The 60,948-nt window shown below is 34.6% G+C and overlaps 5 protein-coding genes across 8 annotated transcripts; 3 read left to right on the plus strand and 2 right to left on the minus strand.

Annotated features, from left to right (window-relative positions):
* The first annotated feature begins 6,896 nt into the window (after positions 1–6,896).
* On the plus strand, positions 6,897–15,490 carry LOC113727511 (sodium/hydrogen exchanger 1-like). 2 transcript variants are annotated; one of them, XM_027251727.2, is made up of 14 exons: positions 6,897–7,534; positions 7,763–7,881; positions 10,830–10,927; positions 11,906–11,965; positions 12,060–12,106; positions 12,190–12,384; positions 12,497–12,543; positions 13,373–13,439; positions 13,566–13,666; positions 13,783–13,884; positions 14,071–14,209; positions 14,288–14,350; positions 14,554–14,637; positions 14,756–15,490. In XM_027251727.2, the coding sequence occupies exons 1-14, from the start codon at positions 7,385–7,387 to the stop codon at positions 15,074–15,076; spliced, it is 1,593 nt and encodes a 530-aa protein (XP_027107528.1). In that variant the 5' UTR covers positions 6,897–7,384; the 3' UTR covers positions 15,077–15,490. The 2 variants fall into 2 exon arrangements, with proteins under 2 accessions (XP_027107528.1, XP_071932294.1); XM_072076193.1 differs by lacking the exon at positions 7,763–7,881 and having other exon boundaries at positions 7,397–7,534.
* Positions 15,491–16,417: 927 nt separating this feature from the next.
* LOC113727512 (vesicle-associated protein 2-2-like) lies at positions 16,418–20,566 on the minus strand. Of its 3 annotated transcripts, XM_027251729.2 has the most exons (9): positions 20,405–20,566; positions 20,037–20,138; positions 19,738–19,808; positions 19,528–19,609; positions 18,022–18,137; positions 17,764–17,946; positions 17,352–17,516; positions 17,196–17,273; positions 16,418–16,859 (listed from the first exon to the last, which is right to left on the minus strand). In XM_027251729.2, the coding sequence occupies exons 2-9, from the start codon at positions 20,089–20,091 to the stop codon at positions 16,746–16,748; spliced, it is 864 nt and encodes a 287-aa protein (XP_027107530.1). In that variant the 5' UTR covers positions 20,092–20,138; positions 20,405–20,566; the 3' UTR covers positions 16,418–16,745. The 3 variants fall into 3 exon arrangements, with proteins under 3 accessions (XP_027107530.1, XP_071932295.1, XP_071932296.1); XM_072076194.1 differs by lacking the exon at positions 19,738–19,808 and having other exon boundaries at positions 20,405–20,561; XM_072076195.1 differs by lacking the exon at positions 19,738–19,808 and having other exon boundaries at positions 20,331–20,529.
* Positions 20,567–29,803: 9,237 nt separating this feature from the next.
* On the plus strand, positions 29,804–31,613 carry LOC113723696 (uncharacterized). The gene is made up of 2 exons (XM_027246677.2): positions 29,804–30,307; positions 31,097–31,613. Exons 1-2 carry the CDS (start codon positions 29,906–29,908, stop codon positions 31,442–31,444), a joined length of 750 nt encoding a protein of 249 aa, XP_027102478.1. The 5' UTR covers positions 29,804–29,905; the 3' UTR covers positions 31,445–31,613.
* A 1,981-nt stretch (positions 31,614–33,594) lies between these two features.
* LOC113727513 (protein CANDIDATE G-PROTEIN COUPLED RECEPTOR 2) lies at positions 33,595–37,394 on the minus strand. The gene is made up of 6 exons (XM_027251731.2): positions 36,859–37,394; positions 35,554–35,745; positions 34,406–34,568; positions 34,213–34,315; positions 34,031–34,112; positions 33,595–33,955 (listed from the first exon to the last, which is right to left on the minus strand). Exons 1-6 carry the CDS (start codon positions 37,177–37,179, stop codon positions 33,878–33,880), a joined length of 939 nt encoding a protein of 312 aa, XP_027107532.1. The 5' UTR covers positions 37,180–37,394; the 3' UTR covers positions 33,595–33,877.
* A 3,145-nt stretch (positions 37,395–40,539) lies between these two features.
* Positions 40,540–44,211, plus strand: LOC140035758 (uncharacterized). The gene is made up of 6 exons (XM_072077122.1): positions 40,540–41,860; positions 41,950–42,102; positions 42,850–42,906; positions 43,120–43,267; positions 43,358–43,931; positions 44,077–44,211. Exons 1-6 carry the CDS (start codon positions 40,540–40,542, stop codon positions 44,209–44,211), a joined length of 2,388 nt encoding a protein of 795 aa, XP_071933223.1.
* Positions 44,212–60,948: the final 16,737 nt, after the last annotated feature.

Genomic DNA, 60,948 nt, shown 5'->3' on the forward strand with positions numbered 1-60,948 from the left:
AAGGTTAAAACTACAGCATTTCTTATATATCCAGCAACACATGTTCAACTAGACATACACTAGTCATGTTAGTGCTTCTTGTTCACCTTGCTGCCTCTGCTACAAAAAACTGGGAACGAACATTGAACTTCAGAATAAAAGAAAATGTAAAAACGAATTGTAAATGCAAATTCCAATTTTGTATTTCTACCCTTTTTCCTGAAGACTTAGTAGCAGGCCTCTTGGTCTTCCTTCTGACATGTAACTTAAAAGGAAAGCAATAGTTACCTTCATATCTATTTAACCAATTAGTGTAGACTAGGAGGTGCTCACCACGCTTACGCGCGGTGTAGATTTCAAAGACTGGCATGCCCGGTGTTGCTGAGTAAACTAATAAAAAACTGGAAACAAGGAATTGACAAAATTGGAAATTATAATGAATAACATATCAAAGGCATAAGTAAAAAACATTACAAGTAATAAGTGCAGACTGTTGATACATGAAGGCTCGAGTAAAAATACAGAATAGGTAGATTGTCAATCATTAATGTTGAGATTGTTAATGTTGAGGTTGTCAATGTTGAGAGCTTCATTTGTAGTGTAGTAAGTGGTATATTTCATAAGTTACGCATTTCATCATCCTGGACTTTGAAGTAGAAGGCTTGATGTAGCATATAAGCATCTTTCAATGTAGAATAGTCTGGAGATGCTGAGCTATATCCATGTTCTAGTGCGGATAAAGCGAGAAAGCAATATAAGCTTTTGAAAAAATAGAGGGAAACAATTGTTTTGTAAAAAAAAATGATAATTACTTCTATTTGCAAACATTAGAGCTCAGTAGTTGAAAACTGAGTTAGCCTTTCGACTTCAGAGGACATTGCAATAGGACAGAGAGTTCCAGTTAAATCCATGATCCAAATCGAAATACAATCCTTGGAATTAATAAACAAATATACAAGTGATTGGAGGCTTAGAAATCAGATACAATAGATTACCAATTTATGCATGTGTTAAACAGATATCTGCACTATGTAGAATCTGATGCCAATGGTTTAGTCAAACAAGGAAAGGAAAATGTCTCAAAACTTTATTTGTCAAAATATAGAATGCACTTGTTAATTTTACCTCACTTCCACTCAAGGGATGACAACATATAGTTTTCTTTCAAGACTCCAGGACTCTACTCCAAACCAAAGCTCTTCTCTTATCCTGAAAAAATGGAGGGGGCAATATAACCTTTATGATTCTAAAAACCTCCAGAATACTGTTTAAGAACCCACGGAGGGAACATAAAGGAAACTACAAAAATCATAACAGAAATAGATATAGACCGCTCCATGAGAAGGCCTTGATGCTCAAGTAGGATAAGAAGTGGTTTAAATGGGTCAGCTTCTAACATCTTCAAGGATCTTATTGCCCTTCTTTCCTCTGTTTGGCACACCTGTGCCAAAAGGACAATGAAACCTAAATCCTGAAAATAGCTTGACATAAAGATCTTCTAAATTGCAGTTTTACTGCATAGGATTCTATTTCTCCAAGCTGAACTCCATAAGTTGGTGACTGACGTAGCTTCTCATTCAAAGTATCCAACTGTAAATTCAAAATCAAGATAATAGGAAGCATGAATGAAACATATTATGGAATTAAAATCCTTTTTAACAGCATCAGTTATTTATCGAGAAAACTAATTGTTATCTTGCAGCATGTTGACACTTGACATTAACTGAACCGAGCCAAAGAACTGCTATCATGCCCTTCCACCTTGTCTAGCCGAAAATCTGAGAAAAGAAAATCAAGCATCCTCCAAAACCTTGTAATCAGAGTTGGCATGATGTTTTAAGGTAGAAACTTCTCAGTCAAGCTTGACTTGCTGATTTACACAACACATGATTATACCTATGTGCTTATTATCATCGCTAAAGAAGATTTCTTCCCCATACTTTAAAGTTAATGCCAGCTCTCACTATGCTATTCAGGTACATAATTGACACATTACTTATAGTAGCAAAAAATTGGAACAATTACTGTCACAACTTTTCACATTTATAGGTACCAAGCAGTAGGCACATTCACATGTACTGGAAAAAGTAACGGAATTTTTTTCATGTCATGAAGATTTGTTGGTATTACCGTATTCCATTCTGAAAAGGGGTAGTGGACTATGTAAGGAAGCTTAACATTTTATTTAGGACACATAAGGAAGTCACTGAGCATCTATTGTACAGGTAAATGGATCAACAATGTATGGATTTGCAAGTTAATGTACACACCAAAATGCAGAATATAAGCCACATATAGTAAGGGAAGAGAGAGAGAGAGAGAGAGTTGCATTTTGTTTACCTGATAAAGGTAACTCTCTGTAAATGAAAGTATTGGTAAGTATTTGAATATCAACTGCGGCTGGTGAACATCCATCTTATGAAACATAAAATATGACCTGCACCGTTCATCAGTACCGTAAGTCCAACAATGTTGAGGACAATCCCAAAGGAAAAGTCTTGCCATTGCAAGAACAAGAATTTCCTCCTATAATATAAAGTAAAACCAGCCTGAATAAATTTTAAACCCAGTTCTGTAGGCAAAAGAAAAGACTCCTATACTACTATAAAAAAAAGGACTTTTGCTAAAGATTGCATGGTTTGGTTATAACAAAGAACAATATTGCTCACAAAATCTTCCAATGTAGAATTTGTTCAAAGCATGGAGTCCAGCCCAATTGTAGCAGCTCCTTGGAAGTTGTCTCATGATCAATCAACCTTTTGCTCATCATCACAATGTACTGGCACAGCATTTTCAATATGTTCATTACCTACAAATTAAAACAGAACAGTCAGCTAAAATTTGCAGAAAGAATTAATAAACCTAAAAGATATACCCTATATCCCTTCCAAGAAGTAGTTTAGCTCAAGTGACATTTTGCAGAAGATAAATTTTTTATTTTAAAGTGACATTTTGCAGAAGTTTCAGACAATTAATACAAACGAGCAAGTGACCTCTTTTTTTCAGATTCATTTAAGTCATATATGGCCTAAACTCAGCTCCACTATGTAATGAAGCTGAGGGCACAATCCATAAGAAGATAGTCAACAAACAAAAAATGTTGAGAGTAGAACTGGAAAACTTTACTTTCTTCCCCAATACATTGCAGTGCTTCGTCCAAAAATAAAGTTGAAATTTGTCAAAAGGATAATCACAAGCATAAGTAGAGTTCTTGCATTCCATTTACTCTAACCTTAGATCACCCAAAGAAGCTTAGGCAAGTTATCATACAACACAAAAAAGTAACCTTTGTCATATACTCTGAAATCAGTTTGCACTTCATTTCCATGTCAAGCGCACTGCAAGGTTGAACCTTCACCAAATTGATTCAAGGTCACAAGGGGAGAACAATGAAACAAATAGGTGAAACAACTCGAAACTTTTTAATTGGGTGTCTGTCTGCCTGAGAGTCTGATTGAGATGAACTGGAAGTCTGGAACAGCAAATAAAATTTAATAGAGAATAAAAGAAAATTTAATCAAGGGGCAGGAACAGCATAAACAAAATTAAAATGGAGAAAGCAGTGGACTTGAGAGACAAACAAAAAACAGAGAGATGGAGAGAAGAGATTTGACTTGTGTTGAAGAAAAGAAGAGAGGGGCAAAAGAGCAGAGGAAGAAGATTGATTGATTGAGAAAAGGAAAAGGAGAAACAAAGGGGTGAGGAGGACGTCTGGACTCTGGAGATTGGAGTGGGTAAGAGTTGGTGGAGCAGTTCCTGATTTCCAGTGAAGAGTCTGAAGACCACGACACACGTGAATTGATGTAAGAAATTAAACAATCAAAGGATGAAGACATGCATGAACACCATCTACAGTACAAAAATGTAGCGAGCGAAAACGGTAAAGCAAGCTTAAACAATGTACGAAGCAAAAATACTAAAGAAAGCATGAAGATTCTGAAGAATGCATGTTGGGGAAAATAAGTAAAGTATGAAATGACCAGGAAGGAGGCAAGAAATAGCCGGCAACTAATGCAGCCAGAAGGAGGAAAAAGCCAAGCAAAACAAAGAAACAAGCATCTGACCTGCAACCAAATTCCTGCCATAACACATAACAGAAGATCAGCTCCATAGCAGCGTCCTCCGAAGAACGAGAATGCCAGAAAATCCCAAGTACAAGGACATCAAATAAAGCTGTAAAAGAGGAAATGACAAGCACAGAAAGATGAGATATTGGAAAGAAAACAAAGAGGCGGGAAAGCTTTTTTTTTTTGTTTTAAAATGAGCTCACCACAATAGCAACGGCATACATGGATCAGCATTCATCAGCACGGAAACAGGGGAAAAAGGAACAAAGTTAGCGAATAAAATAGCAAATGCTGCCACAGGTGATAAGGAGAAGCAGTAAACAGCATATAAAACGAAAAGCGAAAAACTGGTGGAGATAATTACCCTGAAGTTGGTCAATAGAAATGAAAGCTCCAAAAGAACAGAGAACGAAGCAGAGGGATAAAGAGCAAACCAACCTTATAGCTGAAACAACAGAACGAAAGAGGGAAAATGATCACCGGATGCATAAACCAACCACAAAGCATGATAGCATCTGCAAAATCCAGGACAGAAAGTATGGAGCAGCTTCCAAAGACGTACGGAGGACAACGTTCGAAAGTGTAAGAGGCAAAGAAGGGACGCATGGCTGAAAAGTTACACAGTGACAAAGCATTGTTTTGACATCTATAACCCAACAACAGCTAAACTAAGTCAACCCACAAAAAGAAAGTAAATAAACATGTAAGACAAGGGTAAATAGGTAAAACAGGAGTTGTCACATTGACCCAAATACACACTCTAACCTCACCAAAAACCTGACATTAGGTAAAATGGGAAGCAGAGTATTACTATCAGCACTACAAGCCTAACACTATTATTATTATTATTATTATGACCACTATGAGTCCGGTCTTGGGTTCCATTGAAGGAGTTAATTTTTTTCAGCCAGGGCTCGGTGGCTCACAAACGCAATCCACAGGCCAACAATCATGGAGAACGACCACTTTTCAGCAAATCATCAAATGACATGTCAGCAAACAAAACACACCATCGGACAACTTCCTAAGCACTTAGTCTATATATGGTTGATAAATATAGCAAGTAATAAAACAAACTGACAGGTAGTTTGGATGCCTTATCAATGCTAGTCTTGTCAGATACATGTGGAGTACGTAAAATCTCCAAATCTTCAGTTAATCCCCATCTTTGTTGAACAAATCACTGTCCTTTTGGACCACATTTATAGGCTAAGAATCAACCACTCCATTATTAGACCCCTGCATTATGCCCCCTTTGATGATATATATATATATATATATATATATATATATATATATATATAAGGTTAAAACTTAGATTGATTATCATTTAAACCATTCTGTTTGATGTTTAAATTTTTAATTTTGTAAATTTTATATGTTTAGAAGGAGGATTGAGTATCATAGGCTTTTTTTAAGTGTCAATAAGCTTTTTTGCCACAAGTAAATTTAGAATTTGGCTCTTAACATAGGGGCAAATGCATAAAAATACAGCAGCTAAATATAGTCCCTCCATAAACGGGTTTCCAACTGTTTAAAATTCGGGGATAATTTCAGAACTCTCTCTTGAGATTTCTGACTATTTCATTGGATTCCCTTCTAAGTTATGAAAATTACACTAACCTCCCTTGAGGTTAATTATCTTGTAACAATTAGGCCCAATCAATAATTCATAAGTGATATTAGGAGAGAGAAAATAATATAATTTCATCATTGCCCTTAATCTACTATATTATTTAATTAATTTAATACCAACCCACATATTAAAGAAAAACACTAAAATTTGTTGTTTATCATTAGGAATCAAATCACATATAACATAAAAAATATATATCATTTTATTTTTTTTCACTTAATACAAGATCACAATTATTCTTTTCAGTTACATACCCATTGTTAAATATGATTAACAACAAATGATCAAAAAATTTGCAACCAAAATATCATAGAGAAAAAACTTTAGCATCATAAATATTCTTATCAACATATTAAGGTTAGTTGCTGAAATTTTTATGGTATTAAATTTCATTCTTTGTAATATTTTGATTACGAATTTTTTTTAATTATTTGTTTGTAATCATGCTTGATAATGGGTTTGAAATTGAAAAGAGTAATTTGAATATTATATTAAGTGAAATATATAGAATGATATACTATTTTTAATGCCATATGAGATTTAATTTCTAATGATAAATAGCAAATTTTAGTATTTTTTTTAATATTTTGGTTGAATAGCCTCCATTTGAATTAACTATTTTTTGGGATGTTTTTTGAAAAAATGTACGGTAACTGTGTATATGAAAAATTTTTACTATAAATATTTTTTTTTGAAATATTTGATATACCGTATGAATGAGATGTTTTTTGAATTATTTTTATTTGTGTATTACTATAACATTGTATTTAAAAAACTTGTTTTTTGAAAAATGGCCAATCCAAATGGATAACAATGAATTTAGTAGATGAAAAGTAATGATATACTATTTTTAATAATATATGTGATTTAATCTCTAATGATAAATAATAAATTCTAGTATTTTCTTTAATTTTTAGGCTTGTATTAAATAATTTAGTAGATGAGGGGGCAACGTAAAATCATATTATCTCCTCTCTCCTTATATGACTTTTTAATTGTTTGTTGGATCTAGATGTTACAAGATAATAAAACTCAAAAGAGGTTAGTATAATTTTCAAAATTTAGAGGGAGACCAGTGAAATTATCCCTAAAATTTGACTTTGATCATATCCTTGCCGAAAGTACAAAATACGGACAAAGTGTCACGGCACCTGAGTGCAATCCTTCCGTAAAGGGGTCTCCAACTGTCCCAACGAGTCCCACGTGCGAATATAAATGAACTGAGTTCGGAGTATATAATCAATCTTCTCTTCCTTCTCCTCCGACTTCGTTCCTCCGCTTTATACGTTCCCTTTTTCACCTTTCTTTGCTTCAGCGTGCGCATAACTACCCAAAAAACCTACGCATTCAACCTATCCATACATTATTGCCTGGTAGTAGATACTATAAAAATGAGAAAGAGAAAGTTGTCACGGTATTCTTGGACTATTCTGCTCCTTTCCAGAAATTTCAACGTCTTCCCACTTCTTCCCGAGTTGGGTTCACCTTTTGGCTCGCTTTTAAGCTGAATACTCGTCAGATAATCTTGATTACCCTTGCCTTTTGGTCCAGAATCCAAGAAAAATTGCGTTTTTCTTCCATTTGGGTTTCTCATGGAGAGTCCAGAGACGTGAAAAATTGCGTACGTGTAACCATCTGATTCAATCAGAATTTCGTTTGATTTTCCCGGGATTTTACTGAGGAGACGAATATAAAAGAGAAAATGGGTCTGATGGAATTAACTACAACGTCTGATCACGCATCAATTGTGTCCATAAATCTGTTTGTGGCATTGCTTTGTGGCTGTATTGTAATTGGCCATTTGCTTGAGGACAACCGATGGATGAATGAATCTATTACAGCCCTGATTATTGTAAGAAATTTACTCTGATTAGTCCTCCTATCTATTGACTGGTTTAATGGCTTGTGAAGTTTAATGTTGTACTAGCAAAAGTACGATTCTGATGTCATATCTGATAATGGATGTTGACATATGTTGATCATGGATGATGGATTAAGAGTTATGTAACTTACTCGTGTTCAATGTTTGCGTTGTCTTTTTGAGGTAAGACTGTTAAATATACTACATTTTGGTTGGCAGGGTTTGTGTACTGGAGTTGTTATTTTGCTGTTAAGTAAGGGAAGAAGCTCGCATCTGCTTGTGTTTAGCGAAGATCTTTTCTTTATATATCTGCTTCCGCCTATCATATTTAATGCTGGGTAGGTCCAAGTCTTTCATTTTGTTCCTATCAGTGATTATTTTTCGTTAATTTCTGTTCACTTGTTAGCATTTAATATATTTACTCGTGTGTATGCTCATTAAGTTATTCTTCTCCTGATGGTGGAGCTTAATGAGTATACACATGAGTAAAAATATGTTCACTTGTTAGCATTTAATATATTTACTCATGAGTATACACGTGTATACTTGTTCACCTGTCCATTGATCTTTTATCTATCTAATCTAATCTAACTGTAAAATAAATAAGAACCTCTTTTTGGTGTTTATGGTTTGGTCATTTTATGTTATGCCAAACGTGCCACTTATAGTTACTGTTCAAACTGTTCAGTTTGCCGCCTTTTCTCCAGCATGATCTTAAGTACAATAACATCCTTAGATGAAAAAAGGCAATAACTATAGGCTTCTGAAATAAGCACATGCATAAGTTGTACCAAAAACGCTATTATGACATAAATATATTGTTAAATAAGGCAATCATTCAAGTAACTAGAGGATGAAATTTCAATCCTTGTACAACAGTTTTGAAGAAATGCAGACATTTGCTGTGAAGAGCTAAGATATCAGGACCACCAGCTATTTTGGTTGTATAGAAATTTAGAATATTAGTCCAAATTTCTAAAGTTGATAATGGCTTAATTAAAATGATAAATAAAGCTAACTATAATTCATGTTGAAACCAATTGTTACCATATATAAAGAGGTGTTTGTTTTGTGATGAATTGAAGTGCATAAAAATCTGTTCTTTGACATTGAGAAGGCTGTGATCATGTGGGCATTTTTACATAACCTGTGATCATGCTGGCATTTTACATACTTATTCTTTTTTGTTGCTGTTAGATCTCTTTGTCAAACTTAGCATGGAGGGACTTTTTCTAATAACATAATGGTTTTGGCACTGACTAGGTGTGCTTTAGTCAGAGAGAATATAAATTATTGCAATTTTTCTTTTCTTTTCCCCTTTCTTTTGAAGAAATAACTACAGTTGAAAGTTGAAAAACATGTGGGTTTCACAAGTACTTTTGGAAGGGCAGCATGACTAACATACAGTTACACTAATGGAGTTACACAAAAGTGGGTGTTTGGTGGCCTACAAGAGAGGAAGATTTGATTTTTGTGGAGCTTATGCTTGCGAAGTGTAACTTTTGGGATAAAATGGTCTAATAATGTATATACATGTTCTCATTGAACAAGTTAGTAGCAAGCTTGTCAATTACGGGGGGACAGACCTTCCATCATGGCAATGAGTAAATTGCAGTCTCTTCTGCAGTGGGTAAAATGGTACTTTAAGGTCTGGCTCTTTGATAGTGGAGATAGGTTGCCAAAATTCATGGCTTGAGCACTTTGTGACATAGTATTTCAATTGCACAGGAATCTTTTTCTGGATATATGCATTTTTAGTATACATTTCCTTTCATCTTTATTATCTATCAGGAACCATGAACAAAGTTTTATGCAGCTGCACAACAGTCTTCATTATATTGGAATCTTTACTGACAAAAGACACGAAGATTGACAGGCAAATAACTTTCATCTCTAGAGAACTAGAGAAACAGTTGAGCAGTTGGGGACTAATTTTACGAAAAAAAGTACTCGGTAAAAAGAGGAAAAAAAATGTTAGAAGAATTATACCTCGTATGGGTGGATGATATAGAGTGGAATATGCATGTGGACAATAAAAACTAGGACTGCTGTTTACAGTGACTGATGCTCCAACATTAACCTTGACTCTTGATGCTCTTAACATTACCCTCTAGGAGCATTAGATATAAAGCATATTGTACAACTGATCTCCTGCATGTGATTATGGCCATTTAGCTTGATCCTTAGCCATGGCTCATGTATTTAAATAAGAAATAAGTGAAAATCCAAGTGAATATGAAGACATGGAAAGGAAAGGAATGGCAAATATGAGAAAGTGTAGAAGCAAGAAAAGTAAGGAAGCTTAACATTTCTAAATAATATGTATATTTCTTTATCCCATTTATAGTGGTAAGAATTGAACAGAGGGTTATAAAAACTGATACTACCTATTTCAACGTAGTTAGGTGCATCACATTGTTTCTGTTACTGGGATAAGAACCCTATTGGTTAACAGTTCAAGCATTGAACAGTAGGGATATGTATCAATGAGTGAAATGAAACAGGTAGGGTCATGGACAGTTGCCTTGTAGTGCTGCTGCAGTTAGCAGCGGTATCTAATTAGCTTCTACCTAGAATAGAAATCTGAAAAGCACCAACTGTAGATATTAAATATATTGCTATTAAAGAAGATGGAAACCGCCATTTACTTGCATAATTGCCAAGTGCTAATTTCTTACTCGTTAAAGAAATTCTTTCTTATATCGAGCCTAAAATGTCATGCTCTAAGGATCTTGTTATTCCTCTAATCTTGCATCACTATTTGTCCTGTTAGTCATAGGGATCCTGCACAGTTTGTTCTGTATTTGAAAATCAGGGTTTGTATTTGCTGTTCTGTTTAGCACGCGAAAATGGCATTGAACTCTCTCTCTCTCTCTCTCTCTCTACACACACACACATATTTGATTTCCATGTGGTCCTTGGATTTTGATCATTTAGCTGCTGCATCGATCCATGTATGCCTTCATAAGGAGTGGATAGATGAAATTAAAGATTTCTTACATATAGTATCAGAGTCCACCTTTGCCGCACAACATGGGGTTTATTAAATTGTTGTGGTTTACTGACATGTAGTATGTCATGATCTAGCACAATCCTACTTTATTGCATGGGTAGGAAAGTTATTCTCTTTGAGATCATTATGAGCTCATGCTTATAGCAATTACTTTGCTTTATATTTTGTTAGATTGGTGTTTTAATGATGTGAAATGTAGTCCTTGCATTTTGCAGAAATTTCTTTTGTTGTGGCTTTTAAGAATTATTTGTGTTAACCCTTTTACTATGACAGGTTTCAGGTGAAAAAGAAGCAATTTTTTCGTAATTTCATCACTATTATGCTTTTTGGAGCTGTGGGTACCCTAGTTTCATGGGCAATAATATCATTAGGTATGTGCGATGCGTTGACATACATTGTATTTATTCCCTAAATGCTCCACTACTGTGAATTTTATATATGACTCAGTAAGATAGAGTTTTTTGGGGCTGGCAACTTTCCTCGGTAGTTGCCAAAAAAAAAAAATCCTCAGAACTTTGAAGAAAAAGGAAACTAATGTATTCCAAAAGATGTATTTTCAGTAGCCATTCCCTTTTTCTGTTACTTGTTTTGCTATGCATGCATTTCAGTTAGTTAAGTTTTGTAGACTTTACTGTTTCGGAGACTTTACTTATAATGAGCAAATTACTCGGGTAACCACGAAACTTTTCAAATAGTCGAGTTTTGGCCACTCAACTATGAATAGTGTGTTATTACCCACTGAACTATCAAAAGTGTAAATTTTGACCCATTCCTTCTTATTTCACCATTAACATTGCCAAATCTAACTATAATTAGTATGCCTCCTGAATCGTGTGGACCTCTAAATCTAATAGAGTTAATGGCGGAATTAGACAGAATGGCCCAAATAATTCAGTGGGTAAAAACATACTATTAATAACTGAGTGACCATATCTTGACTATTCAAAAAGTTCAATGACCACCCGGGTAATTTGCTCTACTTATAATACTTGGTAGAACTTTTGTGTAAGTTTGATATCTCAATGATTCTCACCTAACTTTCTTGTTCCAATGATACTGATTCCTCTTCATCCCTATTTAGCTGCCTTTTGTTTAAGACCTTTGTTTGTATGCATGGGAACCGAAATGTCCCAGATAATGCTTTTCCAAAATTTTGTGGTGCAAAAAATTTGTATAGATGTAACCCTACTGCTTTAGATTATGGCAAATGGCAGAGAGAGCAAAAGATGTTTAATTCAAAAACTGAATAGATATGGTTTCATGGTTAACCACTCTTGGGATACTCAACTATTTAAGTTTCTTTGATTTGATACTAGCTCATATTCATGATTCCCTTGCATTTGACCTAGGTGCCATTCAAATCTTTAGTAGAATGGATTTTGGCGATTTTGATATTGGGGATTATCTAGGTATCAACTTGTACTTCAGTCCAACTTCTCTCTCTCTCTCCTCCCTCGTCCTTGGCCTCTGACATTCTCTTTTGCTGTCTGTCCATCATTTTAGCCATTGGTGCAATATTTGCCGCAACAGATTCTGTATGCACTTTGCAGGTAAAAGAAAACAGTGAAGGTAGTCAATACTTCCCTTTTGTCACACATAGTATGCTCTGAAACTATAACTGTTGATGTTGCAGGTGCTACATCAGGATGAGACACCCCTGCTTTACAGTCTGGTTTTTGGAGAAGGTGTTGTGAATGATGCTACATCAGTGGTGCTTTTCAATGCCATTCAGAGCTTTGACATGTCAAAAATTGATCCTAAAATCGCCCTGCATTTTATTGGAAATTTTCTTTATCTATTCTTTACTAGCACCGTCCTGGGGGTAATCGTAAGTCAGTCTCAATATCAATCTCTCTCTGTCTCTCTTTCTTCTCTTTTGTGTGTGTCAAAGTACAGATGGGTTGTTCAAGAAAACATTTCCTTTACTTTCTTTTCTGCAGGCTGGATTGCTTTGTGCTTACATCATCAAGAAACTGTATTTTGGCAGGTATAGGACAAAAAAGTCTTTTGCTGCTGCTGTACTGTTCTCTAGAGATATTTGTTTTCTGGTTGTCTTTGATTTGTAAGCTGTAACTACTGAAAGAGAGGCTTCTGATGCTATCCATACTATCTTCTCTTGTGGGTGCCTGACAGTAAAAATTCCACCAACGTCCACTATGTCTCTATTAAAACTGGACACTGATCTTTTCTCAGCACTCCAGCAAATTTTTTGAAAGAACATGATTGGAAATTGTAAACTGTTTTTCCCCCCTTTTCAGCTCCATAATTTGACTGCATACAGGATATCACATCACTGTGCAGATTCAGTAGAGGCTTTTTTTTTTTCCCAAGTGTCTGTGTTGCAATTGTCAATTTCTTAAAAATTAAGAAGCTGGAAAATCAGGACCTTTTTAAATCAGCACCCCAAGCCCAAGTGCGTGTGGATTTTGTTTTAGTTTAGATGGATCCATCATGAAAAATATTAGTTAAGTACATGTTTCAAAATAAAATTGGAAAGCTTAATTCTGTGTTTGATGCAGTTCATAGAAGTCTTATTTGGTTGTGTTATTTGTCTCTGTTACTTGTTTGTCCATTTATTTGGTAGATATCTAATTTCGTATGTGAAGACTTGGAATACTTCATAGCAAAGGTGCTTGATGTCAGTGAATATACCATGCATGAAATTTACCAGGGATGCAAATAGTCATAGGTTTGACTGGATATATTAGCATCTATTTTTTCAAGAGTTGGGGATTATATTTGGTTGTTGATTTTCCTTGGTTTCTGTTTCTGCAAGTTGTTATCTATGCCAGACTAAAATGAATGCTATCATTCAGGCATTCAACTGATCGTGAGGTGGCTCTAATGATGCTTATGGCTTATCTATCCTATATGCTGGCAGAAGTAAGATACTATTTGACTTTTCGTGCTGAGGAGCCTTGATTTCGTTGCTTTCAGATTCTTTTTGTTTAAGCATTTGTTGTTGCCGCTCATTTAACTTAACATAGATCTCCTTTATCTACTATTCAGTTATTAGATTTGAGTGGCATTCTTACGGTGTTCTTTTGTGGGATAGTTATGTCCCACTACACCTGGCACAATGTGACTGAGAGTTCAAGAATTACTACCAAGTATGCTCTCCTGGAATGTCTTTGCTTTTCTTTACAATTGAATTTGCAGATAACTTCATATCATTAGAATAAGCTATCAACCAATGTTTTAAACTCTCTATACATTGAACTGACAGGCATACGTTTGCAACTTTGTCATTTGTTGCCGAGACTTTCATCTTTCTTTATGTCGGTATGGATGCATTGGACATTGAAAAGTGGCGTTTTATCAGTGATAGGTATGCCTTTTGTTAGATATTTAGCAGTGAGGCCTATCCTTCTTTCTCTATCTTGAAATAGAATCTAGTTCTCAAATGCAGAGAAATATTTTCTAGTACTCTTCATTTTCATAATTTGCTCCTAGTTTCTTGCATATGGAATTGTTACGTAATAACTTGCTAATGATTATTTCTTCTCCTTTGCAGTCCTGGAACCTCAGTTGCCGTGAGTTCAATTTTGCTAAGCCTGGTTTTACTTGGTAGGGCAGCTTTTGTGTTTCCCCTATCCTTTTTATCTAACTTGGCCAAGAAATCTACAAGTGAAAAGATTTCCTTCAAACAGCAAGTAAGCATTTCCTTAAACTTGATGTTAGGCATTCTACTAGTTATTTGATCGTGGAGTTGACAAGTTCTGGTGCTTTAGGTCATTATATGGTGGGCTGGCTTGATCAGAGGTGCTGTGTCTATGGCACTTGCATATAATAAGGCAAGTATGTGGATATATTGGGCTGGCTTGATGCATGTTATGCGCCAGCAGAATTATATCTATTGTGTGTGAGTAGATGTGAATTGGAAATTGAAGAAGAGACATCTGCAGCCATTTGTCACTCGTCTTTTTGTGGATCTGAGTGGGTGTTTTTCTTAGTTCCTTTATTGTCCTTGAACTGAAAAATTTCTGCATCTGTGTAGTTCACTAGCTTGGGACATACTAACTTGCGAGGAAATGCAATAATGATCACTAGCACCATTACTCTTGTTCTTTTTAGCACAGTGGTAAATAACCCGTCTCCCTGCCTTCATGTATTCTCATTTCTCCATTGCGTTACCTCATCTGTCTCATCAGTTACCCACTGACCACAAATTTAAAATCTATTTATTTGTTTTGGCTTAGGTATTCGGCTTATTGACAAAGCCGCTTATAAGGCTGTTGCTGCCACCTTTGAAACATGCCACCAGTGCTGCATCTTCTGACCCTAATTCTCCCAATTCACTCGGTGTTCCGCTAATCAGCCATTCACAGGACTCTGACAGTTTTTTAAGCGGGCATGACATCCCACGGCCATCTAGTATACGCATGCTTTTGACAACACCAACCTACACCGTGCATCGTCTCTGGCGTAGGTTTGATGACAGATTTATGCGTCCTGTGTTTGGTGGGCGGGGGTTTGTTCCTGTTGTTCCTGGTTCCCCTACAGAAGGTAATCTAAGTTAAATGCCTGCACTGCATGATTTAAAAGCAAAAGATAGAGACTCGTGGGAGATGTGCTCTCAACAAGGGTTGGACTTGCTGACCGAGTATTTTGCTGTAATTTCTATGTAAATTACCTTGCCAAGCTAACATCAAGTTTTGTATAGATCAAAAACTACCATGTATACATACTTGCGTCCATATATGCACAGGTAGATGGTTGAATAAGAGTTGTCATTTTGGCAGTTGCCCAGCATTCAACCAAGAAAATCCTGCTAGATTGCGGGGATTTGAACTGTGTCATAAATTAGAAGACAAGTGGAGAAACTTTCCTCTTTTCTTTTGACTTGAAAAGAGCAGTTTAACTTTCGTGTTCTCAACTGTTACATTCCCTCCAAAGAAAAAGAGTTTCGTACCGTATCATGCTGTATTCCAAAATAGTTGCAGTTTTACAACTTCAAGCAATGGATGAGACAATTGAACTGGTAACTTTTTGTTCTCATATCTGTTCTACATTTAGCGGTGCCTCCACACAGAAACTCCTACATATTTATAAGTGCAGGAGAGAGAGAGAGGGGGGGGGGGGAATGTAGCACGTCCGAGGTGGAAGATTTGTCGTTATAACATCTTGATTGTTTGGATAGTGTTTATTTGTATGATTTTTTTTTATTTATTTGCATTATTAACACTTTTTTCAATCATTTTTGTTATCTCAAATACGTCACATCAAAAAAATATTATCCTGAATAATCTCAGTTACTGAGGGCTGGTGCAATTATGCCTAGATTTTGTGCTCAATTCTGTTAGAACCATTTGGAAGGCTATTCAATGGAGTTCTCCATTAGGCAAATGGATTTCAGGCTTGCAGCTGCACATATGCGCACAAAAGTAGTGTCTCAAGCGTTCCATAGTACCGAACGTGTCATGAGGACTTCCTTCTTGAGCGAAATGTGGAAAAATCTTTAGAAATTAGTAGCAGCAGCTGGAGAAAAATCGATTCAAACGAGTCTTGAATATCAGTTACATAAATAGATTAAAAAGTCGTATACCACATTCTCTGCCTTGCTTGAAAATGAACAGTATGGATAATCTTGTTTTGAAGTTATGATCATATCCTCGTACTAACCAATTTATGCCATCAAATTCAGACATTATACCACACGCAGTTAACAGAATTGTGAGAAGGAAACTAGGTGTCCCCTGCTCATACTGCTAATGTAGAATATATTTCTCCAGCAGTTAGAATGATGGGTACAAATGATGATTGCTATATTTTGCTATTCCTTTTAACTTATAAAAGCTTTGCAGATTACTAAACTACTTGGATCATAACTCATAAGAGATCAACCAAACTCACAATAAAAGTTAAAAAATGCAAAGCTTTTTTTTTAATTAACTCAACGGTTCTATATTATCAATCTCCAGTTTCTAAGAAAGGAAAACCATCTGAAACGCAAGACCCAAACAATGAACCATCTCTCAAACTATATACAACATTTTGCACACGCAAAAGACAGGTTTCTGAAAATTTATTTATTCAAAGAGATATACATATACTAGTTGGCTGTGGCTATATTTGTTAGGTGGCTAACATAACGTAGAAAAAGCTTCCTTGCCCCGTGCAGATTAGGATAGGACCTTTGTGCTAAAAGTTTGTAAAGCACATACATGGTTGCATTCTGGTTCTCCTTTGTTAACAACGTACAAGATACCCCAGAACAACACTGACAAGCGATACCATACAGACAAACAGGAAAGGAAACCCCACCTGAACCCTTCTGACACCTTTCTTAGTACTCAACAATGCCTGTAAATAGCAAGAAAGAGCTTCTTGGTTAAGTGAGTGGGGATAGACATGATGTTTGGTTTGATTAAAATGCATAACAGAACGCAGACTACTGAGGAAAACAAACCAACAGATAACAATTAGGTTTGCAGGAAATCTCCAAGTGATAATGCTGGACAATGTAAGTTCAAGCAGCTCTTTTTTTAATTTTTTTTTTTTTAAGTTCAAGTAGCTTAACTAATGCAAACATCAAATTCAGCAAAATGAAAATTAGCAAAACTTTGTGGGCTGACGACAAACATCATATGCCTCTATTATGGTTATAGTAATTGAAAATACTGAAATTTGTTAAATTACCAATTCTTGACGTAGACTTTCACTCTCCCGAGCAGTTAATCTCCTCTCCTCTGTAAGCTCTGATATGGTTACTTGAGCCTGCAAAGGACAACAACAAGCATTTTGTTATGCCAACAATTCATACTAATAGAAACCACAAATGCAAGGACCTCTAACCTCTTCCAATTTTAGCTCTAGCTCACTTATTTTGAACTTCAAATTCTCAACATCCTTAGCCAATTCCAGCTCCTCCACGCCTTTCACTCGTTCAAGATCTCTTGCCTCCACTGTTACTGGTGGCTCGATATTTTCTGATTTTTGCTCCATCATGTTCTCAATCACCTGATCATCATTGAGTTACCAAATATAAAACTTTTCTTTTGACAAAGTAAGCTTTACTTTGTATCAGACGACTTCATTATTAGATGACACACAACAGAGCCCTCATCATCATCCCTCTCAAAGCAAACAAAGGAGATAACAGTTTACTAAGAAAGATGAACATTGTTTATGGACTGATGGGCCATTGACTAAATGAAAAAAAAAAAACTCATGAACAAAAATTTCTAGCAACAGAAGTGACTCTTACTTTGAGCTGGGTGCCGACATTTTCATCACCCCGAAGAACCTGATCTTTCGATGGTGATGTCTCAAAAACAGGAACCTGGTCATGCACTCCATTGATTGGTAATAGTACTGGTGAATGAGGTGGACTGGCAAGGACCACTCTCAGCTTGCTCTCTTCGACATATTTGCCATTCTCTTTGGCAAACTGTGAATAGAAAAGTCTGAATGATAGTAGCAAAACAAAACAAGCAACTTTTAACATAGACCTTTAAACGCTCACCAAGCTGGATGTGATATCATCGTCAGTTGTCCCCTCAGCAACAACTGTACCTTGAACCAAGAACTTGTCCTTGCATGTCATATCAGGAAGAGCCACCTTTTGTGCTTGCATAGTGACTGCATTGAGCCGACATATATAAATATGAAGTGAAAGTCCCAAAAGACAAAATCCATCAAGAGATAATTCTATTTACAATTCATCAAACCTTCAATATATAATCTCCTGAAAACACAGTATGTGTTGTTGTTTTTGCAAAAGAAACATTATTAGAAGTAAAATTTTTAAAATGGTGCACCTAAGCTGAGATAGGATGAGTAGCACTCCATAAATGCATGAATAAGTAGCTACATAAGTAATAATACCCCAGCAGCAATCCACTGTAGACTTACCAAAAGATAACTAAGAATGACGAACAGCAACCATTAAGCTGATGCTAAAAGGAACAGCGGTCAAACTTAAACTTCAGTCCACGTCAAAGTGAAGGAAATATGCTTGGGATTGGAAAAGGACTATAATTGACTAGAGTTTCGAATTCTTGGTAGTTATTTTAGTTACAATCGTAAAAAAGATGCTCCAAGCTGACTGCTTTTCAGGGTTATTTCTTCCACACCAACCTATTTCTCTATTCATGAGACCTCATAAAAGAGACTGGTAACTAACATAAAGCCCAATAAGTTACGGATGCAACAGAACATGTCCATCTTCCAGGATATTAATCAGCTGCAACATACATTATGTAAGGTGAAGCCAATTATGACTATGTTTCATAAGATAATTGGATTTCAACAAACTTTACAATTAAAAATCCATATTAACAACATCTGAGGTACTTAGATATGCAAAACTGTGTTATTTTGCATTATAAGAATATTTAATAAGAATCATTGTTCTTTCTGTCAGAGACAAAACAAATGAAATGGAGTTGGTGCAGTACAATCCATCTGAAGTCAAATTAGCAAGATATTAATTTGAAGTCAAGTCAAGTGAGAAAATAAAAATTAGAAGCATTAAGAACTAATCAGAATTAGACACAAAGTTACATATTACAAAAAAAAAAAGTTGAAAGTTATTGACATGCATCATCTAAGTAATATAGAAGCAAAGCATACGGACAAGATTCCATTTTTAGGAAACTTTAACTGCAAATGCATTCCTTCGCATCAACAACATAACACTTATTGTACTCATGATCTTCATATGACAGACATGGTTAGCAAGACTGTGTCGTTCCAATTTTTCCTGAAGCCAGTGTTCAATACTGCCATGGAAGTATCGCATTCTTAACCAAAAAGCTTATAAGAAAATGAAATTTTAGAGCAGTAGCCCAATAACATTATGTGCGATCCATTAATTATAACAATCCACATTCAACTCACAATACAATATTGAGCATCTAACAGGGTATCAAAAAGTAGCAAGGATTTCAGGAGATTTATCATGTAGTTTTTCAATTAGGCTCCACTAATAAAGAGTATAGTAGTCAACAAGGTAAGAGGTACGAAATACCTAAGAAATCGCATGCTGACTTCGGCTCAATAACCCCTGTGTTTGGTCGCACGCAATATTTCTTCGGACTAGTAGTCTTGACCTGAAAAAAAAAAAAACTCAAAATCAATATCAGCTAAAACGCAAGTTTAAACTCAATAGATTCACAAAGATTCCCACAATCACTATTTCCGCCAAAAAAAAAAAAGCAATAATTCCTCTTTCATGTACCTTAAAAGCAACATAATGTTTCGACTTATTGAATAACCGAACAGAGCACGAACTCTGCTTCTTCAGTTCAACTACAAACAGAAACACACCCAAAAAAAAAAACCCCATCAACTAACTTCTTGTAAATATCACAAAGATGATCAAAAATAGCACAAAGCTGGTACTACTACTACAACTACTGAATTTCGCATTTACTCAGATAAAAGCAATAGTGGTAATACGGAGAAAGGAAATGCAGAATATTTTTTACAGCAAAGGAAAAAAAAAGCTGCTAATTAGTAGAAAATATTAGTAATTACCAATGAACTTGAGTTCTCTGGGTTGAATATCCAATAGTTCATTACTCATTTCCATTCAAAATTTTGAAAATTAGCGCAACAATATACTCGGATCTCCTCCACCTGCCCAAAAAAAAAACTCAACAAGTTAAAAAAATTTAATTACCTCAAAATTACCATAAAAAACAAAAACAATCAAAATACAGAAACTTTTTCTAAACAAGTTCGGTACTCTAAAAAAAAAAAAAAGAAATTTTCAACGAAACTAAAGAATCAAAACTTATAGACTTCTGATCAAGTTCAATCAACAACTACGTCGAAATTACTGCCACAGAAACGCTTCAACGGTGAAGGGAAATGACGTCGTCGGAGCCGTTTTACGTGCTTACCGATGAGGAGAAGAACAAAGAAGAACGGAGACAGTGATGGAGAAAGAATTTTGAGAATTTCAATGCCTTTTTGTTTTGTTCTCGCAATGGCGGTGAAATTATTCAATTAATACCGCTATGGACACTGTTTAAAATGTGTACTAAAAAAAAAGAAATTAAAATTATATAATGTTCGTGTTAAATTGTCAACTGTTTTCTTCTTTTGAATTGAAGAATGAAGGGGTGAATTGTACTCTACGCCCTTGGAGTTTAGAGTAAGTCACGTTTTTGGACCGCCTAACTTTCTCTAATGCCCTTGTAACCTTTTTTTTTTTTGTAAGCACTTAAGGGTTTTGAGTTTTTTGCGAAAGGCAAGTATGAGAGTCGAAAAGAAAATTTTAAAAAACAAAAAATATTTAAAGACAAAAAAGATGGATAGAAAAGGACACGTGCAGGGCAATTTTTTCTTTTTTTTTTTTGTTTGAGATCTATTTTGAAGATGATTGTCATGTTTATATAGTACGTTGATTTAATAGTACCTAATTTAATTTATCTAAAGAATGACAATTTTCTCTACTTTAGTACCCAAAAGAAAAGAAAACATCTACGATTCATCTGTAATTCGCAATATTGTTAGAGATATGGCACTAAATTTCCTGGACTTTTCTTTTTTGGCTTTTTTGTAATTCTACTTCTGGCAAGTCAATCGACATTGATAATTATGAAATACGTACGGTAAAGAAGAAACGAAAAAAAATTAAGTTTTGATGAAATTATGTATACTTGCAGTTGAAAATGAAATAGTACTAAGCAACTTTTTGACAGGCACAACTGATATGTTGAAATCATATGTCTATTTTTCAAATCAAGTGCAATTTTCCTTCTCCATTGCAGTAGCCATACGACTGAGTTGACTACCTTGTGTTTTGGTTACCACCTAGTCTGTCTAGCTTATTGTTTGCTATTTTAATCGGTCTTTGTTGAAACTCAGAAACTGCAAAATCCGTTGGGACTACGGTGAAGTGTAGTGTAGGCCAAGTTTTAGTTGTCTTGGCCGGTGACTCAGGCGGAGTGCTGCTGGTTCTGGTGACTGTGGCTAACGCAGTAGTTGTGTAAAACGGTTGGAGAAATGACTTGGAATCTACTGGTTTTGTTGGTCAGAGGAATGGTTTGAAATCTAGAAAGAATTGTTTCACATTAAACTGCAAAACTTAGAGTCAAATCAAAGTTTGAAGAAGCCCGCGCCAAAAAAGTAAAAAAAGAAAAAGAAAAAGAAAACTCCCCATCACTCTTTAGAAAATACTTTAAAGTGAAAGAAAGAATTTAACTTTATACATCCAAAGAATGATTAGAAGCCTCTTTTGGGCAGGGCTCAAATGAAAAGGTAGTGATGAACTTATGTAGTAGTAGTAGTAGTACATTTGTCTTTGGTGATAATTGATGCTATGTAGTACTGGCTACCGCTGCCCCACATTGAACTTTGCATTATAACAAGCATAATATTGTACCCCCTCCCCCTCCGTCCAATTAAAAGTGTCATACTTTCTATTTTGAAATGTTTCATAACGTCAATCATGATAAAAATGACAAAACACTTTTTTTTTAGTGTTTCCTTTCAATACAGTCGCTCTTTTTAATCATATGCTTGTTATCATTCAAATTCAAAATTTGAATTTGTAAGGGTACGATTGAAAAAAAAAAATACAAACATCACAATCAAACCACTATTCTTTAAAAAATTGGATTGCCAAAACATGATAAAATAATTGGGACGGAGGAGATACTTAAGAAGAATGCAAGTGTTGTGCTGGTGGAGCAGGATCAAATTTTTTTTCCCATTGACGGCAAGAAACACACACAGTTAATCAAGTTAGAAACACTCAGGAAGTCATGGCCAATTTGAGTCAAAAAACTAATCTAAGGGGGATCCACAAAGCAACACCATTCAGCCAATCTAAGGGAGCAGGATCAAATGAACCAACAAGTATTGACCATGCACTTACGTAGAGTTGCAAGATTTCAAAGCATTTTTGGCATCCCTTTTGGGACAATCTGGACATTATTGTTTCATGGTATTGTAACGAGTTGAAGCCTGCCATGATTCCATGAATCTAGTTGACGGTTGACTTGTTCAAGAACCTGCGTCTAATGATGTTACAACATTGTTTAGTCCACAAAGTAACCTCAGATCAGGCAATCATGTGGATTTGGGCAAGTATACTGTCGGCAAGGTTGAGAGGTATGGTTTAACAGCCCATATGCTGCTTTCCACCACAACCTAAGCAACCTTTCCACATGTAAAAATTTTGCCCCCTTTAGAAAGGGGATTCTACATTGCACCTGAAAAACAAAATGTATCTATTTACATTTTGGTTTACGTAGGAAAAATGGACCATCAGTATAGTCAATTCCTTGGGAGCATGAATATGGGTGTTTTTAATTGTTATAAAATATAGTCTGAAAGCAAACAATTCGACCTGAAAAGGGTAATTCCAACGCCAAAGTACATTTATTAGCCTAAAATCTGTATATTTATTAGCCTAAGGCCTTGTTTGATAATCTAATTCAGCACTTAAATTTAATGGATTCAGATCTTAACAAACCGTTTGATAATAAAAAATTGAACATCTGAATTAATTGAGTGGCACTGAATATCTTAAGCAAAACTTGCTCTCAAAACTAAGTGATAAATTATTTACTTATCACTGAATGTAATATGCACTTAAATATACTAGATTTAATACTAGATTTAAAAAAGTAGATTTTTGTAATTATAATTGAACCGTGGTATCTCGCGAAAAGAATTAGAATATTCTTGTCTAACAATAAACACATTGAACGAACATAATACAATTCAAATAGAGTTCACCATTTTCGTCTGTTTTTTCTTCTTTTTTTTTTTTAAGGGCATAAGTCTATTCAAGCAAGCAATATGTGAGACAGTTGGCCTTCATGAAAATGAAATATCCGTAGGAGTTAGTTGAGAATTTTAAAAGACCCATGAAATTCATAAATGAATAGGCCACCACTTGTTCGAACTTGCAAACACAAGCATGCACAAAATTTATTAACCCAAAAACGACCTTAGACTACTCACTCAATCCTTGATGCCCACAACTGCAAATGACTTGCAGGATATGTGGCTGTGAAGCATGTTTTGAAGCATAAAATTGGATTCCATACAAGAAACTAACACACACTTGTTCGGAAAAGCGAGGGGTTGGGTGGTTCGTGGGAGAAAGTATAATTAAAAGGTTTCGAGTTCAATCCCTTCCATTTACATTTAAAAAAAAAAGTTAACAAAAACTAACACTAATTTAACTTATTCGAATATTTTTGTCAGTGTAGGCCAAAAACAATCACATAAGTGTTAATAACTTCTTCAATTGAATCCAATAAGAAAATAAAAAAAAAATCATCTTACTTTATTATTACTACATGTATCCTATACAAATATAGAAAGCACTTTGCAGCTGACTGTTGGTGATGGGAAATTTTCATCTGTCATATGGAGCGGTAAATTTGGATACGGGATAGTACAATGCAAATGATGAAGCGCAGGGTACAATATTATTGTTATGCTTGCTTCCGTAGCTGTTGGCTTTAATACCCTTTCAAGTAGGAGTAAATTGGGCCAGGAAGCGCATGATGGAAATGATTTAGTTATATTTAGTACAAACATTGTGATGCTTCTTCTAGCAGTGTTTCTCTATATTATATAATTGCACGGGCGTTTGCACTGGTTTGTTTATTCTTTGTGTCTTTTTTATTACTATTATTATTATTGTTATTATTTTGTATTCAACTGGTACATTAGATACTATGAGTTTTCTACTGGAATTTTTCTCATTAGCTGTTATATGACAATGAAAATTTCATTATGAAGTAGATGGTACCTGTGAATGTTGAAAATCTGATTTTTCTTCTAACTCAGCTTGGAATATCTGATTTTCATAGGTAGAGGTGGTTTAATTGTGAGAAAAAGTTATCTGTATACTGGAATTTTGACTTGAAAGTAAGATTTAAATTTTCACTCACAATTGTTATATGTGAATTGTTGATTCTCATTTTGGTGTTGGTGGTTGAATCTGTATACTTTGCTTTAACTAACACTTGCACCAAAAAAAAAAAAAAATCCATGAGAAACAGCGTCAAGCTTGTCAAGCTTATAATAAGCGTAAAATGGCCAAAAAAACCACTAGATCTGTTTTTCAAACCATCATGAAGAAGAATGGCAAGTATATCTCATATTAGAGGTCGAGTTTAGAAAAACAGTTGATATTGATAAAATACCAGCATCATATAATAGCACTCTACTGTTTATAAAAGTATGGTGTCTTTTTCTCATAACTTTTTGTTTTTCTTCATAAGCTTACTCATTTCACCACACAAGTTACCACTCCCGTGCTTAGCGCAGGCTTACCCCCCAGTGATGTAATATATTACCAACTGAAGTATGTTAGCATAGGAGACTAAACCTTCAAAATTTCAAGGTCAACAATCATAAATATAGAAGCAATAACTAAGAGGTACGATAGGGTTGAGGCATGTAATAATGCTCTCTTCAAAACCATTCGCATTCCAATTAGGGGTGTAAATGAATCGAGTTTAATCGAGTAGTTCATGAGTTTGCTCGGTCAAAACTCGAACTTGAACTCGTATTGACCGAATTCGAACTCGAGTTCAAGTAGTTCGAACTACTTGATGAGTCAAACTCGAGCTTAATATGCGAAACTCGAAAGCTTGTCGAGCTCGATCGAGTTTCACACACACACACATATATTAATTTTTTTATTCATTAGTATGAAATGTCTATTTTGTCCCTTGCTTAAAATGATATAAAATACAAATTTATATTTTTAAAGCTTGATTAGGTTTGATTAAGCTTGATTGAATTCGAAATAAGTTCGATTAGACTTGATAAGCACGAGCTCAAGTAGTACAAAATAAAATCGAGCTCCAAATTGAGCTTGACTTTCAAGAGCTCGACGAACTCGAACTCGAGCTCGAGTCTAAACTTTTTAGCTCAAGTCTATTCGACTCGATTACACCCCTAATCCCTATAGAATTTTTAATTCTGATGCTGGAGGTCCTAGCGTATTACTTCCAGGATACAACAACCAATTCAAAGTCATTGCTTCTCTTTGATCTTCACAATGAAGAGAAGCAGAAGGTTCTTCCAACACCTTATTTTGACCAGAATAACTATTTCCTTCTAACACTAGAATTTAGTAATAGTGGAGAATGTGCTATACATATCCTATGAAAAATAGAGTTTAAAAGACAAGTGTAAGAATGTATGTCTAACATATTTTTTGAATCTCTATTTATAGGTAGAAGAAGGTAAGAGATACAAAGTTAGAATGTATGTCTAGATCATCAGTGAATATAATTAAGTTACAAATATAATGGTCAGCTTAATTTTTGTAACGGTGATATTAATATAAATATATAACTATTATAACCTTTACATCTCCAAATATATCGTAAAATGGTTTTTGTAAAATTTAAATGATTCTAATGATATGTAACTCCTCCTCTTTTTTTTTTTTTCAAAGATATGTAATTCCCAAAATGTAACTCCCAAAAACAAATTTCATGGAAGTTGTAACTGTCAACTACTCAACTCTATTTATTTTATTAAAATATACCAAGAATTTCTTCTAGAGTTTAGATGACCCTCAAAGTCAGTTGAGTGAACTTATCACATGACTAAGTATGACGATCTTAATTTCCACAATTACTTTAGAGCTACTAGGAAAAAAAAAGCACGTATATAATTCTAAGTTCAGGAGTATGTGGCATTGCACTAAAAAAAAAAAAAAAGGCACAAACACCAACTTGGCCAGAATGCTTCATTTCCATATTGAGCAACAAGGTCACATTAGTAACAACTTATGTTACTCGGACTTGGCTACTAAATTTTGCACATTAGTAGCATTTGGAATTATTGTTACTCCGAAGACTGGATCCAAATTAATCCAGCCTTGGAGTAACAAAATATTTCAATTAACCGGTTTGGATAAACCTAGTAGTTTAACAAATTTTGTCCTTAAAAATGATCCTTGGATCTTTGTCGTCCATGAATATTAAAGGAAATCTAATCTTAAACAAAAAATATCTTAAAAAAAAAAAAAGGAATTTTGTTTTGATTAACCTACAATATTCTTGTCAATTACATTTGGACGCACTTTTCAGTTTTCTTGTCTATGAATATTTATTGAAGTTGTTGTACGTAGAGTTTAGGTATATATGGAAACTGTATATATGCATGCACTCGATTTTCTTTGTGTTGGTCGGATACGGTTCTTTCATACTCAAGTCTTAGTATTTAATTACCAACAAAGCTCAAACTATAGTTACCTAACCAACTATTACTTGAATATGTATACTTCGTTTGTTAAACAAAAATTAAAATCAAATCAAATCTTGGTCATAACTTACTAGTTTTGAAGTTGGGTTTTTTTGTAACGGGTGCTCATTAGACACTCGTTAATGTACTCAGAATTCATCTAACCTGCCATTCTATATACATATTAATAAATATTATCTTCCCCCTACTTAATTTTATCTATCCGTTTTTGTATTTATTTATATTCCTTAATTAATCTTATGTTTCAAAAGATATGACATCTGAAATATAGACACATCCTTTGAAGTTTCCTAAACATGATGATATTTAGTTATGTATATATCAATGATAGAGGAAGACCTGGTCAACACTTTTCTAAAATAAGGAGTAAAAACAATCTAAGCAATGCCTTCATTATTACCTAATTTAAGGGATAAGAAGATAATTCTTGTGGGGGGGGGGGGGGGGGGGGTTAAAATTAATTTTAAATCTGAATGGAGTTTCATAAGTGCATAACAAGTAATACGACTGTTCTAGTAGTAATGCCATAGAACCTTTTCAATATTAAAAAAAGGACAAGTTTGAATCATGTTGTCATGTAATTTGTAGCAATGGCCAAGCCACATATAATTGAGGTCGACCAACTTTGGTAAAATTTCAGGAAATTGGAAAAGTATTTAAACTAAAATCATACTTGCGAACAACCCCCCCCCCCCCCCCCCCCCCCCCCCCCAAAAACCCCTGCAAACCAAAAAAAAACAAAAAAGTGATTTTCCTTTCACTAAACAAATATGTTTTACTATAACGTTAGACCTACGTGCTCAAGAGACTTTAAATGGGAAAAAAAAGATTTTATACTTCTTTTTTTTGGTTGGTGAAAGTTTGGAGGATTTGGCTCTAGTAACCACCACTAATCAGGACAAGCCTCCGGAACTACAAGTCGTTTACAGAGGTACTTACAGATTGGACACTAAAGATTTTGTACTGATTTCCTTTTACAAGAATGCATGTTGGAGGTACTCAAGTGATATAAGAATGACATTTTTTTTGTAAAAAAAACTGCATGTTCCTATACTGAAATAGATAAATTATCTTGTTGCTAAAATTAATTTGCTATATTTTATGCTACTTCAAACTGGATTTGCAAAATCTGTATTGGTTACCCACATCAATTGAGCTAGTTCAAACTAGATCAGATGCCTCACAAGTTCTAGTTCAAGCCAGTTTAGCCCTGAGGTGTAAATAAGTAGATGTGTAGTATAAATAAATTTAAGCATAGTGTAAACGAGTAGGATTGTGGTATGAAAGTGCAATAGATTTTCTGTCCTAGTTTTTATTATATTGCTATTCCTCCTTCATAAACATTATATTTTAACTCTTTTTTGTTTCCTTAAGATCTAATAACTATTAATTGAGTAATACATAAATACAATTGTTTCAAATAAAAAATACAGCAAAAAATTCATAAAAAATCTCATTTTTTATGCATTTTGATTTTTTGAGTTGTTAAACTTTGTATATTCATCAATTAATAGTTATTGAATTTTAAGAAAATAAAAAAAGAACTAAAATATGTCATTTATAAGAAAAAAATAGTAATATAATAAAAAATAAAACAGAGAATGACACAGAAAATGAGACAAAAAATCCGTTGCGATATACAAGAATTGAAAAAATATCATTTTACCCTCAATTGGATTGAACCAGAACTCGTGAGGCTCATGATCCATTTCAAACTTTAGTTATGCGTCTAACGTTTGATGGTACGAATTCATATGCATGCCCAAAAGAATAAAAGAACTAGGCTTCCTTCTATAAAGATGTGTGGAGCACCATGCCCCGTGGTGATATCTTTGCTCGGAGTGTCAAGAACCAATTCGACAAGTTAGAAAGATTGATCAGTGTGATTGAAGTCAGCAAGAAATGTTAAGGATTAGTACCGGAAGGCCAAGAGCCATGAACGAAAGCAACTCTTATCATGATCTCATTCACCCTTGTGAACCGTATACATAGAGAAAAAGATCCTCGATCTGATACTTCTTCAAGAAAAAAACATTAACAAAAGCAGTGTTCGAGATCATTCAATGGAGGGATACAATCAGTATTATAGTACATAGTTGGAGAATACAGGCATCCCTTCAAAGGAGAAGCTATAGAGTTAATCAGGATCGATCTAACATCCAATAGAATCAACATAGCAGTATTTTCCTTCCAATCCAAAAACACCTACAGTTCAACCCAAGCGTTCCTTCACTTGGTGGCAAAGCAAGAAATCTCTGAATCATCGGATCTCACCAGTTGGCTAATTAGGTAAATTAACTCTTACCTAGTATGCGCCCTTGGGAGCTTTGAGGAGCCTAAAGATTGGAGTTTACAGTCTGCGATACTGCCATCAAAGAAGGAGATCTTGTCAAGTGCACCACATCATCCACCTTCATAAAGCAGCTAATTAACTCGATTCTTGAAAAGGTTTATATTTTTCTCTCAGAATATAAGATGCGTTTTACTTTAATCCTAAACAAATAATGCTTTAACAACTAGCAAAGCCCCGTACTAACGTTATTATAAGTGGTGCACTGGTGGCTAGATTGCAACCACCTGCTGCTGTTTTAATTTCTTCTGCAAAAATGTGCTGTTTTCTGCTTTACTTCACGATTTATGACACATCCCAAAAGCGTCTTTTTTCCACTTTCCAGTTTCTAGCCCATTAGTCCTTGCACAGGCCACGGGAAGCACATATCTTGTGCCTCCCCATGAGGACAGGACAGCCATTTGCAAGCGCTAACGGACCCCTTTTTCCACTAACAAATGTACTTAGCTTCAATCCATCAAACAAACACACTAAAATTTTTTTAATGAATCCATCCAACAAACAAACATTAGAAAATAAAATAAAACAAGACTGTACCAACACCCTCTTTGCATGTGCACCTCACGCCAAAAAATATGTTCCCTTTGCTGTTTGTTCCCTCCTCTCGCCAACTATAACGTCTAAATCTTTCTTTCACACATTAGCCACAACAATCTCTCACAAGGGTTACGTGCCCCCTTCGATTTTTCTTATACTTAAGCACCAATTGCTTTACCGCCTAATCCATCTTCCAATTAGATCATAGCCGGCCCTCTTCATTAACTTTGGCCATCAAACAAAAATTCTTATCCCCTTCCCCATGAATGATCAATCAAAAAGTGATCAGGGCATGTCGGACAGCGGAAGGCGGAAGGGTTCCAGCGAAAAGCGTGCTAGCAGTATCATTGAGGCCACAGAAGGCGCGCTTCTGAATGTAGGGGTGTCCCCTCCCCCTAGTGCTCCATGTGGTGCATGCAAGTTTTTGAGGAGGAAATGCATTAGTGGATGCATTTTTGCTCCCCATTTTGGCTCTGATCAAGGTGCAGCAAGATTTGCAGCGGTGCATAAAGTGTTTGGAGCAAGTAATGTGTCAAAACTCTTGTTGCATATTCCGGAAAATCGAAGAAATGATGCTGTTGTTACCATATCATATGAGGCTCAAGCAAGACTGTCTGATCCTGTTTATGGTTGCGTCTCGACAATTCTTGCGTTACAGCAACAGGTTTTTGTTTGCTTCAGCACATATACATGCTCTGGGATGAGCCTATTGGATTCCAAATTAATTTTCCTTCAAGTTATAATTTTGCTAAGAATTATTTAATTGTTTTCTATTTCGGGCTACTTTTTTTTTTTTCAGGGATAAAACCCAACAAAATTAAAGAAATGAACACATTCATGGTAACTCCCCTGTAGGAATATTCTCTTAGGTGGATCACTTTAACCGACCAATAATTTCTTATTCATATTCCCAGACTTTTTTGTTCTTTAATTATATCCTTAGACTTATTTGAGTTTATCTTATCCATGTGGGCGAATGCTGTCCCTACTCATCATATCTTTCAAGAAAAAAGTACATTTTCTTCCATTTCTTTTTGGTAGCCAATTAATTTGAGATGTAAAAGATTATAGTTGAAAGTGGAATGCTGAAAATAACCATTGGAAAGTTTCCTACGGCAGTTTTCTAAGTCTTTTTTCCTTTCTTCTTTAGGTTAACTCTTTTCAAATATTATCCTTTGTCCCATTAATGTTTCCTCTTTCCCTCTGATCAGCATAGGTAAAATGGAAAAAAAAAAAAAATTCTAACATAATAACTGAAATAAATCCATTACATATGTTAGTATTCACACAATGTCATCTCTTACCACAAAAAAGAAAAAAAAAAAAAACACACACACACACACACACACACACACTCACACAATGTCATCAATTTTTTCACTATTGTCTTTTCCTTTTTTTTTTAATATATATATTTTAATGCTGATAGTATATGTTTGCCATACATATGCAGGTAGCATCTCTTCAAGCAGAGTTGGCAGTGGTGCAAACACAGCTGATGAACAGCAGATTGGCAATGGCAAATGCCCTTCGAGATTCACAAGTAATACAGCAGCAGCAAATTGTAGCCTTACAACCAGCTTACTCCAACACATCTGCAGCTTCAAATACTCTGATGAATATAAACAGCTTCAACTCTAACTTTGATCTTGCTGGTGAAGCTGCCCCCTCCAACAGTTTTGATCCCGTTCATCTCTCCCAAGCCCCTCAAGAAGTAGAAGAAGAAGATGAGGAAGAGAGTCAGAACCACCTTGATTTCACCAGTCAGATATTCCACCAAGATAATAAAACCTTTTTTTAACCCAAACAAAAAAAAAATGTGGTTAATACCTTTGCAAAGAATAATAGTATGTATGAGAATTATCTTCTTCTTCCATGTTTGCTTGAGCACCGATCAAGACACCTATAACCCTTTTTTTGGGCAACTTTTTTTTTCTTTGGTTTTTTGTATAGATGAATGTTCATTCAAATTTTATAATAAGATAGATAGAAAACTCAATACTCAACGGTAAGTAAATTGGAAGGAGGAATCAGTTCATGAAGTCATCAAGATAGCATTGCCATTTGATATGATTGGCAGTCCTTTCAAACCAAATATTTTGATCAACTCATCGTTAGAAATCATTTAGCTAACTTAAGTGTTTTCATAAAAATTAAATTGATTATTGCGGAAATTGCGAGATACTAATACAGGGGTCACAAAGTGATTCAAAAAAAGTTGTACTGTACAGAATTCTATGTGTATATTATTTTCCTTTGACAACTCTATGGACGTTTTGTTTGAAGAGACCAATTCTTGAATATATATCCTGGAAAATTAAAAGAACTAAAAATACTTGGAAGCTCTAAAACTTTTCCAAATTGTGTTTAAATTAAGAAAGAAAGTTCGACGAAAATGCCTCTTAAACAACCATTTGCAAGTCCATTTCCATCAATCTAATGGCGATCCTGTCTGATTTGATTTTATTCGAATTTCTTTTAAAGAAACATGAAAGAATGGAACCTGCAATGCCAATAAGCCACTTCAATAAGTTAGTTTTCAATTAGTATGTCTAATTACATTAGTTTAGCACAAATAAGTTGCATAAACACATTTTTTGTCAGTCACAGAGCTCGAACTCATCCATGCACCATGGTAGATAAAGTGTTAATACATGTCACCTTTAACTGATCACAAGCAAATTATACACAAAGGAATCACAAATATGTCATCCACTCAATATACATATATAATGACAGTGCGATGTTGTATGCATAAGAAGACATAATGAGGGGTAAAAGCAATAAATCATGTAAGTGAACTATTAATGTTGAATCTCTTTACCTAGCTAGAATAAAAGTTACTATGACAATGGTTAAATTTATCTCAATTTGGGCGTGAAACAAGTTATGAAGTGTATAGAGTTTGTGGACAATTTGCATTTGTGGTTAGTTTCCAATGTGTCATGTGAATTAGGTATTTTTGGGGGGTGTTTTGAAAAATTTCATTATAGCATTGTACTTCAAAAACTTTCTACTGTTCCATATGCATTAAGTGTCTTTTGGGATGTATTATGAGATATTTTTAAAATTTTATTGAGGTATTTTTAAAAACTTTGTTAATTTTTCACTACACACCACCGCTGACTACAGCAGCTACCCTTCTTGAGGAGGCAAAAGAAAGGGAAGGGAAGGAGAGAAAGGAAAAGGATGGAGGGGAAGGAAGAGAAAGCGGGAGAGAGGAGGGAGGAGGGAGGAGGGCGGTGGCGTCAGCAGATGAGAGAGGAAGGGATAGGCGGCGGCAGTGCTGTTTGGTGGGTGGAGGAAGAGGAAGTGGTAGGAATTATTTATTTATTTATTCATTGTATTTTTGCATATTTGGAGATTTTATGAGATGTTTTTGAAGTTGTTACTATAGATTTCAAAAACAAAAATTTGTATTTCAAATACTGAGTAATGTTTATTTATTTATTTTTGGGTTGGCATTGAAGGCACTAGATCAATTCTCCCTTGACTGCAATACCTTCATTCATTCTTATCTCAGTGATTTTAGGAACCTGCTGTACCCTCCTGAGAGAGTGAGGGATACCATTTTGGCATATTTTGGCATCAACTTTGTAAGCTCCATTGTTGATCCTAATAAAAATCGATACTTGGGATAATAATAAAAAAAAAAAAAGGCCTTCATGATACTTCTAATAAAAAGTACTTTCACGTACTAAAAGTACTAAAAATATTTTTAAAATATTCGGTAAAATATCGTCCTAGGAGTAAAGTTTTTAATATTAAAAACACTTTTGTTAAATGCTCAAATTTGATGCTTTTAGAGTAGTTTTTGTGATTTAAAAGATAAAACATCAAATTTTATCATGTATTATGAACCAAATAAAGAGATAGAACACTTATAAAAAATTTTAAATTACACATTATCCAACACAATAGGTACTTGTTAAATTATATCTCCAAACAATATATTTAAAAGTACTTTTATTAAAAACTCTACTAGAAAATAACTTTTCAATAAGCTATTGCAACTCCAACTTTTCATAGCAGTAGCATTCCCAGTCCCAGCAGTTCGGCACTTTTGCAAGCCCAAATTAGTTAAAGGAAACTACAATTTCAATTTCAAAGCATACTGCCTCATAGTAGTGCTTTGACTTTATTCCTTTCCAATTTCAATTAGAAAGGAGATGGTTCATACTATTTACACATATACACTAACTAGATCACCTTGTGATGTACAATTCGGTGCCAATCACTCCCAATCAGCATCAAAGAAACCAGCATCTTTCATCTCGGAATAGTAGACGTTTTCTAGGTTCAAATCATCCTCCTAATCAAACAAAATTGATGATCTACTGAGCTTAAAAATAAAGAAAAATAAAATTTAAAGACAGAAAATGATTACCTGAAAAAAGTCTGCAAGAAATGTTACATACAGTAGCGGAAGATACAAGGCATGATAGCAAACAGTGGTGATCTCATTCAGCCTGCAAATGCATTAGAAGATGACCTTCAGGTATTCCTAAAGAAAAAGGCTTCGAATCGAAGCTTAAGCTTATTTGACAACATCAACTTATGAATGCGTACCAGAGGCCAAAGGCAGCCCCATTTGCTGCAAGTGCACATGCAAACAACGCCAAGCCATTCAAGAAGAACATGATGGTTATATAGTTGTAGAATGCGGGTCTTGCTGCAAAGAGAAGCAATCAATCAATCAACCAAATCAAAATATCACACCAATAACTTAAACAGCAGTATAGGCAAGCATAGCTGTACTTACCAGGCAACCTCTCCCTCCACCTAGACCGATAGACACAGAATATGAACCCATACACTCCAGTAAGCAGTAGCCTGTGAACAACCCATAAGCCCCATTTCACCCTATGGGACTCCTCATTGTTATCAATAAACAGTGGAATTCCAAACCCAAATGTGTAAAGGCCCTAGGAAAAGCAGAAGAGATCAGTCTCTGACTGTACAGTAAAATAAGAAGGAGATGTTGATAAATTAATCAAAAGCACATGGAAGTTACATCATAGGCAGACACATGAGACAGACAATAAGATGGTCAAAAAATCAGAGGCTTAAATGATGTCAATTACTCAAGTGCTCAAATTAATAGCAGTTAAGACATGTAATAAAATGATAAACCACACTTTTAAAAGGATTCAAGGTGAAAGAAAACAACAGACTCATTTTGGTAGGAGATACAGTTTTTGACGTTCGAGTAACTTAAAAAAGGTGAAAGAAACTTTAGCCCAACAAAACTCGAAAGTTTCAATTAATCCACACATTGAAAAGAAGAGTGCGATGCATACTAAAAGAACACCAAGAAGAATATACTATAACAGCGGACATAAGTACACCAAAAAAGAATTATTAATCTCCTTTTCAAGTTATTGGAAAACATAAACGAAATATCTTACACCAATTTAAAAAAATTACCAAAATGCATTCAGATCGAAAATTCACTGTCAATTGAGTTACTCATAATTAACATCCTTTCGACTTTGGCAACAATATAGGTTCCTGGATAAGGAAGAATACAGTGTAAAACCAAAGGTAAAATATTACTGAAATGCATTCAAGAAGAAAGTTCAGGGCCAACTGAGTGGTTTATGTATCAGTAAATTGTCGGTACCCTTTCAACTTTGGCAACAAAAACCTTCCCTGGATAAGGAAGAATACATCATAATACCAATATATAGAAAGTGTTCCCATCTCTCTAGTTAATTGCACTTCTATGTGTCCTTGAAGAAAAGGAGCTGTAGCTTGTTAGCCTTTTACTTTTTGACAGCAATATTAAGCAACATCGAGAACATCTTCCATAAAGCCATTTCCCTATCTTTATCTAATATTCCTGCAAAACAAGCACAACCAAGAGATAATGAATTTAACATAGCATGAGTGTATGACTTGATTTAGTACCTTGAGAAATATGTCTACACCAACAATGAAGCCTGAGATACCAAATGTCCGCGTTAAAGCTTCCTGTCCACTAGCATAATTTCCTTGAAGTAAAAAGGCCATTAAGCTAACTTCAAGAAAAAGCATCCCTGATGTTGTAAACAAAGATAAGATGCTCCAAGCTACTTCTTTTCCTGATGTACACTCCCATGCCTGAAGCATGGAAATTTTCAGCAAAGTCATACACTATAAAATAATCCCACACGGCATAGCATAGTTAAAAAAAAAAATTATAACAGAAGAAAACTTTAAAAATATACTTAGCAAGTTGTCATTTGATTGTTGGCCTCATTATGAAAGTGGAAATAGAAAGTTCACTCTCAAATCATTAACCTAATCAACATCTGGAAAGGAAGCCATCAGAATGACTGAAACTGAGAACATGATGAGTTTTTGGCTTCTTCAGGTCCATGTGAAGCTTAATTTGCCATAGCAGCCATAATACCTTGGGTGCTGCTTTCTAACATGAAAGTTTATTACATGTACAACCCTCGACTTGTTAATTTTCCAGGGGCCGGGGTGCAGAGGGACATCTAGGCACAAGTTTTCACCAACATGCAGTACAATATAATATCCGATATTAATCCAAGAATTTGAGCCAAGTTTCCAAACTTAAAAGCGAGAAAACTGTTAAGAAAAGAATTTGCCAAGGCCTCAAATGATACAAGCAGATACAGCTGATAGAGTTATAAACCAAGAAAAGTACAGAATATTCTTAGTTAGATATCAACAGCAGCAAGTCAATTCTTGTGAAAGTTGTAACCAAAATTTTCCAGCTAAACGTTTATACATAAGCTTCCATTGCAAAAGAACTTCAAAGGTTTACAACTGACAAGAAAAGAACTATTAAACACACTCCAACTATTTAAGCATGAAGTACAACATTTCAAAGCAGCCCCACATATTTCCACTTTCATTTCCAAACACCTCGTAAAACCCAGGAACCTAATCTTGAACAAGAATTCTCAAATTGACAAAAAGAACTAAAATAAACAGCAAAATTGTAATTTGTATCGAGAAACCATCAATAACAACGTGAAATAAGAATCCCAAAATTCACAAAAACAGTGAAATGAGCAGACCCAAAAACAAAAAAAGACACCTGAACAACAAATGTCAAATTGACAAAACCCACAAAAATTAACACAATAGAAAGAAATTACAATGCCGAAACCATAAAAAAAAAAAAAAAAAAAAGAACTTGAACAAGAAATCCCAAATTGGAAACAACAACTAGAATAATCAAAAGGGATCAAAATAGCAAACCTGAAGAGAACACCAGAGCAAATTGAGCAATGTAACAACCCAGAGAAAGATATAGTACGCGATGATAATATGAGATCGGCCATTAAAGAGTTTTGAAACACTTTTCTTAGCCTGAAAAGCTAAATAGAGTAAGAACAAAGCAGTTGGGATTATCAGAAAAAGACTGTGCCATATTCCATGGCATTCCCATAGCCATCCCTCATATTTGCCGCCTCCTATAGCCTCCGCCGCCGCTGCTGACGATGATTCTTTTGAGGATAACGGAAAGGTAACCTCTGTTGCCTCTGCTACTACTTGAAGGGCTTCTTTTAGACCTCTCATTCTTCCATCAAAAATTCAAGATCAATTCAGGCAGTTAATTCTCAGAGAAAATGCTTTACTAGAGAAGTATTGATTACTAGATTATGCAGCTGGGCGTAATGGAATTTCAGAAGATTAGCTTTCCCATAGGGGTTTCTAATTTGGAATTTTGGCCTCGGGGGATTGGGGTTGTTTTGGTTGACTTTCTTGGGAATTGGGTCGTGTGCATCACCAGTCCAACCGCTGTTTGGATTGTGATATTTTGGAGAAAATTTGCATGTTTTTCATGAATTTTTTTTATATAATTTTTTATATTTTTATTTTAAAGTGTTATACTAATTTTTTCCTCAAAATTTTCCAAAGAAATATGCAACCAAACGGGCTTTTTTCCATTTTTTGGGAGATGGACCAAAAAAAGAGAATCTTTGGAAAAACGGACAATTTCAGAGGTTTCTGACAATAATATATTATTTAGCACCGTTGAGATTTAATAATTTAACATACCTCCCTTATTAGTTTTAGTGAAATATTTTTTATACAATTTCTTATTCTTTTATTTCATATATATCATATGTTAAAGAAGTGCTACACTAATTTTTTTCCTAAATTTTTCTAAAAAAGCAATCCAAACGACTTTTTTTTCCCACTTTTGGGTGATAGAGGAAAGAAAGTGTCTGAGAAAAAAAAAAAATTTCAAGGTTTCTACAATATTACTTAGGACATTTGAGATCTAAGAATGTGACATAGTTTCCTTTAATTATTATTTTTTTATTTTTTTATATAACTTTATAATATTTTTATTTATTAAATTTATTTTGTTCTTATCGTGAATTTATATTTTCCTGAATTCATTTATACTCTAGAACGATCAACAGTTACTTTAAAAAGACATAACATTATGGTAAGAATGAACATATCTTCTCCCTGGATTAAACCAAAAATTGGATTAACAAATAAAGGAAAAGATAGATATATAGTCATATTTCAACCTTACCCATAATGTTGTCTGACACAAGAACTAAAAACAGGATTTTTTAACACCAAATTCATTCTTACTGACATTCTTAAAATTTTCAAATTTTAATACAAAAGAAATTCACATTAAATGTTGAATAAAGCTAGCACAGAAACGAAGAAGCTGATTAAAAATTGATAACAGAGTTACATATAGAAATCTATGTAGATAATTCAACAATTAACATAAAATCAACATAAAGGGTGCCAACAGTTGTTAGTAAAGCATTGATTCTTGTAGACACCAAAATTTTACCAATTCATTTTATTTTTGTTGTTATCTTTATTTTTTTTAAAGTTGTTTAAATGAAATCATTTTCATTTAATTGGTTTTCTTTTGTAGGAAAGTGAAGAAAGGAAAAGAAAGAAAATGGAAGTGAAAAAAAATCAGATTTTTGCAACAAAAAAAAAAAATCAGAAATGAATTTTTGGATAAATGAATTTTTTTGGGAAGATATTTGGGCCTAATGGGTACCCAAGTATTTCCCAATATTTCCTATCAAATAATAGATATAATTGGGATGTATCCCATTTTAAACCCAATATCAAATTACAATATCCATCCCGCCCAAAGTCCTTTTGGGTATGGGTAACCCATTAGAATTTAGGACAAATTACCACCTCTACTGGAGTAGGACCAAAAAACACGGCCAAAAATCAGGCAACAATTTGACAAAACCTTTATTGCTACAACAATCTTTTAACCAAAAAATTATGGATGCTAGTTGTTAAAAAAAGGATTAATCGCACTTTATCCCCTTTACGTATAGGCTATTTCTCAATTTACCCCTCCCCACCAACGTTTGTTTTTCCACAGTTTACCCCAAAAACTAACAGTCAACCCTAATAGAAATAAACAGAATAATGAAAAGACAGTTACGTAATATTCTTAAGAAAATAATGAACAATCCGAAATACCCATATATCTAGGTTTATGAAAGGGATAAAGAAAAGTTTCTAAAATTACTCTGGAATAATGAAGGAGGGAAATTTCCCTCCATCTCGCACGTGGGACAAAAAGAAAAAAGAAATTTGGAAGATAAAAAGTAGGGAACCTTTTGTCATTGTCAGTCATCTTTTCTCTCTTCTCTATCAGCCATTTTTCTCTCCATCTTTTCTCTCTTCTCTATCTACCTATGAAAAGTGCTCACATGCATGCAATAAAAAGAAAATATAACTGTCTAAAACTCTTTTTGATTTATTCATGTATAAAGCAAAATTAAAGACAATAATAATAGATTATTAATGAAAAATTCTTACATTGTAATTTGAGTAACAGTAAAATCTTCTTCTCGAATTTTCAAGTGTTCAAAAGGTGCATAATGGTGCCTCTTTATCATATTCACACATTTTTTGGGACGATCTTTCAATGTTATTTGAAGCACTTGTGACATTTTTATGATGCTTTTGGCTGACAAAGAACAATTTTAGAAGTTGTTAGATCTGTTGAAATGAAAGGAAAAAATAGACTGCAACTAGATGGAAGCATGAAAGAGAAAAAATATGCTAAAAAGCATCAGACACCCCTTTTTATAACTCATTAAGGGACATTTTAGTCAGCTGAAACAAATGGCTCTTTTCCAATGGCAATTTCGGCATCTTGAAGTTTTTAACGATGCAATTACTTAGTTGGATTGACAGAGGGAGTAAATTGTGGAGAAACAAACATTGGGGGGTAAATTGAGAAATGACACATATTTAAAGGAGATAAAGTGCGATTAACCCTTAAAAACATAATGCAAGAGAATGGTGCCACTGGGCATCATGTACCTACAGAAAGCGCGCCATTCTTGACAAAATTTACTTATCATATGAAAAGGCAAAATTGTTCAACACATCCTTCACATTTTGTAAAATAATTTTTTCATCTTTTACTTTTTGTTGAAGATATGTGATCTGATATTATGGAAAAATTTGATATTGTGAATATTAGGAAAGATATGATTATAGTATCATGTATTAATTAGGTATCATATAATGATAGTATCATATATTAATTAGGTAGTAGATTGATTTAGATTAGCATGATTTTAGAATCTAAATTAGGTTACACTTATGTGTATATATATATATATATATATATGTATGTATATTGTGTAGTCCAAAATATAAAGAAGAGTATTTTTTCTCCCTTTGTCTTAGTTTTCATGGTATCAGAGCCCTACCATCAAGGTTAGGGTCTCTGTCCGCTGCCAGAAAATTCATTAGTCATCATTCGGTTCATCTGGTTCTGTATAGGACATATCTGTATTCTATTCTTCATTCTTGTTTTAAAGGGTTCAGATCTGTTCTCTTTTACTTTTTTCTGTTAATTCTAAACCCATTGCAGAAACGAAATTTGTCGTTACGTCTGATGTGGTTCCTGTGATGTCTAAGATCACGGACCACAAACTCAACAATTCTAACTATCTTGATTGGAGCAAAACTGTCCGTCTTTATCTGCGAAGCATTGATAAAAACAATCATCTGACTGATGATCCTCCAAAAGATGGTTCAAGACAGACATGGTTAAGGGAAGATACTAGATTGTTCCTGCAAATATGGAATTCTATTGACAGTGAGGTAATTAGCTTAATTAATCACTGTAAATTTGTTAAGGAATTAATGGAGTATTTAGAATTTTTGTATTCTGGTAAAGGGAATATTTCTCGCATATATGATGTGTGTCAAGCCTTTTATCGTGCAGAGAAACAAGATAAGTCCATCATAACTTATTTTATGAATTTTAAAAAAACTTATGAGGAGCTTAATCTGTTATTACCGTTTAGTTTTGATGTGAAAGTTCAGCAAACTCAACGGGAACAGATGGCAATTATGAGTTTTTTGGCTGGTCTTTTACCTAAATTTGAAGCTGCTAAATCTCAGATTCTTTCCAGTCCTGAGATTTCATTCTTGCAAGATATGTTTAGTAGGGTGTTTCACACAAAGAATACCCAGTCTGTTCAGTCCAGTAGTGCTCTTGTTGGTCTTGAAAAACAGCAATACAAAGGTGGTGGTAAAAGAATTGACACTCGGGGACAGAATGCAGAAGTGGTTGTTTGTCACTATTATCATAAGTGGGATCATATGAAGCGTGATTGTAAAAAATTGCAGTACAGGAACCAGAGAACTCAATCTGCACATATTGCTTCTATCAATGATGCTATTAACCATGAAAAGTCAGTTATGATCTCTGCAGATGAATTTGCTAAATTTTCTCAGTATCAAGAATCATTAAAGTTTTCATCTACTCCCATAACTACCATCGCTGAGTCAGGTAAACCAAACACATGTCTTGTGTTCTCGTCCTCCAAATGGGTAATTGATTCTGGTGCCACAGATCATATGATAAGTAATTCTAGTCTATTTTCTACCTTTCAGCCACACACATCTGTACCTACAGTTACCTTAACTGATGGGTCAAAATCTCGTGTTCTTAGATCAGGCTCAGTTAACCCCACTCCATTAATCTCATTGTCATCTGTCTTAAATTTGCCTGAGTTGTCTTTTAATTTAATTTCTGTGAGTAAACTTACTCGTGCTTTCAATTGTTCTGCCCAATTCTTTCCTGACTATTGCTTGTTTCAGGATCTTACGACGAAACAGATTATTGATAAAGGGCATGAATCTGGAGGTCTTTACATTCTTGACACACAGATACCAAAGTTCATAGCTTGTTTTGGAATTGTAACTCCATTTGAAACACATTGTAGGTTGGGTCATCCTTCTCTCTCGTTGTTAATGATATTTTGTCCACAATTTCAGAGTTTGTCTTGATTAGATTGTGAGTCTTGTCAGTTTGCCAACATTATCGTGTTAATCTGAGTCCTAGAGTCAATAAACGAGCAGATGTTTCTTTTGCATTAGTTCATTCAGATGTCTGGGGATCTAGTCTAGTCATTTCTAAAATTGGATTCAAGTATTTTGTTACTTTTGTCGATGACCATTCTCGTATGACTTGGTTATATTTGATGAAAAATCGGTCAGAGTTGTTTTCTCATTTTTGTGCTTTTTGTGCTGAGGTTAAGACCCAATTTAAGCATTCTGTACAAATATTGCAAAGTGACAATGCCAAAAAATATTTCTTCGCACTTTTTCAATCTTATATGGTGCAAAATGGCATTATTCATCAAACCTCTTGTGTGGATACACCATCCCAAAATGGAGTCGCAGAATGAAAGAATAGACATTTGCTCGAAACTGCAAGAGTCTTATGATTTCAAATGCATGTTTCTAAACATTTTTTGGCTGATGCAGTGTCCACAGCTTGCTTTCTAATTAATCGTCTACCTTCATCTGTTCTGAATGGTGGGACTCCTTATAACACTCTTTTTTCAAATAAACCTTTGTTTTCCATCGATTCTAAAATCTTTGGGTGTACATGTTTTGTCCACGACTCTCTTCCCCAAGTCACTAAATTAGACCCCAAATCATTGAAATGTATTTTTTTTTGTTATTTCTGTGTCCAAAAAGGATATAGATGTTATTGTCCTAGTCTCGGCAGGTACATTGTGTCAGTTGATGTTACTTTTCTTGAAAATACACCTTTTACCCCATCCTCATCTCATTCATGTCAGGAGGAGGATGATGATTTGTTAATCTATACTGTCACATTTTCAATTTCTTCCCCTGCTAAACCTCCAATTACTCAAGTATATTCTCGATGATAAAAGTCTCCTGATGCATGCCCTGAACCAGTTTCTTCGTTATTAGATCCTGTCTCAAGTGATGATCTTCCTATTGCTCTTTGTAAAGGTAAGCGTCAATGCATTTATCCTGTGTTTTCGTGTGTATCTTATAATCATTTACCCACCTCTTCTTGTTCATTTATTACATTTATTGATTGCATCTCCCTTCCTAAAACTGTTCATGAAACCCCATCCTATCCCGGATGTCGCAATGCTATGATAGAGGAGATGAATACTTTAGATGGTAATGATACTTGAAACTTAGTAAATTTACCTGCAGGAAAGAAGGCCATTGGGAGTAAGTGGATTTTTGCAATTAAATTCAATCCTGATGGGTCGGTTGCTCGGTTAAAAACTCGCCTTGTTGCCAAAGGCTATGCCCAAATCTATGGAGAGAATTATTCTGATACTTTTTCCCATGTTGCTAAGTTAACATCTATTAGGTTATTCATTTCTATGGCAGCCATTTATAATTGGCCTTTGCATTAACTAGATATCAAGAATGCCTTTCTTCATAGAGACCTCCAAGAGAAAGTTTATATGGAGCAACCACTAGGGTTTGTTGCTCAGGGAGAGTCTGGGAAGGTTTGTCATCTTCGGAAGTCCTTGTATGGACCGAAACAAAGTCTTCGTGCTTGGTTTGAAAAATTTAGTCTAGCAGTTGAAAGGTTTGGGATGCAGAAAAGCAAATCTGATCATTCTGTTTTCTACAAACAGTCTGAAATTGGTATTATTTTGTTGGTAGTATATGTGGATGATATTGTTATCACTGGGAATGATGCTGCGGGTATTTCATCTCTTAAAACTTTTCTCCATAGTCAATTTCAGACAAAGGATTTGGGACTGTTAAAGTATTTTTTGGGTATTGAGATAGCAAAGAGTAGGAAGGGGATATTTCTGTCCCAAAGGAAATATGTTCTTGACTTACTATCGAAAATGGAAAAATTGGGGATTAAACCAGTTAGTACCCCAATGATTCCTAACTTGCAACTCACAAATGAAGGTGAATTGTTAGAAGATCCTGGAAGGTATCGAAAATTGGTTGAAAAGTTGAATAATCTTACAGTGACTCATCTAGATATCGCGTATTCAGTTAGTGTTGTTAGTCAATATATGTCTAATTCGACTGTCAATCATTGGGCAGTTGTAGAACAAATTTTGTGTTATTTAAAAAGAGCTCCTAGACGTGGTATTCTGTATAAAAATCATGGTCATACTAGGATTGAGTGTTTTTCAGATGCTGATTGAGCAGGATCCAAAGCAGATCGAAGATCCACAACTGAATTTTGTGTCTTTGTTGAGGAAACCCAGTCTCATGGAAGAGTACGAAGCAGAATGTTGTCTCGCGATCGAATGCAGAGTCAGAATATAGAGTTATGGCACAATCAGTATGCGAAATCATGTGGATAAATCAACTTCTAACTGAAGTAGGTCTCAAAACCTCAATGCCTGCAAAATTGTGGTGTGATAACCAAGCGGCTCTTCATATTGCATCCAATCCCGTATTTCATGAGCGAACAAAACACATCGAAATAGATTGTCATTTTATTCGTGAGAAAATACAGCAGGGCTTGATTTCTACAGAATTTGTAAGGACTGGAGAACAATTGGGAGATCTCTTTACGAAACCTCTACATGGGGTTCGAGTTGATTATCTTTGTAACAAACTGGGCATGAGCAACATCTATACTCCAGCTTGAGAGGGAGTGTTGAAGATATGTGATCTGATATTATGGAAAGATTTGATATTGTGAATATTAGGAAAGATATTATTATAGTATCATGTATTAATTAGGTATCATATGATTATAGTATCATCTATTAATTAGGTTGTAGATTGATTTAGATTAGCATAATTTTAGGATCTAAATTAGGTTACACTTGTGTATATATATATGTATATTGTGTAGTCCAAAAATATGAAAAAGAGTATTTTCTCTCCCTTTGTCTTAGTTTTCACTTTTAAAGGTATAATTTTGGGAAAATCATCCAAAACGTCCCTCACATTTTGTAAAATAACTTTTTTCGTCCCTCACTTTTAAAAGTGTAATTTTATGTCCCTTACATATTCACATCGGTCAAATTTAGTCCCTAACTAGGTTTCCGATCATTTTTTGGCCGGAATCCATCATGTGCAAGGCACGTGATCATTTTTTAAGGGTGAATTTGTCAAATTATATTTTACATAATTTGATCTATAGTCCTCCACATTTTATAAAATAAATTTTTTCGTCCCTCACATTTTATAAAATAATTTTTTTCATCCCTCACATTTCACAAAATGAATTTATCTATCCCTCACATTTCAAAAAATGAATTTTTCATTTCTCACTAATTATGTGTGTGAATAATTTTTTTTTAAACACATGTATATGTCTATTTGATTTTGCTTAATAATAATAGCATAAACACATGTGTGTAATTGGGCCCAACTTGTGGGCTATCTTCTTTTTTTGTATGATTATGACTAATATTTACCAATAGACTCTTAATTTGCATATTCTTATTGTATTTTGACCGAAAATAGCTTTATTGGCCAACTTGACAATGAATGCAAGATTTTTTACTAGCTAATACCAGATAAAATCAAATGATCACGTATAATATATGGTATTCATATTATTAAGTGAAATCAAATAGACACATACATATATTTATGCTATTCGTATTATTAAGCAAAATCAAATAGATATATACATATGTTTAAATAAAAATGTATTCACACACATATTTTTTTTTTTAGGGTTTCGCTTACACACATAATTAGTAAGGGATGAAAATATTCATTTTTTGAAATGTGAGGGATGGAGAAATTCATTTTGTGAAATGTGAGGGATGAAAAAAATCATTTTATAAAATGTGAGGGACGAAAAATTTGTTTTATAAAATGTGGAGAACTATAGATCAAATTATGTAAAATATAATTTGACAAATTTACCCTTCAAAAATGATCACGTGCCTTGCACGTGATGGATTCCGGCCAAAAAATGATCGGAAACCTAGTTAGGGACTAAATTTGACCGATGTGAATATGTAAGGGACATAAAATGTGACCAAGAAAAGACAGTTCCATTCAACCTTTACAAACCAAGAAGCAAAAGACAGTTTTTCTTGGTTCTATTCCTACAATGCTAAAAGCAACCTTGTTTTAGGAAAGGAAATTTCAAGTGGCGGATTGAATGATTATCAGCATGAGGAAGAAAGAATAATTCAGAAATTGTCCATTAGTAGTATTCTCCATATCTAGATGACAACCTTATGTTATGCCTTTTTGCATTTACTTTGTAGAAGTGTGACAGAATAATTTAAGCAATTTTCACGTATTGGGATACAAGAGAGAGTTGATTCCTATGGAATAAATAAAGTAATGAAAGGAACCTCTTAGTGCTTATCTGCCTCTCTCATATCCAACTAAAAAGTAAGAAACTTCAGATTGAACCTTTTTGAAAAATGCAGAACGAACTTCCACCATTTTTAATTGGTCAAAAGAAAGAAAGTGGAATGAAACAGCCACATATCAGATCCCTTGAATTGTCACAGGAATCTATGAATTGTAATCATATGTCAAAATTTCATGATGGCAACTGTAGTGATTTTTATCTTTATTGGATTAGCGAAAGGAAATTCTTGACAATTTTTAAGTGTTAGAAGGAAATGTAAACCATAAAACTAATGAATGGACAAAAATCTATGGGAAATGTAGGATGCTTCTCTCTGCCTTTTATTTTATTTTATTTTTTATCTTTCCTCAATTTCTTTCTCTGATTCCATCCATGTATACATGGTGAAAAAATGTAAATGAAGAAACGAAAATGGAATTTGTTTGTTTAAGGTTGCATTGACAAAGAATAAAGTAATTAAGATTAGTTTTAGGCCAAAATCTGATCTTGTTCCATGTATAACAGATCTACTCAAGATGGAAGCGTCTGAAACCCTCCACTATTCAAAAGGTATTGTTGATGATCCTTGTTGTTGAATTTAGCTTGCCCTGGCATTATAAAAGGGGCATCCTTCACTATTATAAAAGGGGCATCCTTCACTATTATAAAAGGGGCATCCTTCACCAGAGATTAAACCCAAGATGTGTCTCATTTAAGAGCAAAATCAAAGGTGAGGGAAGAGAAAGGAGAAGGAGAGCTGGGAGAAGATGGGTAGGAGAAGAGGACGTGGGTAGCAAGCAATGGATTTTGGTGATAGACGAAGGAGATAATCCAAAGTTTCAAAAATACCTTTATTTATTTGGTCTATCAGGAGTTAAATAGGTTTTATGTGGTGGCACTACCATGAAACTCCTTAATTGGAATTGCAACATGAACATAAGGTTAATAGGGGTGAGCATTCGGTGCAAATGCGGTAAATCGGTGCGCTGAATTCGGTTTTTTCGGTTATTGCACCTATAGAAATCTAAACCGTTTTCAATTTCGAATTGGGCATTACCGAATTCATGCGGTACCCGATTTCAAATTCGATAACGGTAATGAATTCGGTCTAACCGAATTCATCTATTATTTTTTAAAAAAAAAACCTGAAGCAAATTAAGAGAATATATAAACCAATCTTTATAGTTCAGCAACTACCAACCCCCGCAAGCCATTAGATGTTTCTCTTTTACACATTGCAGAAAATTCATATCCAGAATCCTAGGTACAACTTCTGGAGCCGTACTTTCACTAGATGTGCACCAGAGATTGAGAATCTCCACGGACAAGGAGGTAAATTTTCATTTTAGCAAGTTTTTTCCTTTTTAATTTTTCTAACGGGTAAAAGGTGGAATTTTTCCCCAAGGCCTTAACTTTTAAAGGCTGCACAACTGGAGAGAGCTTCTTGTGTATAAAATACAAAGCTTATGTTATATCACACCTAATCTAAACTACTACAACAGTTAGAGTTTGCAATTGGACGCTCAGATTTCGTCCCCTTATCAATTCAGGATAACAAGTTTCCTAGTCGATCTTGGCCCATTTTAATGCCAGAGACACAGAGCCAAAAACAGAGGAGCACTTACCTAAGTGAGCCAGAGATGAGCAGTGATGAACCAGCGATGAACTAGTGAGATCTTGGTGCTTCGTCTTCGACACCCGGCAGCGATGAACCAGCACGGCAGGACACAGCCGACAGGAGACGTAGAGCGCGGCGGACTGGCGGAGGCCGGAGAGGCAGAGAGCAGCTTCGATTTGGGAATTGGGACTTGGGACTTGGGAGTGTTAGTGCTGTGAAAGCCCTGGGTGACGGCAGTCACGGCACTATGCAATATTGCATATTTGCAATGGTTGTTTTGATGTTTTCTCACTTTTCAATTTTCATCAGCTGAAGATGAAATCCGACTTTTTCCAAATGAAGTGATTTTGTAATTTTTAATTTACAAATTGGGGTTCCTAAATTATAATACATTCATTATGCTCCTCAATGATTTAAAAATTATTACTAATTTGATCCCCAAATTTATTCATAATTGAACTCATTACTTATGTTCAAATCATTTTGTGGTTTAATTGGCATTTATTTGATCACTTATACCTAAAATCCTTGGTATATGATTTAAGAAACACATAAAAAGTGATTAATTTAAACTAATTTAGTTAGTAGTTACAATGAATTTATAATTTACAATGATTAATAGTAAGTAATATTAGTTTCAAACTTACAAATTACAATGAATCAATGATTAGTGATAAGTTACATTAGTTACAAATTTATAATTTATTTCAAATCAAAATAAAACTTATTTACTTGATTTGCAACTCACATGTATTCACTTACACTGCTTAGTTATTTTGTCTATACTTAAAGCCTTAAGATTAGTAAATAGATAATATGAACTTTTAACTTATTTGATCACTTATACCTACAATCCTTAGTCTATGATTTAAGGAACACATAAAAAGTGATTAATTTAAACTAGAATAAACCTTAGACTGTACAATGGTTAGTAATAATTTATGAATTTATAATTTACAATGATTAATAATAAGTAATATTAGTTACAAACTTACAAATTACAATGATTAGTGATAAGTTATGTTAGTTACAAACTTATAATTTATTTCAAATCAAAATTAAACTTATTTATTTACATATGTTATTGTGAAAGTCAATATACTAATACATTGATTTGCAATTCATATATATTCACTTACACTGCTTAGTTGTCTTATCTATACTTATAAGATTAGTGAATATGTAATATAAATTTAGAGTACACTAATACTTGCAAGTTATAGATTACGCATTCAAATATTCAATAATTCAAACATGAATGATGTATCAAATTACCAATATCTAAATTCTAATTACTAATTATGTTTATTGTTTAATATTTAGTATTATACATATATGTATTAATTATTATCTAATTCTAGTCATGTTACTCATGTATAAAATAATAAGTATTATAGTTATCTTATATTGTAATGTATTACTATGCATTATTGTAGTCATATAACAATTAATAAATACTAAAATAATAAAAATATATTGTACATTATTATATATTATTATTATTATAAGTACATGATATGATGATAATACCATATACTAATTATTATTAATAGCATTTACCTATATAATATAATAAAGTATTAGTAGTATATACTAATACTAAATAGCATTTATCTATATATTATATAATTTTATATACCAATTTGGTAATTCGAATGCGGTAATGCGGTACCCGATTTCAATTACCGAATTTGAATGCGAAATCGGTTATTACCTAATTTATAATCTCATTACCTATTTCATACCATATTAGAATTCGGTGAATTTGGTACGTACCGAATTTGTACCAAATTACCAAATACCCGATTTCAAATTACCGAATTGAATTTGAAATCGGTTATGAATTCGGTAAGAACCGAATTTGCTCACCCCTAAAGGTTAAGGATTAAATTGGGCAAAAATATAAAGTAGGGGCAACATCAACATAAGTAACATATAGTTTAGGGGTGAATTTGGCTATTTTCCTTAGTTTTATCTTTCGAAACGCTCTTTTTATACTATATCTTGACACTTGTAGGATACATGTCTACTTACCTCTCGAGTAACTACCACCTATGTTTTAGCTACGTTTATCCCCTTCAATCAGCCCACCTCAAAAATACATTCGATATAAGATTTGAGATCTCGAAAGGCAACTTTAAGACCACTATTTGCATGAATAATTTAATATTTTCAAAATTCATAATGCCTAAGCTGGCAGGCTTTTCAAAGCTTATTAAGAATAACTTGTATTTATAGTCTATCATGTCAATGCATGTCTCGAGGGCATTTCTATGTTTTTGAGGACATTATGCTTTTGATTACTTCTAATACATGTACAACAGGTACTCAATTTCAAGACATCTTCTTCAGTCTTACTTTTTATTGTGGTTTGATACTGCTGGAAGATGTAATACCAGAGCTCCTTCTATTTTTTCACAATCCTCGATCTTTTTAGCAAATTCCCTTCTTTGTTCCCTGTTATTCTTCTTCTGAAACAAGTAAGCCCTTGGTCTCTCTCCTCTTACTCCTTATTTTGTATCTTGTCAATTTTAATGGCTACCAATGGGTATATATCGCATTTAAAAGCGTATTTTGATGATAGCCTGGCGTGCCCACTTACTTCCTTCCTTAGAGTATATAAAGATATGTGAGAAGCATTTCTAGCATGATTTTTAGATTCCCCCAACTTCATTTCAAAAGCAGATTCTCCAACACTACAAGTTGGTTGTCAAGAAAATTGTTCTCAATTCAATAGGCATAGTTGCAGTGATGGAGTTGCTCAAGCTGTCCAGTTGATCAAGGAACTCAGGTCAATCCCGTGATTATGCTAGTGGGTCCAATGACACATGCTTATGCCACAAAACTTAATGAGTCACTTCAAAATATGGTTCAAATGAAACTTAATGAGTCACTTCAAAATATGGTCCAAACAGTGCAAGATATAGTTGGGATATCAAATGCAGTTAAAGATGCTAACGAAGAAAATTTACCCTTGGTGAACCTCACTAAGGTCATGCAGGAGTTGGCAGATTGAAGTCCAACCAAAGTGCTTAACATCATCTTTGTTAGTGTTAATTGTTAGTAGGTATGCTTGGAATGGATATTTGGTTTGCCTAATTTAGTTGTGAAAATAAAGTTTTCAAAACTTTGTTTGGACACATCAATTTTCAAACATTTGGTTTTTAAAACTATATAGTTTTTTAAGGAACCTTACCAACTTTACTGCATAAACTTTATTAAAATCAGCAATTCATATGAATGGTCAGGAAGAATTTCTAAAATCAAATAAAGGATTGCTGACCAGACGCATGGGATGTCTTTGCATACCCTACCCGTTGTGATAGCTGAGTAGTGAAGAAAACAAAAAGTGTCTGACGTCGAATTAGCCCACAATTCTTCCGCACAAGTGCCACCAACCTCTCCACCCTATTGCAATTTTTTACCTCGTAAAATACATTCTGCTATTGACGAGAAGAGCTAGCATCAGTGTGTCAGCCAAGCTTGAAAAGCTAAAGTCGATAGAAGTTATTTTTTGTTGTTTCTGCATCTTCCAACTTTCGTAATTTCAAACCTAAAGATTGGCTCGGCCAAATTTGCTAATCAGATTTATAGGGAGTTAAAGGACAAATTGAAATCTATTAGCTTATATTCACAACTAAATTGGTGGTTGTCACAATTGCTCTTCGACGGGTTCCCCAATCTGACGACAAGGTTAGTCGTTCCTCTTTCTATAGTGCCCACATCACCTTGTTCCCCCTATAATGTTACCGTTAGCCCTAATTGCTTTTGTCCATTTGGTAATCACCTACATGAATTTGACTTGGGCAAAATAGGCGTGGTGCTACCTCTCTTTATTATTGGACAATTTTTTGTCCCGCAGAGTAGTAGCAGCTTCAAGATTTACATATTAGGTCTCCCTAACCACCCGCAATCTCCAACACAAATTGTGACTGCTTAATCACAAATTTGTTTGGCTCCTACTTGTGTGAGGTCTAGATCATCATGACCTACTGTTTACACGTTGAGCACCAACAAATGTCCAACAAGCGGAGGAGATCATTGTATGGTCCTACTACTCCCGCCTGTCTTTCTAAGACTTTATCCGTCCACTCTGTCACTGACTCTAATGACTACATTCAGTCCCTAGTTAACTACTTCAGAGTAAGTCTCATGAATATCCATCATCCATGCCCGTAGCTGTTTGATTGTAATAAAACCTTTATTAACAGTGAGAATTAATACTTTCAACAAATTTAGACCCTACTTATATTTGGTTCATGCACATCTATTAATTCATCTTTTTACCGATTACTTGAACATTTTGTTTTCTCTTGTACTCTGTATTGTTCAATATTAGTATAATGTATTTGGAACTTGCTTGCATACATCTACCTTGATATTGTGGCGTGACATCTATTATTGGCTACCCTCTTCACTTATGACACTTCAGATAACAAAATAGGTAGTTTACTCAAATAATTTCTAGCAACCAGCATCGAGTTACAAAAAAAGTGGTTATTAAGTTAAGGAGTTGATGTTTGGCACCTGTAAAATCGAATTCTATTATAGTGGTGCCATCTTAGCTTATATGTTACTCAGACAATAAACAAATATGGGCACCAATTTAGATAGGTCACGGTATGTGCTATTAGTCCTTAAATTCAAGTCTGCAAGTTGCTTGACCATTCAAGTCCATTGGCTACTGTAATTAAAAAGTTTCAAATTAGCTTACGAATATGGCAAACTTGCAGTCATTGATGCAAATTTGTAAACCAGCTTTTAAACATGCAACTGTCCATTTGGTTTATTCTATAGATATCTCAAGATTACACCATTACAAAAACGCATTAGGATGAAAACATGGAGATGCACTTCTATATGACGTACGTAGAATGGAAAAAGAGTGGGGAATGGAATCCAAACATCGCATCAAAGGCCAATTGGATGAAACTTGCTTCATACCTTAATTGTACCTGGGAAAAGCAGTATAGCTGGACCGTCTACCATTCTAAGTTCACGCGCTTGAAGAAGATTTGGCGTGCCTTTGCCAAGTTAAAAGGTTTGCAACTTTCATCCAAAACTAGTATTGGTTGGTAGGGGTGAGCACGGGTCGGGTACCCGCCCCTAACAAGATATGGCTGACCCGACCCTAAAATATCGGATCAGCCATTTTGCGATCCTAACTCGCTCCTAATGCTTTTTAAAAAAAGGGAAGGGTCATAGGGTACCCACCCCTAAAAAAAAAACTATTTTTCAATAAAAATTTTTTCACATAATATCAACATGTTTTCCAATAAAAAAAATATGCTTTCTAATTAACATTAGTAGATATATTATAATCAAAATCCATGCATCACCATTCTCACACATTTCATCCAATAATCAAACCGATCTCATAAATTTAATACATATTAGAATTATAATATCTAATAGATAAAACGAAATTTTATAATAATTTTGAGTACATCACCGTTCTCACGCATTTCATCCTTCTGTAACATAACAAACACAAGGATAATAAGGATATGTCAACTTTTCTAACTTTTTCAAGTATAACAAACACAAGGATAAAACAAAGTTTTATGATAATTTTGAGTACATCACCATTCTGATTAAACACAAGAATAATAAGTACAACTTTTCCAACTTCTTTAAGAATATTATGGTACAAGGTTGCATCCAAAATGAGTCGATTGTGGAATCAAGTTCGGAAAAGAATTGAACAGAGCTAATAATTTTTGAAGAAAGTATAACCAAAATAATCTTGAAAAATTTTCCCCAACTTTCTTACATCTTTGGAATAGACCTTGTTGCATTAAATGTGATGAAAAAGAAAAATAAATTTCTTGCACTAAAATAAAGGAAACAAATTTAAGAGACACAATTGCAATAAAATAATTAAATGAATGAAAGGCACAAATGTTTTAATTATCTAGCTAACAAAAAATTGGAGCTCGAAACACAAATATTTGATTACTCCACTCTACAAAATAAGAGAATTAGGGTTCGTTACCTATTCGACCAGGTCCTTGCCGGCTAGACTCAAGTAACTAGCTACAGGATTTCTGGAATTCCAGAGAGTGCGCACATCATACACTAGTATATCAAGTCAATTGTAACAAATAAACAAGTATATATTACATTAAGGCAAGTGCGATAAAGTATACCCTTGCCCGACCAAACCAAGCAAATATTTATCCAACAAAGTTCAAACATATATTTGGAAACACTCACCAAAGATTTAGTACTGGTCAAAATCACGCTCAGGTACAACTCCTTGGTTGGAGTCCAACTCTGCAATAAAATATTATTTAAGAGTTTAAAATCCATTAGGGTTCAAAACATAGGAGTTTCGCTTCAAGAAAATCAAGTAAATGAAACTTGTTTAAGTAGCAGTCATATAGCTTGGCAAACTCTAGAAAATTCATTCTCGCTCTTTTAGTTTCAATAAAGAAGTGATTTATATTTTGGAAGTCGCACTTGATATGAAAATCGAGAAAATCGTATTTTTATGGGTCGTTGCTTTTACTTTTTAAAAGGTACGAGTTTCGATAAAAATTCAGTTTATGTACCTCTTACTAAAGAAAATTTGAATACCATAAACAATCGAAATTCGCTTCAATCTCGAGTCGTCGCTCAAGTCTCGTGTTCGCTCGCCTAATTCTCGAGCGAAAATTTGGGCAGCAAGCCCTTTGTATTTAACTATTTTCTCATCCAATTACAACTGGGATTCACAAGCCAACAAACCTCCAATCCAACCACAAGTGATAACCAACAACATACATCTATTCAAGACTTCAAAACCAACTAAACAAACCAAATAATAAACGTACCACCATGGACCAAAGCTGGAAACCAGTTTAAAGAAGAACTTATGAATGGCAGATTTGTCATCTTTCGAGGTTTTGGTCATAGCTGTAGCTAGGTATATCGGATTGAGGTAAATTTTATGGCGTTTCGAATCTAAGACATAGACCTATATTTCCTATGAAGACATCGACACCCAGTTCTCTCATTTACAGGGTAAAAAATGGACGGTCAGAACCAAATGGAAAACAGATCAGGAAAATTAGAGTGTTTGCACAGTCCGGAGTGTTCTGACCAAATCATAAGTTAAAATGACCCAATTGATCTGATATTTTGTAGGTAGAAAGTTAACTAAAATCTCTATAACTTTCATGTTTGTTTAAAAGCTGATTCAGTCTAAAACATGGAGAAATTCGCATCTCAAGTTGATTCTAAAAAGGGCAGAACTGAAATTCACTACCAAATGCTGAAATTTTGCATATCAACCCTAAAACTACTCAACAAAGCTGAAAATTGCTTGACAAAGCTGAAATTTAATCTTTTAAGGCTAAATACCACAATCAAGCCACCAATCATCTCACAAATTTCATTTTCAAACTCAATACCAACATATTAGTGATAAACAGCATAAATCAAAGCTAAAAAATCACAAACCCTAGCTGAAATTCACTAATATTCACCAAAACTAGAGTATCATCCAACATAATTCAAGATTCAAGGCATCAATCCCATATTTTGCTAAAACAAGAAATAAAAAAGAAGTTTTAGACTTATACCTTCTAAAACACGTGAAAAAAGTGAGGTAGTTCTCTCCAAATAGCTCCACAATAAGCTTCCTTAGATCCTTGGTACTAGTATAATCGATTTAGTTTTGTATTTTCAACTCAAACAAGGCAAGATTCAAGGTTGTAGTTGGAGGTTTTCTCTCTTGTTTCTCTCCCAAATTTCGTCCAACACAAGAGAAAAATGAAGGAAACTTAGCCAAAAGGAAAGACAAGAAGAAAGGAAATATTTTGGATCAAAGGTTGTTTGGATCCTTGACACTTGTCACTCAAGATTTCCTTCAAATTTTTTTTCTCACTTTTCTTTAGTCAAAAATGGTGGTTGACTTAAGGGTAATTTAAAGGAAATTAAGTGAAATAAAATCAGGAGATTAGGGTAAAAAAGTATTGGTCAAGTGAAATACTCAACCGGTAACAAACGGTGCACGTCGGTTCAAACCTATTTTCCTTAACTCTCTCGTACTTGTGTTTTAACTTATGATTCACTAACTTATTATTAGTACTTCAAATCATACACTTCCTCTTATTTAATACTCACTCTTATATACCAAATTTAGTACACATATCTTTTCAATTAATCACACTACCAAAATAAACGAAAACCCTAATTTATCCTAACTATATAACTAAGGGCAAAACTTAGGGTATTTTTCTTGCATCTCTGATTCTAGCTCCCTAGTCTCACCATAGCCAAAATTTAGCCAAACAATGAAAAACACGAATCGTATCTTCTACCATTATAGACGGGTTGAGCACTGGCTGGCAGTTTAAGATATATACTCTGGCAGGTACTCTGGATTTATTTCCTCCTACATTTGCTGGTTTAAAGTTTAAGTTTGACCTGCGGGGGCAGGTTGCAAGCTGATGCCCAATACTACCACACCATAAACATTTTCGTACCTTTCGCTAACAATCATTCTCAGTATGATTTGTTTTCCCACAATATCTACAAGATAAGTGAGGGATTGGGGTTTGACCTTCTTGTGAGGCACCTCTCAGAGTAACTTTCTTAGGTGTCATCGAAATTCGTACACCACCAATTCCTCGACTCACCTTAAAGGATGGCATACCTAGATCACCATGTAACTGTCCCTGACCTCCAGCAGGCGCACCCCTCTTTTTTGCATGAAAAATCCTTACTTGTGCACTGACAATTTCTATTCTCTGGGTTTTCTTCAAAACCTCCGTAAACATATTAATTTGTGCCGTCGTCAAGGCCACCTGTATTTTCACGTTGAGTCCCTGTACAAATCTCCTTACCCTCCTTTGCTCCGTAACTATTAATTCGGTAGCAAATTTAGATAATTTAGTGAACTAAGTTTCATACTCAGAGACACTGAGGGTTCCCTGATGGAACATAACAAAATCATCCTCTCACTTCTCCTGGACGATCGGTAGAAAATACTTTTCATTAAACTCTCGTGCAAAATTCAACCTTGTCCATGCTATCACCTCTCACTCCCACTTAGCCCTAACTACGTTCCACCAGATTCTAGTTGGTCTCTCAAATTGAAATACAGCAAAATTCACCTATTTATCTTCCGTATAGTTTAAGGTAGCGAAAATATTTATCATCGTCTCTAACCACCTCTCGGCAATCTCAGGATCCGGTCTTCCAAAAAATTTAGGAGGAGCAAACTTTTGGAATCTCTCTAGAGCCCTATCTTGCCCTATTTTAGGGTCCTTAGATTGATTAACTGGGGTTTGACCCTACTGCTCTATTAGCCGAGCAAGAATATTGGTCATTTGCCAAATTGTCATTGCCACGTGATCCCCTTTTCAGTTCGAGGTCCAGGTTATAGATCAACCGTTTCACCTCTCTCCTCTCTCGGTACTGATTTTTGTGCCGTCTAGCCCCACGGACACGGCTAGAACCGCATTTTCGGACAGTTCCACGGTCCTGATTTCGCCTACCCTCCATGCCTCTTTTGAAAAATAGACAATATAAGTATGAGCAAAGTAAAGTTGCTATAAACCTCGATAAAAGCATTTTCAAATCATAAAATAAAAATCATAACGCATATTTAAAATAACATACTTTTTTTATCTACATATCATAACAATTCACATATTCTATGGGACATTAACCCCACGTATTGCTCAAATACTATACTTAATCAAAATTCGAAAAAAGGACAACCAAGAATGTACACTTGCACACTAAGGGGTCCCAATTCTTACTAATATTTTTAATATATTCCAAATCTAGACTATTTACATTCCCCGTGCCTTGGTTTTCGCCATCTAGACTTATCATAATATTACTTGGAATATCGACTTATCATAAAGGTACCACTCTTTGCTACTCGGGTATAAGAATCGGAAAATACGATAATTCACCACTCGAGCCCGCCAGTCTCAAGAGGAAATCAACCACTTTTGAGATTCCTACCCAACATACATATCTAATGTCCCCAACAACAGAGATCTTTTCCACACTTAACAAGCCAATCCCCACAGTCTGAGAACCCTCTCTCGGCACGAGCTCGATCGGAACTCTGATACCACCTATGACGACCCCACCTCTCCCTAGGGCGTACCGCGGCGTTTAGCAGACCGTCTGCCCAACTCTCACCAGAATTCACTCACTCACCTCAAATAAAATAGTTCACAACCTCAAGCGTAAATGGAATAACAGTTCCCAAGTTAGGAACGTACATGTACATTCGCCTCTATTCCAAACATTCATACAATCCCAAATATAACAAAAGATATGAATTCCAGATACATTCAACCCTAACCGAGCATTAGCGCGAGTACAATCACAAAAATTTAAAAACTAAACTATGCTATCCTGTACCAGTCTCACGCCCTCGCTCGTACCCCTGTAAGGAAAACAAATTTAACAAATTGAGAGTTAAAACTCAGTGAGGTTCCAAAACTTCATACAGACCCAAGTACATACTTGGTCATGTGTAAAACTTGAACTCTTAAAATGAGCGAGTGTAAAAGTTCATAAAAATAAACGATAACACAACAAGTAATCATTATTTCAAAGTGTAAGGACACAGATGGCTCTCAAGAGCCAAATTTCCATTGCTTCATCGTAGCTTGATCAAGTAGTAGTTGACACTCCGTCAACTTTCAAGTAAAGTAACCAATTCAGTAGTACACTACTTTAACTTCAATCTCCGTCCACCAATCAACCCTCTTACCGGGTCCGAACGACAAGATAAAAACGTGTGGTAATATTCGAGCATACCGATTAGTCGAGGAGATAAGACTCCACTCGACAAAACAAGAGACCCAGGGTTCGTTACCTAATCAACTAGGCCCTTGCCGGCTGGACTCGAGTAACTAGCCACATGATTTTTGAAATTCCAGAGAGTGCGCACATCATACACAAGTATATCAAGTCAATTGCAACAAATAAACAAGTGCATATCACATTAGGGCAAATGCGATAAAGTATACCCTCGCCTGACCAAACCAAGCAAATATTATCGGATAAAGTTCAATCATATATTTGGAAGCACTCACCAAAGACTTAGTGCTTGTCAAAATCACGCTCAGATACAACTCCTTGGTTGGAGTCAAAATTTGCGATAAAATATCATTTAAGAGTTTAAAATCCACTAAGGTTCGAAACATAGGAGTTTCGCTTCAAGAAAATAAAATAAATGAAACTTGTTTAAGTAGTACTCATATGGCTTGGCAAACTCTAGAAAATTCATTCTCGCTCTTTTAGTTTCGATTAAGAAGTGATTTATAGTTTGGAAGTCGCACTTGGTATGAAAATCGAGACAATCATATTTTTAATGGTCGCTACTTTTACTTTTTGAAGGGTACGAGTTTCGGTAAAAATTTCAACTTATATACTTCTTGCTAAAGAAAACTCGAATACCATAAACAATTGAAATTCGCTACATCCTCAAGTCGTGGCTCAAGTCTCGAGTTCACTTGCCTAACTCTCGAGTGAAAATTTGGGCAGTATGCCCTTTGTATTTATCCATTTTCTCATCTAAATACAACTTATATTCACAAGCCAACAAAGCTCCAATCCAACCACCAGTGATAACCAACAACATACATCTATTCAAGGTCTCAAAACCAACTAAACAAACCAAATAATAAATGTACCACCATGGACCAAAGCTGGAAACCAGTTTAAAGAAGAACTTATAAATGGCAGATTTGTCATCTTTCGAGGTTTTGGTTATAAATGTAGCTAGGTATATCGGATTGAGGAAAATTTTGTGGCGTTTCAAAGAAAAAATATAAACCTACATTTCCTATGAAGACATTGACACCCAGTTCTCTCATTTTCAGGGTCAAAAATGGACAGTCAAAAGCACATGAAAAACAGGTCGGGAAAATTAGAGTGTTTGCGCAGTCCGGAGTGTTCTGGCCAATTCATAAGCTAAAATGATCCAATTCATCTGAAATTTTACAGGTAGAAAGTTAACTCAAATGCCTATAACTTTTATGTTTTGTCCAAAAGCGGATTCAATCTAAAACATGGACAAATTCACATCCCAAATTAATTCAAAAAACAGGGTAGAACTGAAATTCACCACCAAATGCTGGAATTTTGCATATCAACCCTAAAACTGCTCAACAAAGCTGAAAATTGCTTGACGAAACTGAAATTTCATCTTTTAAGGCTAAATATCACAATCAAACCACCAATCATCTCACAAATTCCATTTCCAAGCTCAATACCAATATATTAGAGATAAACATCATAAATCAAAGCTTAAAAATCACAAACCCTAGCTAAAATTTACTAATTTTCATCAAAACTAGAGCATCATCCAACATAATTCAAGATTCAAGGCATCTATCCCATATTTTGCTAAAACAAGAAATAAAAAGGAAGTTTTAGACTTATACCTTCCAAAACACTTGAAAAAAGTGAGGTAGTTCACTCCAAACAGCTCCACAATAAGCTTCCTTAGCTCCCTGGTGCTAGTTTAATCAGTTTAGTTTTGTAGTTTCAACTCAAAAAAGGCAAAATTAAGGGTTGTAGTTCGAGGTTTTCTCTTTTGTTTCTCTCCCAAATTTCATCCAACACATGAGAAAAATGAAGGAACTTAGCCAAAAGGAAAGATAAGAAGAAAGAAAATATTTTGCGTTAAAGGTTGCTTGGATCCTTCACACTTGTCATTCAAGATTTCCTTCTTATTTTTTTTCTTTTCTCACTTTTCTTTAATAAAAAATGGTGGCTGATTTATGGATAATTGAAGGGAAATTAAGTGAAATAAAATCAGGAGATTAGGGTTAGAAAGTATTGGTCAAATGGAGTACTCAACCGGTAACAAACAGTGCACGTCGGTTCAAATCTATTTTTCTTAACTCTCTCGTACTTGTGTTTTAACTTATGATTCACTAACTTATTGTTAGTACTTCTAATCACACTTCCTCTTATTTAATACTCACTCTTATCCACCACAATTAGTACACATACCTTTCCAATTAATCACACTACCAAAATACGCGAAAATCCTAATTTATCCTAGCTATAAAACTAAGGGCAAAACTCTTAATTCTGTTACTTATTACAACTATCGGGGAAGTAAATGAGTAGTAAAGATATTATA

The sequence above is a fragment of the Coffea arabica genome, chromosome 2c (assembly GCF_036785885.1).
Source record: "Coffea arabica cultivar ET-39 chromosome 2c, Coffea Arabica ET-39 HiFi, whole genome shotgun sequence".
In the NCBI taxonomy this organism is placed as follows: Eukaryota; Viridiplantae; Streptophyta; class Magnoliopsida; order Gentianales; family Rubiaceae; genus Coffea; species Coffea arabica.

Bases quoted from the DNA above. Each gene is read 5' to 3' on its own strand.
- LOC113727511 (XM_027251727.2), top strand. From the start codon at position 7,385: ATGGGTCTGATGGAATTAACTACAACGTCTGATCACGCATCAATTGTG. The intron at 12,544-13,372 runs GTATAGGACAAA...GCTATCATTCAG, and splicing joins AAGAAACTGTATTTTGGCAG to GCATTCAACTGATCGTGAGG. The intron at 14,210-14,287 runs GTAAGCATTTCC...CTGGTGCTTTAG, and splicing joins AGATTTCCTTCAAACAGCAA to GTCATTATATGGTGGGCTGG.
- LOC113727512 (XM_027251729.2), bottom strand. From the start codon at position 20,091: ATGGAAATGAGTAATGAACTATTGGATATTCAACCCAGAGAACTCAAG. The intron at 18,138-19,527 runs GTATTTCGTACC...GGCTCAATGCAG, and splicing joins GTCAGCATGCGATTTCTTAG to TCACTATGCAAGCACAAAAG. The intron at 17,517-17,763 runs GTAAGAGTCACT...AATGATGATCAG, and splicing joins ATGTCGGCACCCAGCTCAAA to GTGATTGAGAACATGATGGA.
- LOC113723696 (XM_027246677.2), top strand. From the start codon at position 29,906: ATGAATGATCAATCAAAAAGTGATCAGGGCATGTCGGACAGCGGAAGG. The intron at 30,308-31,096 runs GTTTTTGTTTGC...ATACATATGCAG, and splicing joins TTCTTGCGTTACAGCAACAG to GTAGCATCTCTTCAAGCAGA.
- LOC113727513 (XM_027251731.2), bottom strand. From the start codon at position 37,179: ATGAGAGGTCTAAAAGAAGCCCTTCAAGTAGTAGCAGAGGCAACAGAG. The intron at 34,316-34,405 runs GTAAGTACAGCT...TTCTCTTTGCAG, and splicing joins GTGGAGGGAGAGGTTGCCTG to CAAGACCCGCATTCTACAAC. The intron at 33,956-34,030 runs GTAATCATTTTC...TTGTTTGATTAG, and splicing joins TTCTTGCAGACTTTTTTCAG to GAGGATGATTTGAACCTAGA.
- LOC140035758 (XM_072077122.1), top strand. From the start codon at position 40,540: ATGTCTAAGATCACGGACCACAAACTCAACAATTCTAACTATCTTGAT. The intron at 41,861-41,949 runs GTAGGTTGGGTC...GAGTCTTGTCAG, and splicing joins AACTCCATTTGAAACACATT to TTTGCCAACATTATCGTGTT. The intron at 43,268-43,357 runs GTTAACATCTAT...CTTTCTTCATAG, and splicing joins ACTTTTTCCCATGTTGCTAA to AGACCTCCAAGAGAAAGTTT.